The sequence below is a fragment of the Delphinus delphis genome, chromosome 19 (genome assembly GCF_949987515.2).
Source record: "Delphinus delphis chromosome 19, mDelDel1.2, whole genome shotgun sequence".
NCBI classification, from domain to species: domain Eukaryota; kingdom Metazoa; phylum Chordata; class Mammalia; order Artiodactyla; family Delphinidae; genus Delphinus; species Delphinus delphis.
The window spans coordinates 37,867,659-37,937,616 of NC_082701.1; the positions used below are offsets into that span (position 1 = coordinate 37,867,659).

Consider the following 69,958-nt stretch of genomic DNA (forward strand, 5'->3'; position numbering starts at 1 on the left):
CATGGTTGCTGTCAAAGTCAATGGCTTGATCCTCAAGTTAGACAGTAACTCTGAGCTCTACTCTTTTGGCCTGATCACAATCTCTTTTAGATAAGAGATTGAGGTGAATTGGGGGTCACTCCCATACCTCTTCTTAAAAACAAAGCAAAAGAAAACAAAACAAGCAAACAAAAAAAAACCCAAAACTAAAAATGGTGTTACAATGTCAATTGATGGGGAATTGGAAACTTTAACTCACAAAGATGCTACTTACCCCTCAAAACTGGGAGGCTTTACAGGCTGGGTTAAGAACACAGATTCGAGACCCAGACTATCTAGGTTTGCTTCTTGGCTCCATGATGTTCAAACTGAATGAACTTGGACACTTTTCTTATAATGCCCAGTATCCTTGCATCGGGCCTTACCTTCCTCAGCTGAGAATGGGGATCCTAAGAGTACTACTAGGGTCTTCCTCCTGGAGAACATGTGAGGCCAATATAAGATAGCATGTGTCAGGAGCTAAGCACAGATCCTGGATTATAGGAAGCTCTCAGAAAACATTAGCCGGTCTGTTACTGCTTGGAAACTGCGGTTTAGCCTTAGAGAGTCGCAGTGCTGGCTGGGACTCTGGGGTTATCTAGATGCATGGTTTTCACCTGGGGGGCTCCAGGGTGTGTGGACGTGCCCCAGGAGCCCCTCGTCAGATTCCAGAGAGGAGTAGGCAGGCCCACCTATCCTCTGCCTCTGCCCCTGCCCCCATCTGTTTCATAGCTTGGGGTTCCCCGTAAAAGTTGTTTGGATAAAAGTGTGTGTGTGTGTTGACAGGGTTGGGGGTGGGTGGTTCTATTGGTTTTTTTTAGAAGTTTGAAATCTACAGATTTGTGTCAGTGATTTCCAGCTCCCTCTACCCCATGAGGACCTTTGACTATCTTTTCATCATAAACCCCATGGTTTGAAGAGTTTGGTCTACCTCCAAACTACATGTATTTAGCAATGACGTGTAAGATTTTTAGCTCTGGTTAAAGTATTTTGGGAAGACCTTTGGCAACACTTACAATTAGGAATCGTCATTGTCTATTTCAGAGTCTGAGAAGAGACTGGGGCCCTAGGCCTGGGACTTGGGTCCCCTCCACTCCTTTTCCTACAGGGGACCACGTCTTCTGAGCACCTTCTATGAGCATCATCTTATTTAACTTTCACAAGCATCCTTTGCTCCGATCTTCATTTTAGACTGAGAGAACAGAGCATGGAGGCATGGGCGGGGGTTTTTGTTGGTGGTATGTATCACTGCCCAGTATCACTCATTTGATAAATGGTTTTCAAAGTCCCAGCCCACTGAAGCTTTATTTATTTTCTGCATGAAAACTAGAGGCTTGTAGGATCTGTCCACTTTTTTCCAAATCGTCCCAACTCTTCTAAACATTTCACTGTTATTTGGAATTCATTAATTGGTTCCCTATGTTAGCAGAGCTATGCGGGAAGGTACAGATGAGAGAACTGTGTTAAGCCACAAGTGGTCTGTGTTTGATTTCATTACTTGCGTCTCCTCCACGATTCCACGCTACAATTTATTCACACATACACATGAGCATACTCCAAGGAATACATTCTCAGAAACAAGGTCCGCAGCAGAACCCCAGACATATACACTCCACAACACGTCTGTTCTTTGAGGCATAAACATGGAAGCGGATGCACACACAGAGACGGTCAGATACTCGGACTCTTATATGTATCCAGATACAAAGAACCATAGCTACACAGCATGCACACACATACACGTACACCCTAATTGAAATGAGTTCTCTCTGAAGCCCGTTTGACCAGATGTCTTTGGAAGGAAGAAGGGATATAGGATTTACAAAAAGGAAAATTGCAACGATAACAGGGTAAACTTACATGCTCACTAAACTGGCAAAAAAAAAAAAAAGTTGGAGGGGAGTTGAATAATGACATCCAATGCTGAGGACTACTTTTTATAAAACAAGCGTCTTTATACATTGCCACTAACAAAGAAATGGTCGCTTTTTTGGGAAACATCTTTCTTATCGCTCCAGTAGTCAGATGTGTTTATACTCTCTTTTGCTGTAATTCCACTTCTAGGAAGTTAATCTAAAGAAAAACATCAACAAGAAGAAAATTTGACTTATAGAAAAGTAGCCACAACATAGTTACTTAGGAAATAGTGGTAGCCAGATAAATATCTACAATTAAATCCCGTTATCTCAGTTTGAGGCAATCTTTTCCAGCCACATCACAATGACAATTATGAAGAATAGGGAACATCACAGAAAATATTTACGATAAAGTCAGTGAAAAAGAAGAGCACAAAACTGGGAGTTCACTGTGGATGGGATGAGATGAAGATTTGTCTACAAAGAGCTAAACAATGGAAAGTGAGAAACGAACAGTTCTTTGAGAGAGATATGACTATTATTGATTTGGTTTTTTGTTTGTTTACTTTAATGTTGTTATAATAAAGATTTCTGTTCCCAAAGCTATCTGTAATATAAAAAACCCAATGTAAGCCAGCCTGACAACTGCAGTAAAGATTTAACCCACTCGCGGATAATGGACCCTTAGCAACTCCTATGTTCGAGGGGCTGTATACACAGACATGTGCATCTCTAAGAATGCCATGTGTACATTGGACTTGGTCAGCCTCCCAGCCTCAACCTACAAGAGTCTTAAATGACAAGCTAAGAATTGTCCATGGTGCTTCACAGGCCTAAGGCTCACCTCTGTTATTCTTCCAAGCCCTAAACTTGAATATTTTCAGGTGATCTATTTAATACAAATATCTGACCTTGCAGCTCTTGATCCTTGGAGATAAGACTCCAGTTGGTGAAAAAAGTTATTCAGTAGGGCCAGAGACCAAGTAAGGTCTAGGCTTTCCATGAACTAGCTCTGTGACCTTTGACCGAACTTGTTAGCATTCACTGAAAACTGACCGCTTTGGGTGCTGTGGTGGATGCCCTACACCAGAGGTCCTCAACCTTCAGGAGCGCCAGAATCACCTGGAGGGGGTTTCTTGTTGATACAGAGGTTACTGGGCCTCACACCCTGTGATAAGACTCAGTAGGACTGGAGTGGGGCCCAGGAATTTGCATTTTATCAAGCTGCCAAGTGACGTTGAAGCTGCTGACCCAGTATGGAGGGCCACTTGCTCTACATAGATTTTGCTCAAAATAACCTTGCAAATGAAGGGTCTTAAATAGCACTCCCATGAACTAAGAGGATAGAGAACTTGAGTGACTTAATCTTCTTAGTAATAAGATTACCTGCTCTTTCAAGAACTGAAATATGGAATTGATGAGACAATCCAGATACTAGTCATTTGCTCTGATGTGAATACCAACACACACGCACGCACACACACATACACACACACACATCTTCCCCTCTATTATGGAGACCCACTGCCAGCCTGCCTTCTTTTTCAATATGAACTATCTCCAGGGGTCAGTTTCCTGTTTGTTTTTTGTTTTGTTTTTCAGTCAATGAGAATGAACTGACTTAGTTGGTCAACTTAGAAACTTAGATGGTCAACTTAGAAACATGCATGGTTTCTGCTGTCACCAGGGATCCTCAGCAAAGTGACAGCATGCACTGCTAGTGACTCTGCAGATGACCCAGGCTTTGTGGTCTCAGGTTTATCAGTGTATCCACTGTGCTGCCTGGGTGAGCTGGGTGCTGGGGGCATGCAGAAGAGCTACTGCTTTGCAGCTGTGTGCCAGCAGTCCATCTCTGTGCATCTCAGCTGTAGTATGAGGAAAATAACACTGACCTTCATCAGGTAGTGGTGAGGGTTCAATGAGCTGGCCGTGTAAAGAGCACAGACTGGTACCCAACAGAGATTTTCCTGGGACTTGATTGAAATGGCTCCAAACTTGACATAAAAGAGTAAAAGGGTGAAAATAGCCAGAACACTTCTGGTTGAAACACAAAAAAACAACAAAAAAAAGAGAGGGGAGCCTTTCTTAACCAGATACCATGGCTCATTACGGTCAATGCAGTGATAAAGTAGGTGACCAATAAAAAGAAAGTCCATAAACAGAACCACGTATGTATGATGTTATGGTATGTGATATGGCTTGTACGTCACATCAATTCAAAAATTAGGCCTGGAAAAATGGCAGTCCATATGGAAGAGAAGATTAAATTGGATGCTTACGTTACACCATATGCAAAAATCAACTGCAGATGGTTAAATGTTAAAAATACGCCCCTGGGGCTTCCCTGGTGGCACAGTGGTTGAGAGTCTGCCTGCTAATGCAGGGGACACGGGTTCGATCCCTGGTCTGGAAGGATCCCACGTGCCGCGGAGCAACTAGGCCCGTGAGCCACAACTACTGAGCCTGCGCGTCTGGAGCCTGTGCTCCGCAACAAGAGAGGCTGCGACAGTGAGAGGCCCGCGCACTGCGGTGAAGATGGTCCCCGCTTGCCTCAACTAGAGAAAGCCCTCACACAGAAACGAAGACCCAACACAGCCAAAATAAATAAATTAATTAATAAACTCCTACCCCCAACATCTTCTTTAAAAAAAAATACGCCCCTGAAAATTTTAATAGAAAACTTTAATAGAAATATCTTTTGAACTTTGGGGAAGGGAAAGATTTCTTAAACAAGATACAAAAATGTTGACTCTAAAAGAAAAGAATGATACATTTTCTGTATTACAATTAAGAGTTTTCTTTCTTAAAAAGACAACTTGAAAATAAGCTACAGGTACTTCCCTGGTGGTTCAGTGGTTAAGACTCCACGCTCCCAGTGCAGCAGGCCTGGGTTCGATCCCTGGTCAGGGAACTAGATCCTGCATGCTGCAACTAAGACCAGCGCAGCCAAATAAAGAAAGAAAGAAAGAAAAAAGAAAGAAAATAAGCTACAAATCGTAGACTATATGGCAATCCACATCCTAACAAAGGATTATATAAGAATGTATCAAGAGCTCCTTGATATCTGTGAGAGACTCTATTCTTGTTTAAAATGATTCAGAATGTATTGCCCTACATCACTGGCTTTGTGCTTGGCCATGTAACTTCCTTGAGCCAACAGAATGTGAGCAGATAGGACATGTGTCATAGCTTAGCAGAAGCTTTAAAAGCATTGCAAGTTTCTTTTTCCTGGATCCTCTGCCAGGAGAATGACATATCCTAAACAAGAGCTGTTCCTTTAGCCTGAGCCCAGGAGTGGGAAGACATGGGGCAAGGACCTGACCCACAGGTTGGAACAGAGATGCAACTGACCTGCAGACTTGAGAGCAAAAAGGAATGTTTCTTGTTATAAGCCACCGATTTGGGGAATGAGTTGGGGGGGTTGTTATGGTAGTGAAAGCTGACCAATATGGAAACTAGTACCTAGCAGTGGGGTGCTGTGCTACCCAAAGAATAAAATGTGTGGTTTTGGCTTTGGGGCTGAGTGGCAGGCAGGGAAGTAACTACTATAGGGGGCTGGAAAACCAGCAAGCTATGTAATGTAATAGTTAAACATTTGGAAAAACTGTCACATGTGATCATTCGGAAGGGCTCCCTTCCCCTACACTGCTCCGCTGGGAACCCACAGAAGGAGAGCTTCCCAAACCTCCAAAGGCCAAAGCCTTCCTGGATTGATCTGTCATAGCATGTGTCCTCTTAAAACACTTACAGCCCCTTAGCTGTGTGTCACTAAATGTCCATGTCAAGGTCAATACCGTCCCATGTGGTCCACCTCTTCCCTGGGGGTCCATACTCACCCTCCAGGAGCTTGGGCACGAAGTGGGCGGCTGCCTTGGTCTTCTTGACTCGATTTCCCTTCATGACTCGGCCCTCCTTGTCCAGGCCCATGTACCAGGCCCGGCCAGAACGACGCTGGCGATAGAGAGCAGAGGCGTACAGGACATAGTAATTCTCAAAGACGCACTCCTTAAAGCGTCACTCAGCTGTGAAATGTGGCTGAGGAGACAAAGACCCAGAAAGGCACACACAGACAGAAACACAAAAAGACACATCACTGAACAGAAGGGAGCCCTGGGAAGAACAAGGCAGGATATAATCCATATGTTTGAGACTGGCAGAGCCAACTTCTGAGTCCACACAGGAACTGGGAGAAAGGGAGGATGAGGAAGAGTCTGGTGGCCCCCCGAGGGCCGGGAACTAGACTTCTGGGGGCCTGGGATAAGAAGATAACTTCTCTCTGCTCTACTCCCAACCTCTCACCATCCAGGGCACCTGGAGGGAATTTCTGCTTGGAGGAGTTCCTGAATCCTTCCCCAGCATCCTGAATGACTCTGGGGAAGTGAGTAATAATGAGGTCTAGAGGAGGTTGGAGAAGACACAGGGGTCCTAAAAGGTTGAAAGAGTTGGACATTCAAAGAGCCTGGGGGTATTTAGGAGGCTATTGGAGGAGAAGGGATTGGAGGGAGGCTACAGGAGGTGCTTGGGAGCGGGCAGTGAGGACAGGGTGTCGGCAAAAGCTGGAGGGAGAGGAATCCCTGAGTTGCAAAATATCTGTAGCTGGGAAGGTTGTAGCTAGGGGAGTCCCCTGACTCCAGGCCACTCTGCCCCCTTGTCTCACCGAGCTGTAGAGCAGCCCCTCAGCATTCATGGCCACGTAGTGACCCAGCTTGGCACTCTGGATGGTGACTACACAGAGCCCCACAGGGATCAGGTTGAAGTGGGCTGGGGGTGGAGAGAAGGGGTATCGGTACCCCAAGCCTCCAATCCCCATCTGAGCCCCCCCTCAATTATGGTCCTAGTTCTACTTCTTCCTTTGCGGGGTCAAAGAGCCAGACTGAAAACAACAGAACCTGAAGCCACAATAGGACGGTCATCTCCTATGCCTGTGCTCCCCCTTCCCACCCAGTAGCTGGATTCCCCTCTCACTGAAAGAGCTGGTGTCCTCTGGGGTGCCCTGGATGCTCCCATCGGGATTCGCCTGGAGGTAAAAACCCTGGCGGCAGAACAGTTTGGTGACGATGCCTTTGAGCTGAGGCTCTGGAGAGAGAGACATTCATCTTGGAACATGACATCTCTGTTCCCAGAAACATTGCTACACTTGGCGGGATCAGAGGAGAGAAAGAAAGGAGGATGGAGGGAAGGAAGAGGGTCCCAGGGCCCCAGCTCCCTGACCCTCTAAGCAAGCTCTCTCCCACCTCTCTTTGACTCCAGAGGATGCTGGGGTGTGGGTCCCTTCTGCTTCCTCTAACCAGCTTTCAGTTTAATTGATTGAAATTTATTTAAAGGCTTAATTCCTACTCTACAGCTCAACCAGAATGGGGGGAGGGGAGAAGAAGGAAGAGGAAAGGGAGAGATATATGGAAACGCAGAGGACAGAGGGAGACAGGCAGAGCTGCTGAAAGGGCAGTGTGTTTGCGAATGTGGGGGGCATTAAGGTGACCCCAGGGTAGGGTCGCACCCTCAGGAGTGGCGGTGGGACTGGACCTGACGCTGACTCAGCACCTGCTGCTGCAGCTGCCGCTCGCTTCGCGCGGGCCTCGCCTTGGCCCACCGCCAGCCTGTCTGACACTGACCCATCTGTCTGTCTGTCTGTCTGTCTGCTGGCTCGCGGGGGCCCAGCCCTCCCTGAGGCTCAGCCTCTCCCCTTCAGCCAGGTAACCCGCCTGGGATGGGGGATATTCGTAACTAAACCAAGGAAATGGGGGAGGGGGCCAGGGAGCTGGTGAGGCAGGCTGACTCACGTGGGGCTGGGTCCCACACAAAGGGTGGGCTGCTGACCTACCACTGCGGAGGGCCGGCGGCGGGGGGAGGAGGACGCCAGCGGCGGGGTGGGAGGGTCTCCCCCTAGGGGAGCTGAGAGCGGACGGGAGCGAGGCCAGAGGGACTTCCCGCCTGTCGCACGGGGACGGGGACCACAGGCTAACCTTCACAACTCTCTTTGCCTGGCGCTTGCGGCCGAGTTCCCGGTACCCCCTCGTAGGTGGTACGACCGCCAGTCTCCGTGCGGGTATCCAGCCGTGTAGTGTGTCTGAGTTCCTCGCGGCAGAGGGTCTCCTGAGCCCGTGGGGCCCGATTTCTGAGCCGCGTAGGCGGTCATTGGGGAGTGCCCAGCTCCCTTCTTGAAGTGCACGTCACGGGAGGAGAGCGCACAGAGGGGCGGACTCGCGAGGTAGCTGCAAGGACACCCGGGGGAGAGCTGGGGAGATTGGTACCGAGCCAGGCAAGCTCGGCGAGGAGGAACGGAGCCAAGGCTCGGAGGAGCGGGAGAACCGGGGCGGGGGCGGGGCTTCCGGAGCCGCAGAAACCCTCGGGGTAACCCAGGCTTCCGGAACCCCCAGGCCCCTCCGCTCGGCATTGAAAGAATATCTCATTGAGAGAGAGGGCACGTAGTCAGAGGATGGTGGGGGTGGGGACTCCTGTGTTGGGAGGGGGGGGCGAGCGGGAGCTTCCAGGCTTCGGGGCACCAGGCTTAGCCCCTCAAGCCTTCCCCTTGCCCTCAAAAGCGAGGAGACTCGGGGTTATGGACGCGAGACAACGGAAACTGAGGCATCGTCTGGCCGAGGGTTTGTGGTCCAGGCCCACCCCCTTTCACTTTCGGGCAGTCCCCGTCAGTCGGGCCCCACTCTTCCAAGTCCCTGGCCTCAACCTCCCAGGCAGAGAGACCCCCGGCCCGGAGACCCCACCCCAGCCACTCACCCGGGCAGCGGTCCGGTCGCGCGCGCCGACCTCCCCCGCACAGTTGCACCTTGGACAGCAGGATGAGGAGCTGCTTCTGGCAAAGGGACTTGGTGCCGCGGGGACACACGCGCCGCTGCGCCGACACGGGCCGGCTGCCCCCGGGCTCGTGGACCTCCCGCTTCTGCCGGATCAGGCTGCTGGCCAGTGCCGCCATGGCGCCCCGGGAGGAGACACCCCAAAACCGGCAGGCTCCCGGAGCGCGCTGGGCCACCCCGGAGAAGCCCGCTAGCTCACCAGGACATGCTCTTGACTCTGCGGTCCGACTCGCCGCCTCACCCACGGGACCTGAGGATAAGCCCTAGACGACCCCCACCCCAGGCACCAGCTCCCACCCTTGGGCCTCTTGCTAGCTTCGCCAGACCCAGCAGCCTATGTACCTCTCAGTTGACCCCACCCTCGACCTTTGCCCCCCACAGAAAACTCCCCCTTCTCTGATCTCCAGTGTCCCTGTCCCCCACTAACACTATCCCAAAGCCAAGACCCTCAAAGTTTCCAGGATGTGGTTCCAATATCCCCAGGCACCTTTCCACCCTATTTCCGGGCCGTGCACTCCTGCCAAAGCCACTCTTGTAATTTTAAGGGTGTGGGTCCTTAGCTTTGGGGATATTAGCTCACCCCACCCCTGCTGGGGTGCTGCCAGTGTCTAGGAAGAACCCAACCTTGGTGTCTTTTCTTTTGCTACCCTCTAATTGAAGAATCCCCCACTTTTTTCACTGAAATCCCCAAAAAAGTATGCCTTGAAATATCCAGACTGTCGCCAATCAGCAAGAAGAGGTTCCCAGACCCTGTCTCTGGACGATACCGCTTTTTACCAAGTCACCCCCATTTCTAGTGGCACAGCATTCCAGCTGCTGAGCCCCTTTCCTCACCTTGTTACCATCCACTCCTTTTGAAGTCACCTCCAAATCCGCCCTTCCTAGTGGTTACACCAGGTGGTTGTCTGGAGGGCCCTGTGTCACCTCGGAATAAGGAGCATAGGTTTTTGGCTTTTTTCTTTTTTTCTGGCAGCCCCTAATTTCCTCGGGGACAGCTGGTGCTGTTTAGATCCCACGCCCTCCAATCCAACCAGCCCCCCCGAGAGAGGAGTGCACCCACGTTGTCACGGGTCCCCAAATGTGAACAGACCCGCTATAAGTCAGAGCGCATCAGAGCTTTCTGCGACAGGGCTTCCTTGTCCTCCCTGGGACTGCCTATAACGCCCCCTCTTCCTTCCCCGACGCCCCTCAACCTGTCCTCTCTTGTCGATCCGGGGACGGCTGGCGCTGGCTCCGGTTCCAGGCTCCTCCCTCCCTGTACCCCACAAGCGGAGCTTCCCCCCACGCCCGGCTAGACGTCCCGGACCCCAGGAAGGAGTGAGAGTGTCTCCGCAGAGAGCCCTGGTCTGGCGAAGTGAGCACTGGGCCTGGCGGCTGGACCAAGCGGAGCGGCGGCAGCGGCGGCAGCGGTAGCGGCTGTGGGAAGCTGAGGCGGCGGCAGCGACAGCGGCTTCCCCTCCCCCGAGAGCCGGTCCGGGGGCGGGGCAGGAGGCGGAGACGCCGGGAAAGAGGGGGAGGTGAAGCTGGGCGGGCGGAACCCCGGGGTTCCTTGGAGGCAGGGAGTGGCGACGGTCTTAGAGACAGGCGGAGCCGAGGCAAGGCCGCATGTCTCGCATGTCTCCGGGTTCAGAGGAGGAGGGACAAGGAGGCGACTTCACTGAATGGAACTCTGGATGGGGGGAGAGGTTGGGCTTAGATAGATGGAATGGCGGATGCCCCGAGAATGGAGAAAGGGACCCTACTGCCCGGGATGGAGGACAGAACTGGATGAGGAAGGTGGGGGGAATAACTGAAGAGATAGCGGTGGTGGTGAGGTCTAGCCTGGGGTGAAATCCGGCCTCCTTAATGTCTCTGCTTTTGTGTGAGACAAATTGGTCAGTCCCTGGTCTCCATACCTTTCTCCTTTACACGTTCTTTCAGCAAATATATTACCCCCATCCCTATTGACTCCGAAGAGAAAAGACCATAAGAACAGGCGGGAGATGGATGCCAGAGGCTGCACCGGAGTGGGAGGGGTGCTGGCCACAGATTTGGAAAGTGGAGAGGCCAGAATGGAACGACCTGTGCCAGGGATGGGGCGGGAGGAGGGTGGGAGGAAGCGGAGGAACCGACGAGGAGGCCTTCTAGAACGGGCTCTTCAGGCCCAAAGGGCTCAGCCTGTCTCCCAGGTGAGGGGAGAGCAGTCCCCTCCACAACCCGCTGGCCAACAGACGCACATTCCAGGTTAGTAGGAACAGCGCCTTTAATGGGCCCCGCCTCCCACGCCGGCTAAGCCGCCCCCCTTGCGTGCAGCCTTGGCCTCTTCCACAGCGGCGCGCAGGGCGCGGGCAGGGTCCCTGCGAAGCAGGGCCAACGCCCCGAGCAGCGAAGCGGAGCCGTACCCCGCACGGAGCTTCTGGCCACTCAGAAAATAGTGGGGCAGCGTCCCGGCCTCGAGCACCCGGCCCAGCTCATCCAGCAGCCCGAGGCAGCAGGCGCCCGCGTTCTCGGCTCGCGCCAGAGAGGGCGCGGGCAGCCGCTCACACGCCCCGTAGAGCAACGTCCGCAGGAGGTAGGGCGCCGCGACCCTAGTCCTGGCCACCAGAGGGCGCAGCAGCGCCTGAGCCGCCGCGTGCGCTTGCAGCAGGGGAACGGATATGCGCGTCTTGAGCGCCAGCTCTTGGCGGGCGAAGCAGAGCTGCCAGCCGGAGGCGTCCGGCCGCTCTGTGCCGCCGCCGCCGCCGCCGCCGGGCACCAGGTAGAAGGAAGACGACTCCGAGGCCAGCGGGCCGGCCCACGAGTGGCTCCGAGGCCCCTGGGGCCAGCCGGCCACAGACACCACGGGGATCAAGTCGAAAAGCAGGAGGCGGCGCGGGGGCCCGGTCGTACCCAGGAGGATGGTGGTGAGCCCCGCGTGGCGGGCTGCGTGGACCAAGCGCGGGGCACCCGGAACCGGAAACGGGGACTCAGTGACCGCAGCCAGCGAAACAGAGAACCAGGCAGCCACCTGGGCGGGGCACAATGTGGGCCATGCCTCCGGAGCCGCCAACGGCTGTGGCACTGGGCTAACGTCGGTTGCTTTGGTGACGTCACCATTCGTTTTTTTCAGTGGTGAGGGAAAGCCAACGTCGGTTACGTCTTGTTGAGGCAACTCTGGCACTGAAACATTACTAGGTGAGTTTTCCAAAGACTCGTGTGCCTCAGGCTCAGTGACATGTAGCTGGTCCACGGAGATTTGCGGATCCTTGGGAGTTTCTTTGCTTTGGGCTGGGTGGATCGAATCACGTCCTCCTGGGAGTGGGGGTCCTAGGCAATCCTGCCATGCCTCCCGGACCGAGGTTCCGCGTACCTGCTCTGGGAGGAAGAGCCATGTGTAACACGATCCCACGTCCGGTTGCAGCTCCTGCCCAGTGCCATCTAGCGAAAGCACGGGCACCAGGAGTGTGAAGCCGGCGTCGTAGTGAGGTCCCTGAGCGTAGGGACCTAGAGGCGCAGGCCCCAGATCCAGGGAGCCCTCGCGAATCCCGCAATGAAGCAGCAGGAGCTCTGCCTGAGGAGGAAAGCGAGGGTCCCGGCGGTGAACGAGACCTAAGGAAAGAGAAGGGATCGTAAAGTCGTGATCCAGAGCCGGGGCGGGGTGAGGCGGAGCTGAGAGCTGCAAGTTCCCGAAGGCTGGGAGGGTTACTTAGCAAGCAAAGAGAAAACAAAGTCCTTGGCCTGGAGGAGATCTGGTCCTGGCTTGGGACCTTCACTCCAGCTCGCCTGCACACCCAGCTCCTGGATCAGCTGGGTTAGTTCTTGCAGCTGCGCCCCAGAGCAGAAGTCGATGTCTGTGAGCGGCCGGGCTGGGGCTGGGGGCGGTGGGCCCCACCAGGGAGCACTCCCCCAGACCGCGGAAGCCATATGGCTCTGTCGTTTGGGGGCTAGGAAATACACAAACGGGAGGAAGCCCAGACGGGCCTTACCTTTTGCTGCGGAAAACTGACCCCCGTTCTTGGCTCTTCCAGAGACCAAGAGGGTTCCCAAGACACGGTCCGCCAATGGGTCTGCAGACGAAGGGCCCTAAATTTAGTCTTGAAAGAGAACAAATAAATACCTCCTCCGTCCTTGCCTTTTTCTCATATGCTGGTCCCCGCCCCCATGGAACGGTTCACCTGACTCAGCAGGTAGAAAGTAGCTGTTTGGCCCCTCCTAAGGAATGCAATAGCCTCCTTCGCTGCCCCTTGTCTACGTCCCCTTACCTCTTTTTCAGAAGAGGCTAGTGGTTTGCAGCTTCCCTCTTAGGGTTAGCTACAAAGGCTGGGAAGAGAATGGATAGGAAGATTCAACAGGTAACTTCTTCCTGCTGCCTGTAAGGCCACGCCCTTAAATTATAACCACGCCCCTTTCTGGAGACTGTGGGGGTGGTTCCGGACCAGCCCGGCCTCCAGTCAGAGTTCAGTCACTCCTTTCGCTGGGCAGAGATCTCGTGGCTATCCTGGGAGTTGTAGTTTGTCTTCAAAGCTACCAGGGCGTTGGGGCCACGCCCCCACATCCTTTCCTGTTCCGTTGAAGTAGTGCCTGATGGAAGTTGTAGTTTCTATGGAGGTAAGCTATTCTGTGTCTTTATGATAAACTATTCTGTGTCTTTATGATAAACTATTCTGTGTCTTTACAAGGCCAGGTAAAGCGCACAAACACTCCTTGGGGTTAGAACAGAGGCCTAATAGGATGGATCTGAATAGCAAACAATAATGAGGGACATACACTAGGGAATGCAGAGAAATAGGGGACTCTACATCTCACTTGGGAGTAGAGGAGCCCTGGTCATTTAAATCTAGAAGGGTTCTTGCATGCAATTATAACTTCAGTTTAGAGATGAGACTGCAAGCCTAGAAAGGTTGCACATGACTTGTCCAAGTTCAGAGCTCAGCCAGAGAGCTGTTGGAAATGGGCTCTCCAGCTGGGACGTATCTCCTTGGAATCGGTGGTGGTAACGTTAGACAGGAACACACCGATAGCGTGCATGTAGTGACACAGGGATGGACATCTGACTCAGGGAAGGGACATATTAGTGTTGCCCACCTCAGACACACAAGTGGTGTCAGGGAAAACACTTTGGAATCTCGCAGTTTATGTGTGTATACAGAAGAGTTATCAGGACTGAAAATCAAGTCCAGAGGAAACTCCAGCTGGGCTAGGGCAGGGCAATGAAAAATTATCAGGGGAAGGAAATGGCTTTCAGCAACCAGTGCTATCATGGACACAGCTTAAGTCCAGGATGAACCTAGGACTCAGAATAATAGGACAGAAAGATAGGACACCAGAGACACGCTCACAGATTAGACCAATGCATACTGGACCAGGATTTCTAACATTCCTTTTTCCTAGGGGTCTGTCTCCCCAGTGAACTAGGCCTAAGTCCATGGGCAAGAAAATTAAGTGGAGACACCTCGAAATATCTAGAGGCCTATGAAGGAGGGGACCCTCAGAATCCAGGGCTCAATTTGGAGAGCCTAAAACACAAGGTTTCCTAGTCACTGACAAAGAGAGGTCTTCTTCCTCAGTAACCAAGAGCCCCAAACACAGCCCAGAACGGGGGAGGCAAGTTTCCGTACATCTGGTCATGAACCAAGAGACCAGATGAGGAAAACTGAAGCCTGGGCTCTTCTCACAGTCTGGGGAAATCAGGCACTAGGTGTCCAGCCCCACATCTTACCTCCTCCCTAGAGGGTGGCTTCTGAACCACCCTAAAAAGAGCAAAGTTCGCTGGTCTCTGGGGGAGCTTTAAGATGCTGGGGGTGGGTGACAGGGAAAGGAAAATTGCTCTAAACTCTAAAGCACTGCTCTGCAATAGCATTTTCCATGATGATGCAAATGTTCTAAATCTGTGCCGTCCAGTGCAGTAGCCACTAGCTCCATGTGCCTACTGAGCCCTTAGAAGGTCATGGCACTGAGGAACAGAATTTTTTTTTTTTTTGGCCAAGCCATGAAGCTTGCGGGGTCTGAGTTCCCTGACCAGGGATTGAACCCCAGCCACAGCAGGGAAAGCGCCAAGTCCCAACAACTGGACCACCAGGGAACAGAATTGGATGCCAGGGAAATTCTGTTCCCTGAGGAAGAGAATTTTTAACATTTTAACTTAATTTTTAACAGAATTAATTTTCCTTAATTTTAACTAATTTACATTCCAATAGGCATTTGGCTAGTGGCTACTGTAATTGACAGTGCAGCTCTCAGGCCTTGGGGATAACGGATTTAGCTAGACAGCGATGGAGGGAAAGCAGGGATACTTTAGGTCCTCATCAGGTCCTGTGGAATTGGGCTGGGGTGGATGTCCTCAACCACCCACAGAACACTTCTCTTGTCTCTTTATTCCTCATGCATATCTGTCCCCTCTTTTTCTAAGTTGCTCATCACACACTGATATCCCCACTCCTTGATGGTCTCCGGTGAGTTGTTGGATGTCTCTCAGTGAAGGCGCCTGGGAGACAGAGCTTCGCACTTGTCCCTGCCTGCTCTGAACTGTCTCTGGCGGGCGTCAAAGACCACATGTCCTAGCCGGGTGCCTGACCCAGGACAGTAGGGCTTCCAGCTGGTTTTGGGAGGCGTAGACATCTGGCAATAGTTCTGGCAGGCTGGAGGAACTGTGGTACACCCAGTCTTGGCTGCCTGCTTGCCGGGAGGGTGATTGGAGCTCAATCAGTACAGGTACTTCTGAGAAGATTTGCAGGTCATTGTAGACCACCTGAGCCCTGGGAGAGCAGGAGTTCTGACTGGGTGAGACAGAAGTCCATGGTATGTGCTGCCCAGCATCCTCCTTTCGAGGAACTGCCTCAGATATAAATGACTTTCGGGTCTGATGTGGGCCCAAAACTTGGACAGAGTCAGTTCCAGATGGTTCTTGTGGAGGCCAGGGTTTGGGATAAGGCATGAGTTGTTATGGAGGCCTGATCTCTTGAATAAGCCAGAGTCTTGAGTAAGGGCTGGACCCTTATGGGGGCCAGCATCACGATTAATTCCTGAGTACTTGTGTTAGTTAGGGACATGGGTATGTTCTGAGCTCCTGTAATTTCCAGCATCTTGGGTAAGGCCACATCTCCTTTTGACTTCAGTGGCTTCGGTAAGGCCTGGATACTTACGGAGGTCAGAATCTTGAGTAAGGCCTTGGCTCCTGCAGACTCAAGAATCTTGGGTAAGACCTGGATTCTTGTAGTCTCCTGAGTCTCGGGTAAGGCTTGAGCCCTTATGGAGGCGAGGGGTTTGCACAAGGCCTGGGCTCTTCAGATTCCTGGCAAAGGCCTGAGCTCTTGTTGGCTCCAGAGTCTTGGGCAAGGTATGGACGCTTCTCTGGCCCAGAATCTTGGGTAAAGTCTGGACTCCTAGAGACTCCTGAATCTTGGGCATTACCTGTACTCTTGTCACATCCAGAATCTTGAGAAGGGTGTGGGCTATTATGGAAGCCAGTTTTTTGGGAGAGCTCTTGACTTTTATACAGTACAGTCTCTTGCTTTCGTTCCAGATTCCTATAGACTTCAGAATAATGCATAAAGCCTGAGCTCCTCTGAATGTCAGAAGTTTGGAGAAATGGTATGTTCTCGTGGAGACCAGAGGGTTGGGTGAGATATAGGTGTATAAAGAAACGTCTATCTCGAGTAGAACCTAAGCTCTTCTGGGAGCCAGAATCTTGGGTAATGACTGGAGTCTTCTGAAGATCAGAGTCGTGGGAAAGGCTTGGATTCTTGCAGAGGTAAGGGTCTTGGGTAAGGCCTGGAAGCTTGTGGAGGCCTGGATCTTGAGCAAGGCCTGGGTTCTTGGGGAGACCTGGGTCTCGGGTAAGGCCTGGGTTCTTATGGAGGCCTGGGTCTTGGATAAGGCCTGGGTCCTTGTGGAGGCTTGGATTTGGGGTAAGGCCTGGGTTTCTGAAAACTCTACAGTCTTTTGAAGGGCCTGGGGTCCTTTGGAGGACAGAGCCTTGGTTGAGGCCTAGACTCTCATGAAGTTCAGGGGGTTGGGGCTGGTTTGGGGTTTGGGAAGTAGTGGATAACTGGGGAGGGATGGGGCCCTGGGAAGAGAGGACAGACTGAGGAGACTTGGAGGTTGGGGGAAAGGTGGTGGGTTGTATTAAGGTGGAGGGCTTCTGGTGGTTGCTGTGTTGAAGGACAAAGGATTTGGGAGAAACAAGAGGCAGAGAAAGAGTGCATGGTGGAGGCATGGTGCATGGTGAGCTCTGGGCACTGGTTGGAGAATGGAAGCAAGGTTGAGAAGGTGCAGCATCCTTGGAGTACACCAGGAATGTGGGGTAGACTGGAGTCTGGGGGTCTGTGTTTCTCTTCTCAGAACTGCAAGGATGGAAGCTGCAGTAAGGGAAGGTCTTGGACTGTACAAATTTGTCTTTGGCATCATTTGAGATCTTCCCTTCCATATTCCCCAACTCCAGGTAACCCAGTATGGATCCTGTGGAGGACTTGGCACTGTCCCTACTACATTGCTTCAGTGTTTGCTCTGCTGTACCAGAGCTCACCAGACCATGCCCCTCTTGGGGCCTGGAGGGGGTACCAACCCATCCACACTGAGGCGGCATCCAGCAGCAAGTTCTTTCTGGAATACCCAGAGTTCTGAGGCAGACACACATGGAATAAGTTCTGCTTTACCCTGCGGTCATGGTAGACCACATGGCCGGAGGAGAGGCCTTGGCTAAAGGCAGACAAGGTAGAGGGAATAGAACCTAGGATGGGCGTAGGGGTGGTGGACGGGACTTGAGTGTTTGTCAGGGCCATGCCCAGCCCTGGGACAGAGGTTGTGGCAGAGATCGGGACAGGGGCTGGTGTAGGGGCTAGGGCAGGAGTAGTAGCAGGGGCAGAAGTTGGGAGAGGGACCAGAGTGTTGGCATGGATATAGGTCAGATGAGCATGGGTCAGGGTGCAGACAGAAGTTTGGCCCAGGGACTGGGCTGAGGCATGTGAGGTGTCCTGGTCTTGGGCCTGGGCTGGGGTATGGGCTGAGGTATGCTCAGGGCCATGGACCTGGGCAGGGCTGTGCTCAGGGGTGAGGGCTGGGGAAGGGGTCTGGGCCTGGGGGGTGGTGTGCTCAGGGGAGTGGAATGTGAAGCAAGTCTGGGCCTGAGGTGGGGCGTGCTCAGAGGGGTGGGTGGAGGAGAAGGTCTGGGCTTTGGCAGGAGTGTTCCCAGTAGGGTGCACTAGGGAGAAGGCCTGGGTCTGGGCGGAAGTGTGCTCATGGGCGTGGCCTCGGGAGCAGGTCTCGGCCTGGGTGGGGGGCGGGTGTGCCCAGGGGGGTGGGCTGAGGAGGTGGCCTGGGCCTTGGCAGGAGCATGCGCAGGGGGCTGAACTGGGGGGCGGGTCTGGGCCCCGGGCTGGGACCTGGGCTGGGTCAGAGTCTGGTGTCTTAGTCTTGCTGTCTTGGGGCAGGCGGAGTGGAACCACGTCCACCTTGCTCATCCTTTGGAGCTTGGAAGATGTCTCCTGCCTGGAGTACAAGGTGGCTTGGGACTTTAAGGCTGTGACCGGAGGGGCCTCCCCAGCTCCCACTACCCGCTCCATCCACAGTCCCCGTGGAGCCTCCGTGGAAGCCCCAGCCCATCCACACTGAGGCGGCATCCAGCAGCACTTAGAAGCATTCTCGTCATTTGTGTCTGGTATCCAGGAGTTTGGGTGGTGGTTTGGGTGCCCGAGCAGGAAGGGCGATGGCGGAAGCGGGAAGAAACTCTTGAGCACAGGTTCTTGGGATCCACGGAGCAGCGCATGCACATGCGATGGCTGCCTACACAGCTGGCTTGCTTGTCTGTGGGGAAAGGCGAGATGGGTCAGGGCCTGGGTTCCTGAGGGGCTGAGAATCAAGGCAGGGATAGAAGAAAGGGGACAGGCCCACATCCCCTGAGCCCACGCTGGCGCCCACTCACCTTTGGGGAAAATACGATTGAAAAGTACCCGCAAGTAACTCTTCAGATGCCTCCAGAGCTGAGGGAAGCAGGGGAGGGGGGAGACCAGGAGCAGGGTGAGCCCTGAAATCCAACACTTGTCCGGCCACACCCCAGCAGCCCTCCCAACCTCAGCCCCTTCGAGGCCCCAGGGCTCCCCCAACTCCGCTGCCCAGATCCTGCCCTGACCATAGTCACCACGTTCATCCCCAAGTTGAGGAAGATTAATCTGATCAGGAGCAATTGAGTCTCCTAGCTCCTGGCATTTCCTGGGGATGGTGCCAGAGCATGGCTCGGCTCGGTAGAGGGCTCGCTCTCCCACGGCCGGGGGTCCAAGGACTGCCTGGGTCCCCTGGCCTCCACATAGTCACTGGGAGCCAGACTGGGTCATAATGGGGCAGGTGGTGAGGTCACAGTGAGGGAGGGGGATGAAAAGGAGGACCCAGGGTAGCATTCCCTAGTAACCAGGGTCAGGTAAGCTGAGCCTGGACAGTCAAACAGGGCCCGGTGGCCGGCACACCTCCCCTCGAGTGGTCATTCATTTGCTTACCACCCGCTGACTCACTTGTTCAAATGACACATTCCGTCTCTTGGCCCCTCTTGAGACTAGGAAGACCTCGGCCTCAGAGGCCTGCTGAAGGCCTGGCTGGAGTCCAGAGCCTCAGCCTTCTTCATGCCCTTCACTGGGCCTGGAGCTGGACCTGCCCAGATGTGGAACCTCCCAGATGGAAGCAGCTTCTTGTATGAGGCTCTTTGGGGACAGGGAGAGCTGAGACACAGAGGAGGTGCCCAGAGACCAGTGGCTTGGAGTCTGCAGCTGCAGATGTACTTAGTGCATGGTATAGTACCAGGAGGGGCCTGCTGGCAGGACTGTGGCCACTAAACCAAGGGGACCCTCAGGCCAAGAAGGGGACACTGGCTTCTTATTGCAGGAAGCCAAGGGCAGGGGCCCAGGCTGGCAGAAGGAGTGGCACTTCCAAGCCACAGACCACCAATGTTTCCTGGACTCTGGCGCTCTTTATTAAACTCTCCATGCCCTGCCCCCCCCGCCCCCGCCCCCATTTGCCGCTGGTCAGTTCATTTTCCCAGTCTGGCTCCTGTGCAGAGAGGGCCTCGAGGCCGAGGTGGAAGGTAGCAGCGAGTTGGCCCGTGCTTGGCTCTCCTGCCGTTGCCGCTTCTGCTCCAGGCTGTCATACACCTGGTAGTTGGCATTGCCCCCCCGGGTTCCGGCTGAGTGGCATGAAGGTGGGCGGAGGTGGAGGGTTCTCGGTAGCCTGGACGTCGGGCAGGGGCTGGGAGGGGCGGAGGAGCAGCGCTGAGCTGGGAGCCGGGGCCCGCTTGTACGAGGCCTCGGCCAGCACCGTGAGGGAGGCGGACGTGGCCAGAGGGCGCCGCACGGGCAGCATCTCGGCCCATTCGGCTGCCCAGCGCCGCACCGCGTGGGGATCCCGGGAGTAGTTCAAGTGTCCCGTGAAGGGGTGCGGGCTGCGGTTGGGCTGGCTGTGAGCACAGCTGGGGAGGCTCCATCCATGGGCCGGGTGGCGAGTTGCAGTGCCAGGCTTCGGGCAGGCAGCCCAGGAATTATTACATTCCTTTGTCCCAGGGGTCTGTCTCCACAGTGAACTAGGCCTAAGTCCATGGGCAAGAAAATTAAGTGGAGACACCTCGAAAAATTTAGAGGCCTATGAAGGAGGGGACCCTCAGAATCCAGCGCTCAATTTGGGGAGCCTAAAACACAAGGTTTCCTAGTGACTGACAAAGAGAGTTCTTCTCCCTCAGTAACCAAGAGCCCCAAACACATCCCAGAATGGAGAAGGCAAGTTTCCATACATCTGGTCGTGACCCAAGAGACCAGATGAGGAAAGCTGAAGCCTGGGCTCTTTCTCACAGTCTGGGGAAATCAGGCATTAGGTGTCCAGCCCCACATCTTACCTCCTCCCCAGAGGGTGGCTTCTGAACCACCCTAAAAAGAGCAAAGTTCTCTAGGCTCTGGGGGAGCTTTAAGATGCTGGGAGTGGATGACAGGGAAAGGAAAATTGCTCTAAACTCTAAAGCACTGCTCTGCAATAGCATTTTCCATGATGATGCAAATATTCTAAATCTGTGCCGTCCAGTGCAGTAGCCACTAGCTCCATGTGCCTACTGAGCCCTTAGAAGGTCATGGCACTGAGGAACAGAATTTTTTTTTTTTTTTTGGCCAAGCCATGAAGCTTGCGGGGTCTGAGTTCCCCGACCAGGGATTGAACCCCAGCCACAGCAGGGAAAGCGCCAAGTCCCAACAACTGGACCACCAGGGAACAGAATTGGATGCCAGGGAAATTCTGTTCCCTGAGGAAGAGAATTTTTAACATTTTAACTTAATTTTTAACAGAATTAATTTTCCTTAATTTTAATTAATTTACATTCTAATAGGCATTTGGCTAGTGGCTACTGTAATTGACAGTGCAGCTCTCGGGCCTTGGGGATAACGGATTTAGCTAGACAGCGATGGAGGGACAGCAGGGATAATTTATGTCCTCATCAGGCCCTGTGGGATGGGGCTGGGGTGGATGTCCTCAAGCAACCACAGAACTCTTCTCTTGTCTCTTTATTCCTCATGCATATCTGTCCCTCTTTTTCTAAGTTGCTCATCACACACTGATATCCCCACTCCTTGATGGTCTCCGGTGAGTTGTTGGATGTCTCTCAGTGAAGGCGCCTGGGAGACAGAGCTTCGCACTTGTCCCTGCCTGCTCTGAACTGTCTCTGGCGGGCGTCAAAGACCACATGTCCTAGCCGGGTGCCTGACCCAGGACAGTAGAGCTTCCAGCTGGTTTTGGGAGGCGTAGACATCTGGCGATAGTTCTGGCAGGCTGGAGGAACTGTATCCATTGGGTGGTACACCCAGTCTTGGCTGCCTGCTCGCCGGGAGGATGATTGCAGCTCAATCAGTACAGGTACCTCTGAGAAGGTTTGCAGGTCATTGTAGACCACCTGAGCCCTGGGAGAGCAGGAGTTCTGACTGGGTGGGACAGAAGTCCATGGTATGTGCTGCCCAGCATCCTCCTTTCGAGGAACTGCCTCAGATATAAATGACTTTCGGGTCTGATGTGGGCCCAAAACTTGGACAGAGTCAGTTCCAGATGGTTCTTGTGGAGGCCAGGGTTTGGGATAAGGCATGAGTTGTTATGGAGGCCTGATCTCTTGGATAAGCCAGAGTCTTGAGTAAGAGCTGGACCCTTATGGGGGCCAGCATCGCGATTAATTCCCGAGTACTTGTGGAAGTTAGGGTCATGGGTATGTTCTGAGCTCCTGTAATTTCCAGTATCTTGGGTAAGGCCACATCTCCTTTTGACTTCAGTGGCTTGGGTAGGGCCTGGATACTTACGGAGGTCAGAATCTTGAGTAAGGCCTTGGCTCCTGCAGACTCAAGAATCTTGGGTAAGACCTGGATTCTTGTAGTCTCCTGAGTCTCAGGTAAGACTTGAGCCCTTATGGAGGTGAGGGGTTTCCACAAGGCCTGGGCTCTTCAGATTCCTGGCAAAGGCCTGAGCTCTTGTTGACTCCAGAGTCTTAGGCAAGGTGTGGACGCTTCTCTGGCCCAGAATCTTGGGTAAAGTCTGGACTCCTAGAGACTCCTGAATCTTGGGCATTACCTGTACTCTTGTCACATCCAGAATCTTGAGAAGGGTGTGGGCTATTATGGAAGCCAGTTTTTTGGGAGAGCTCTTGACTTTTATAGAATACAGTCTTTTGCTTTCTTTCTAGATTCCTATAGACTCCAGAATCGTGCATAAAGCCTGAGCTCCTCTGAATGTCAGAAGTTTGGAGAAATGGTGTGTTCTTGTGGAGACCAGAGGGCTGGGTGAGATATGGGCGTTTAAAGAAACGTCTATCTCGAGTAGAACCTAAGCTCTTCTGGGTGCTAGAATCTTGGGTAATGACTGGATTCTTCTGAAAGTCAGAGTCGTTGGAAAGGCTTGGATTCTTGCAGAGGTAAGGGTCTTGGGTAAGGCCTGGAAGATTGTGGAGGCCTGGATCTTGAGCAAGGCCCGGGTTCTTGGGGAGGCCTGGGTCTCGTGCAAGGCCTGAGTTCTTGTGGAGGCAGTCCTGGGATCATTGCTGGGGTTCATTGCTGGGGTCTGTGAAATTGGTACCTGTTGAACCTCAAGTCATTTTGTTTGCACAATGAACATCTCAACAGATATAGAGGAATATAGACCTCACCTTCCATACCAGATGGGTTCATGGAATGTGAGCAGATAGGCCTTTTATGAATCACCCTGCTTCTCTGTTCATTTTCATTTGACTAACGTTATCGATCATTTTAAGCTGATTCCATTAAGTGGGTCTATATTGAGCACCTGCTGTGTGTTTGGAGTCTTGATGGAAAATGCCCACTGGCTATTTCTCTTTCTTTCTCTCTTTTTTTTTCTTTTTGGCCATGCAGTGTGGTTTGCAGGATCTTAGTTCCCCGACCAGGGATTGAACTGGGGCCGTCAGCAATGAAAGCGTGTAGTCCTAATCACTGGACATCCCGGGAATTCCCTGTGGCTGTGTGGGCCCTGGCACCCCCCAAACCACCACAAACCACCTCCTCTCTTCTTTTTATTCTTCTCCCAGTCACCTCTCTGTCAGGGAACAGTATACCTAGGCCTTTCCCGTCCCCTCAGCCGTGCTGGATCCAGAGACCGGGGGGTAACAGTGGGACAGGGCCTCCACCTCCCTGGTCAGCTCCCACAGCTGCCGCCTCACGTCTCTGGCATTATAGGCTTTGCGCCCTGAGGAGTGGCGCCGAGGGATGTCTGCGACGTGGGCTGGGCCCAGGATGGGTTGCTGGGCTGGCGAGCACTGCTCCTGTTCTGCTTGGGGCACCCCCCAACCGTTCTTGTGGCTCAGGGCCTGAGGGCTGTGGGGCGGGGGTTCACAGGGTACGCGTAGGCCTGTAGGCCCAGCTCTGACTGCCTCTCTTTTGAGCGGCCTTCCCTCTACAGTTTGCTGGAAGCGGATGGTCTGGGTAGGTGGCTCCACGGCATCCTGGGCCCAGGGAGTCCAGAACCCCTGGGTGGACTGAAAGCCTTCCCAGTCCTTGGGGCAATTCCAGTTGTGGGGGCAGATTGTTGTGTGCTGACGTGGGGGCTTCTCGTCATCGCTGTCAGTTGTCAGGGGCCCAGGCTACGGGGCGGTGGGCGCGGCGTGCTGAAGAGTCGCGACGGCGATGGCGGCGAGTGGGTGGGGGGGACACGATCATTTTCACAGGGTCCATGGTGCACCGAAGGCAGACTGCAGGGGCGCTCTGCTTCGGGGGCTGGGTCTGCTTCCCAGGTGAGCATAACTTAGAAGCTTCTGTGGATCGGGGACAGGTGAGAGGCTGGTGGGGAGCCTGGCTCCTCCAGGGATGGAGAGGCAGGTTGCAGGAAGAGAAGCTGCATAGTTATGGTGTCTGAGCAGGGAGAGCGCGAGGGGAAGGGGTCCACTTAAGGTCAGGGCTAGAACACCCCAACCTCCCCATCCTCCACTTACCTTTCTCACAAATAACACGAAACACTTGGTGTAAGAAGCCATGGAGTCTGCGCCAGAGCTAGGTGGGGGAGGACACAGTGACTGAGTGGCCGTGGCCATGGGGGTCCCTAGGGCCCCAACCTACTGTGCCCACAGTACTACCAGCCGCCTTCCTGTCCCAGAGGCTCCTGGGGGTAAGCGGGTCACAACGATGTGGGGCTCTCCCTCACAGTGTGCCAAGAGGGAGAGTCCTGGGCATGTGTTTGACCCTCCAGCCTGGGCCAGGGCTTAGCAGAGGCCAAACCCTTCACCTTGCATGTCTCTCCTGTAGCCAGCCACCTGCACCAGCCCATAGGCCCTCTGGCCTGTTTGGTGTCTGTCCCCATCAGCCCCTGCCTGGTCCTCTACACCAGGCTCTGACCTCTGCACAAACACTGGTCCTGATCTTAACTCCCCGAACAACCCCATTACCAATGACCACCTCACCCCAGCACTCACTCCCCCTTTCTCTCTGACCTCAGAGCTGTTCACTGGAAAGGGCTGTGGGCTCGGACCCCCTCCTCCTCCCTCACTGGCAGAGTCACTTCTCCAGGGTTTGTCTCTTCAGAGCCCCACCCCTACCTCCCAACATAACAGCAGGCAAAACCAACAGTTAAACTTTTATATTTACAATATTCCATCCTGGAGTCCCTGCGCCATGACAAAGTCATGATGCAATCAAAGGCAGGACTGCAAAGCAGCACTGTGCCAGGACGGTGGACTACATCTCTATTGATTTGTTTGGTTGTGTTAAGCTTATCTATGGAAACAGCACAAGGGGGATTTGCGCCCAGGGTTAGGAAGATGAGAAAAACTACTACCCCCCCTACTATTGTTATTACAAAATGGAAAATACCTATTTTGGCCCCAGGAAACTGGGAATGCAATACACAAATGGAAATATAGGGATGTTCCTATGGAAAACACCCCCAATTGAACAACAGTGGCCCTACGAAGGGGTTGTTGATTTTGCTTTCATATGGGTCCACTATAAAGAAAGGTTAATACTCTGGCAACAATTGCCAGGTGATAAACAGGAGCGTAGGAGGTATTGTAAGTGCTACTAGTGGAGTCAGGTGCACAGGAACTGTAGGATATATTGTAAATATTTTTAAGGCACTATTCAAAAAACTTGCCCATGCATTTAAGAACAAAAAGTGTCATGAAGAACCTAGGGTTAAGAGAGGAATAAAGACACAGACCTACTGGAGAACGGACTTGAGGATATGGGGAGAGGGAAGAGTGAGCTGTGACAAAGCGAGAGAGAGGCACGGACATATATACACTACCAAACGTAAGGTAGATGGCTAGTGGGAAGCAGCCGCATAGCACAGGGAGATCAGCTCGGTGCTTTGTGACCGCCTGGAGGGGTGGGAGGGAGGGAGACGCAAGAGGGAAGAGATATGGGAACATATGTATATGTATAACTGATTCACTTTGTTATAAAGCAGAAACTAACACACCATTGTAAAGCAATTATACCCCAATAAAGATGTTTAAAAAAAAAAAAAACTTGCCCATGCAGAAAGAACACGAAGATTGCACTTCTGTAGTAAAGACCTTACATAATAGCTTGACTTAACTATTAGAAAATAACCTGCAACTAATGAGAACTTGGGGAATTATCTTGTTAGTACATCTAGAAACTGGGGACATTTTCAGAAAACTGACAAAAATATTTTGAGGTTAGAACATGTTGAGATGTTTTGATTTTGTACATGATGATGAAACCTGCCTATATATAAATACCTGCTCTGAAAAATAAATTTGTGCTTGACGTGCTGACATCTACAAAGGGTGTCAGGTCTTGTTTCCTTCGCCGACGCCGTCCATCCCTCAGGTTTACCTGGACTCGTTGGAGCTGGACTCTGACAATTTACAATATTCTCTTCATCTTTTGCCAGGTTTAAAAATGTGTACAGAGCCGCGAAGGGTTGGGGTGGGGACAAGGGATTGTCAAGGAATTGTTCTGGGGACAGGGGCTGGGCATTGGAGTCTGTGGCTGAATCATGGGGTCCCCCAGCCCCCCTCCCATGCCCCAGTTTGGGGGGCATCTGTCTACAGGGTTCAGGGCCCAGGTCCCTAGCATTTAGAAGGCAGGGCTGTTTGGAAAGGAGCTAGACCAGGCAGGGGAAGGGGTAGGAAAAGAACTAAGTTTCCATGGGTGGAGGTGGGGGCAGAAGGGACAGTCAGGAGGCAAAGTTCTGGGGAGCCAAGACCAGGGATTTGGGGGTCAGTGGAAGACAGCACTCCACCCCCTATTCAAATTTGGCACTAATGAACCCACAAAATGCCAGCAGACGAGGATTGGCTCCTTCTCGGCTGGTGTCCCTTGAAACCCTTCCCGACATTGTTCCTTTCCCCAGAGGCCCAAACCGTTTCTCTTTGGGCAGTCACCTTACACACATCCTTTCAAATCAAATTCTTCCTGCTGGTGTCTGCCCAAGCGCTGTCCCCCACTGCCCCCTCCATCTGTTCCTCAGTACAGCTGACCCCGTTCTCTCCCCCAACCTGTCCGGGGAAGTCTTTCTCCCCTGCTCTCCTCCCCTCCCCCCTCCACTGCTCCTTTCCTTCAGCCCTGGGGGCCCAGGGGAGAGGGGGCAGGTCAAAGGAGGGGGTGGGCAGCTGAGGGGAGAAGCTGGCTTGGGACCAGGAAGGGATGTCTTCAGAGGGGGACGGCGAAGAGGGGAGGGAAAACAGGGGCAGAGAGGGAGGGATGAGACATGGCGAGAAGAGGGACGCAGGCGGGACCCCTTTAGCTGCCACCTCCCCCTCTCCTGTATCCTACCTGCCCTGGCCCAGGGCTGAGGAATCCTTGGCACGTTTTGGGGGGTCTTCGCCCCTCAAACCCACCTCAGCAGTTTGGCACGGATGAGCGACGGTCTGAGGACTGAGGGAAGAAGGGCTGCCCTCAGACCGCGGTGAGAGTTTTGGTCAAACATGCACGGCCTCTGTGGGTGGCAGGTGCCACGCAGCCCCCCACCCCACCCCACCCCCCGAACTCTAGGGGAAGGAAGGGCAGAGCTTAGGGTCTGTTCATCTCCTCAGGGTTTGTCCCTCCCCCTCAGCTTCTGTCAGTTTGAAGTCCTTTCACACCTGCTGTGTGAGAAGTTAAGTGCTGGGCCTGAGGCCCTAAGATGCAGGGAAGTGCTGGAGAGAAAGGGGCTGTCTGCATGGGAAAACGTACATCCACATGCAAGAACATGTTTCCACTCAGAAATGCATCCTGGACCCAGGGGAAGACAAGTTCCCAGGCAGCACACGGATGCAAGGTCTCCTCTCTTCCCCGTGGCAGGGAATGTGTGTCTGTCATCTGTGGAAGGCGAGGCCTGCCCTGGGGAGACCGTGCTTCACCTCACTTGTGCCACGGGGGATACACATGCTTCGCTGGGGCGGGAGGGCTGGGGTCAGGGCAGGGGGGCTGTGATTTCCTCGCTACTTCCCAGGCACCACCCTGCGTCGTCCGGTGGCCAAGGGTCGCTGTTTGTGAACACACCACTTCCAGGGTCTCCAGGGGGTGGGAGGAGGGAGGAGGTGGGGGCACAAATCCCCACAGAAATTCTTTGAGGGAGCCAACATGTGTCCAGGGCGGCAAAAAAAACCCTCACCCTGCACATGGTTTCTCACCCCCTTGTGAGAAAGCACAACTCCACGTGGGAAAATACTTCCACGTCTCCACACACCGAAGACGGGTGTCCAGACGAGGGAGGGGAAAAAACACCCCCCCCCCCCAGTTGTTCAAAGGCCCGGGTCCAGAGAAGAGAACGGGCCACTCTGCGCGGGAGAAGCGCACACATCCCGGCGAGGAAACCGATGTCCACCTAAAGCTCCTCGATGTGTCACAGCTCCACACGACAAAAGCCTGTCGCCAAGTCCTCCTCCCTGCCTTCTGAGCTGGCCGGGAGGGCCGGGGAGGGGGGCCTCCCCGAGCCGCCCCCTATACCCGAGTGGTGGAGTGGGGATGGGGGAGCGTGTTGTTGTGGCTGGTAGCGGTGGGGGGAGGCGGGGGGAAGGGCCCAAAGGGATGCAGGGAGGGGGGCGGCGGGGGAGGGGGTGGCCCCAGGCCGCTGGGCAGCAGGGTCAGGGCCCCGGGGGCCAAGAGTGGCAAATCGTCCGGCGCCCGGCGCAGGGCCAGGGTGTAGTCGGGCGGGCAGGCGGGGCGCAGGGCCACCGCAGGTTCCGCGCCGACGCCCCCGCCCCGCTTCAGCTGCAGCGACACCAGCTCCTCCTCGGGTGGCAGCTCACGGCCGGCAGCAGGGAGCAGGGTGCCCCCGCCGGGCACGCCGGTGCCCGAGCCGCCGGGGCGGGGTGGGTGGGGAGGCTGAGCCGCCTGCACCGCAGCTCCTGCCGCCGGTCCCGCTTGTAGTAGAGGGCGGCGAAGGCAAGGATGTTGAGGAAGAGGAGGGAGGCGCCCATGGCCACGGTGACGCTGAGCTCCGTGGAGTAGTCTCGGGAGTCCCCGGGGAAGCGGTCGTAGGCCCGGGGGCCCGGCTCGGGCTCGGGCTCGGGCGGCAGGGTGGCCGGAGGCGGCGGGCGGCGAGTGCCCGGGGCACCAGGGGGCGGGCGCGGCGGCCAGCGCGTGGCGTAGGGAGGGAGGCGCGTGGTGGTGGTGAAGAGCTCCGTGTGCAGGTTGTGCAGGTGCGGCACGAGCTTCAGCCAGAAGGCCACCTTGTTGGCGCGGTAGTTGGCGCGCACGCGCGGCTTCAAGCCGATGTGCAGGTACAGCCTCTCCTTGCTGTTGAACTTGCTCCACACCACCTCCTCGAAGCGGTTGCGCTTGGTGTGGATGAACTTGGTGTCCTGTGGCACCGGCTGGTTGGGGTCGCTGTGGACACAACGGGGCAGGGAAAGGAGGAGTAAGGGTGAGGCTCCCATGAAAGGCAGGGGTGGGGGCCTGCTATGGGAGGAATGGGGAGAGAGATGGACAGAGATGCAGAGAGCTGGGGAGACGGGAAGTGAGACAGAGACGGATACGAAGAGACAGAGAAACTGCCAGAGACGGATGGACAGACAGACAAAGAGGGATGAAGCCAGACTGCCAGAGACAGTCTGAGATGAGGACAGAGGGGCAGAGAGGGCAGAGACAGACCACCAGTGACAGAGGCAGAGTCTGAGAATGAATGAGATAGAGACATATGGAAACAGAGACACAAAAGGACATGAGAGACAGCCAGGGGGAAACCAGCGAGTACAGAGTAACCAGATCAAAGCAAGCAGAGATATCAATAGATTTCAAGAGAGAGAGGCAGAGACAGCAATAGACAGACGGACACAAACCCTCACACACACTCAGATACACAGATGGGAGCACTCAGACAGCGGGCCGAGCTCTGGGAGGAGAAGGAGAGAGCTGGGTGGGCAAGGGAGGGAAGGAGAGACAGACACGGAGCCAAAGGCACCAAGTGAGCCCGCCCCCCAGAAAAGACAGGGACCTCTCTTCCAACTCTTCTGAGTCTTCAACACACACAGAAGAGCTGTCCGGCAGGTGTCTGAGTCGAGAAGGCAAGAGTGCCTTGATGGAGGAATGATGGCCGTGTGAAGGAGAGGGAGAGAAGGGGCTGAGGATGGAGGCGGTGTGTGCCCTGACCTGCAGGGATGCCTGACCCAGCCCCTCTGGCCCTCACCCGGTCTTGGCGAAGTTGGTCCAGTAGGTCATGACCACGGCGCTGAGCATGACATCATTCTTGGAGAAGTTGCCGGGGAAGAGGTCGGTGGCACCCACCATGGGCACACCAAAGACGTAGGGTAGCTCATCCCCGTGCACTGCATCTGCCCACTCGGGCCGGCCCTCAGCCTGGCAGTGGTGGTAGAAGGTGTAAAAGTAGACAGGGGACTGGTAGTCAGCGTGCAACTTGGCGGTGGCCACAGCCGGTGCCACCCACTGGTGGCCAGTAAAGAGCGCCAGCAGGGTCTTGCGCCACATCTCGCCATTGTCCCTGTTGGCCCAGTCCATGTACATAAACTTGATGGTCTGCCGCAGCACATCCTTGCCCTCCGGGTAGCCATACAGGTTGTCCACAAAGTTGGAGACGGTGAAGTTGAAGGCGCTGGCGGACACGCCGTCCTCGCTCTCCGCCGAGTCCTCCACGAACTTGAGGCCCTCTCCCTGGTTGACACCGATGAGCATGTCATAGTTGAGGAATTCTCCCTGCTGCATGAGGATCTCAGGGTCATCGGGGACTATATCACCATCCACCACGGGCCCAAAGGCGATATCGTAGCTGGGGAGAAGCGGTCAAGGTCGCATCACCTGTTCACCGGCCTCCTCTCAGCTCACAGCCTGCTGAGTCCTCTGCTCAGAAGACCCCTCTCCCCTAGTTAAAACCTTCTGAGCCCTTCAGGGTACTTGACCTCTCGGGAAGTCCTCCCTCAAGCACTTCATGGAGCCTCGTGCACACTGGCTCTGTTTAGGCACCTCCGCCTAGGGAAGGCTTCTGGGAGAAGGCAGGGCCCCGGGAGGGCCTTGAAGTCCACATCTCCTGGCTAAATGGAATGCTTGTGGCCTGCGGGCACCTCTCACCCTCAACCTCCTTGGAACCAGCAAGGAGAATGGAGGTCTGGACCTGGCCCTCTCCCACCCCCATACCGGGCGGGCTGTATGTCCTGGTCCACCAGCTCCCGAGAAGGCTTACGGCGCAGACACTCCACGGCCTCTGCGCTGTCCTCCCGGTCACAGCCCACCTTGGCCGCCAGCAGCCGCGTGTACTTGAGCAGCTGGTAGTTGACAGACCACCTAAAAATAGCAGTGCCACTCTGGGCGATGGCCTTCTGGAACAGCCCTGGTGGGACAGGCAGGCTTTAGGCTGGGCTGTTATCAGCCTGAGGGAGGAGAAGGGGGACCTGGTGGGGTTGGGGGTGTGAGAAAGGGGACAAGAGGGACAGGCTGAGGAGGTGGCTGGTACCTTCCAAATGGTGGGAGAGGATCAGAAGGTTGACACAGGAGGCCCCTGCCCCAGATCCGAAGATGGTGATGCGCTCGGGGTCGCCCCCAAAGTGGGCAATGTTCTCACTGAGACAGCGCAGGGCCTGGATCTGGTCCACGAGCCCGTAGTTGCCTTTTGCAGCCTGGTCCCCAGTGCTGAGAAAACATGGGGGTAGAGGAAAAAAGGGGGCTTCCTGGGGGTGTCACAGCACACTTTCCCTCTTTCTGGGCAGCTCAGTCCAACCCAGAAGCCATTCTGCTTCTGCTGGGTTTAGAGGAACCCTGCCAGCAGGCCCTCTTCCCAGACTCCAGCCCCTAGAGTTGGCTGCCCACCCTCACCAGGCACCCCAAGCCGGTAGTTGAGTGTGGCTACAATGACGTTGCCGTAGGTGGCCAGGACAGAGCCATCCAACATGTTCCCGGTGCCCTCCATGTAGGAGCCACCATGCAGGAACAGCATCACCGGCTTCTTCCCGGAGTCCCGGATATCTGCGTGGGGAGGGGGCGGGTCGGTGGGCCGGGGGGTGGGGGACAAGGACACAGTCAAACCAGAAGCAGCACCGCCCAGCTCCCAGGCCTGCTGAGTTCCAGCCCAGAGCTCAGGGGACATGTCACTCCCATACCTGGGGGGCAAGACCGGATTCTCCTCCCTCCCTCCCCAGCTAACCCTGGCAGACGATCCCTCCCCACCTCCTGCCAGTGTGCCCTACAGCACTTCTCCCCATGCCTGGCAGACCTTCCAAGAAGCCTAGCAGAGGCAGGACTGGGGGCTGGCCCTCCTCAGGGCATCTGCTGGACCCAGAGGAACCCCTCCCCACAAACACACAGCAAATCTCCTTCCTGCTCCTAGGAAGAGCGAGCTCCCAAGGCTGTCACTGGAGCTAGAGATCCTGGGAGGGTCCTGGCGTTTCCTTCGACTCAGGCCGTGGGCCTCAGTTCCACATGGTAGCCTGGTCTGTGGGTGAGGGGGTACCAGGCCCTAGGGTCCCTAGGGGCTTGGTCTCCTCCCCAGTTACCATGGCAACCCCAAGCTTAATTACTGTGGCCGGAGGCGGCAGGGTGGGAAAGAGCCTGCCTAATGAAGCCAGGGTCCAGCTCTAGTCTCGGACCCCCCAAACTGGCCTAAGTCCTGAGCTCTGGACCCTTCTCTTGCCATGTCCCCAAAGGATCCCATGATCACTCCCATATGTAGAAGGCCCCTTGAGGGGTAACTAATTCCGGAAGAGGGTGGGAGTCTGCGAGGGCTTGCCAGGGTCCCTGCCCCTGCAGCTCCTCCACGATGCAGCCACAGTGCCTGTGCTGGCGTCACCCCTGGCCTCCAGGCCCTCCTCTTTCTTGACACCTGCAATCTCTGACCAGCCTGGGCACTCGGGCAAATAAGATCCAGACCTGGGCCTCCACAGCTGGTCCCCAGTGCCTCTGCCCGCCTCCCTCATGCCGCTAGGAACTTCCCTCCTGGCAGAAGGTCAACCAACAGGTCACTGAGACACTCCCCTCCAACCCCCCACAGACAGCTTCCTGCCTCCTGTCTCTTAGGACCTTCTATGACACCTCCTTCCACCTGACTTTGGCCAGGAGCTCCTAGGTGGGCAGTGCCCTCTCTGTGTCCTCCCCCAATCCTATTCTTCCCTTTGTTCCTGAACCTCCAGTGGCCTTCCAACAGTTCAGGCTGGTCTCCTTCCCTCCGAGGTCCTGTCCTAAATGTCCTCACCCCTCCCCGCTCCTCCCCACCCAGCACCTCCACTCCCAGCGAGGGGGGAGGGGGAGTCAGAAAGGGGAGGAGCAGGAAGGGGGGCTGGGGCGACAAGAATTCAAAACCAACAACAAAAAAGAGGATCAAGAAAGAAGAAAGAAAAAAACAACAACCAAAAAACAAGAAGCTCTCGGGGCAGATTCAACAAGAAAATTTAAAAAACCCAAAAAAAACAAGAAACCAAAAAGATCCGTTTTTGGAAAAAAAGAAAAAAGTTCTTTGCACTTTTTCAAAATTTTGTGGTGAAACTTCAAGATATTGGGCCCTGTTTTCAAAAATGTCCAAATTCTTTATTTGCTTCAAATGTGCGTTTTCTGCATCGGACAGGCTTTTTTTTGGAAACTGTAGCAGCTTTCTGCTGTTTCGATTGTGGCATCAATTTGCCAACTTAAACTTGTTTTTTTTAAATGTTATTTTGCTCCAAATTAAAATTGTTTTTTCAAATGTTATATTTCCCAACTTTAAAAACAGTCCAAATGTCTTGGGCTTCCCTGGTGGCGCAGTGGTTGAGAGTCTGCCTGCCGATGCAGGGGACACGGGTTCATGCCCCGGTCCGGGAAGATCCCACATGCTGCGGAGAGGCTGGGCCTGTGAGCCATGGCCGCTGAGCCTGCGCGTCTGGAGCCTGTGCTCCGCAACGGGAGAGGCCACAACAGTGAGAGGCCCGCGTACCGCAAAGAAGAAAAAAATAAATAAATAAATAAATTTGTTTTAAATACAATTTATTGAACTGTAACTTTATAAAACTTAATTTTTAGTAATGACTGTTTAACAACTGGCTCAAAACATTCCTGAAAAGTTAACAAATGGCTCTCGAGCCAGTAAGAGCCAGTTCCAATACACCACTGTAAGGCAATCATCCCCAGACAATTTTCTTTTCATCTGATGTGGGAAATTGCCTTTTATAAGATACTTCATTTGGGCTTCTCATCACCCAACAAAATTTTCTCATGTATGGAAAGTAGGATACTTGAAGAGTCAAAAAACACAGAATTTAGTGTGTGTGAGAAGTTCAAAGTCATAGGAAACAGAAGGAAACCTGTTTAATATACAGGTTCCAAAGAGGTAGAAAGGACAGGAAGGGAGTTTTCTCCATCTTATCTGGATCTGTGTCCATCACCATGCCTACCCATTCCTGAGTTGTCAGTTTGCAAATATCCTTGTCCTTCACCATCCAGGAACAGGGAGCTTCTGAGAAAAGTGCACCACAGAATGGCTTCACTCCGATCACACAAGCATAGCCATATAGCTCTCCCCCAGCTAACACATCCAAGATTTTGACTGTGAAATCTATCTGGCATTGAGACTGGCAAAAATGGACACAAGGTAATTTGTATATTGTGTTTTCTATTTTCTTTTTCAAAGAATCACGGTCAACCTTTTCTTTAGCACATCCCAGAACTTTCTTACTCCTATCATCCACTCCAATAAAAAGATAGCCTCGGGCTTCCCTGGTGGCGCAGTGGTTGAGAGTCCGACTGCCAATGCAGGGGATGCCCCAGTCCGGGAAGATCCCACATGCCGCAGAGCTGCTAGGCCCGTGAGCCATGGCTGCTGGGCCTGCATATCCGGAGCCTGTGCTCCGCAACGGGAGGGGCCACAGCAGTGAGAGGCCCTCGTACCGCAAAAAAAAAAAAAAAAAAAAAAAGAAACGAAATAGCTTCCTTATTTTCAGCTATAATTTGTCTCCCTATAACTTCCACCTGCTGGGACTCACAAACAAATCTAATTGCTTTTGAACTAGCAGAACTATACTCTCATGACTCCCAAGGCTCATTGATGTTACTTGGTTGCTGATGACAACCATGATAGATACAAAGTTTTCTGAGAGTCTAGCTCCATATGAACATCTGCTCCACATTTCCCCAAATTTCTCACTCATTCTCCTTTACAAGTTGCTCCTGAGCTATGATTTTACTAAGCTCTTCATGCTCTCAGACATAAACTGAGAGGAATGAGATTTAAAAAAAATTTTTTTTTTTTTTACCTGATGCTCTTGCTTTTCCTCTTATTGCTTCAGTTCCACATCTGGCTTTTGTCTGAATGTTTGCCTTCTGTCACAGCCCCTGTTGCCCTTTGATATCAGCCTGGAAGGAGCAGGAACTCTGCCAGACTCCCCTAGTCTTCATAACATTGACCCCTGAGGAAGGCTGATAAGGACTCAAGAAAAGCCTATGACAGGGCAGATTGTCAGGCCAGGATCTGACCTCTGGGAGAGAATGAAGTATTAGTGGGGAAATTCAGGGGTTTTCAAGTGAGGGGCCAAAGCTAAAACATCCCTCCTCTAAAGGGCTGAGTGTTATTTCTATACATCATACAAGCATCTCCTGTCATGGTTAATTTCACTTCAAAGCTCTACATTTATTTTAGATTAAGCTGTCCTGTACATATCTATTATGAACAATATTAACCTATTCTATCACCTTCCAAATCGTTTGTCCTATTCTATTCACTTTTATTCTCTTTTTCCTACTTTTCCTCTTTGTTGGACACAAGACCCAGCCTAGAAAAATACTCTTTGGTGAAGGTTTGGCTACCCCTGGATGAGAGGATTACAGATGATTTTTCATTGAATTTCTTTTCCTTTCCTTTTTTTCTTTAACTTTTCTCTATTTTCTAAATGGTCTACAATGAACATCAATTGTTTGCATAATTAAAAAAAACAATTAAGTGAAAAAAATAAACAGGTAAGAGACAGTTATCTCTTTTGGGGATGCTGGTTAAACTGGAACAAGTGAATATTGGCCAGCAATTATTGATGATGATGATGATGATGAACCTATGAACGTTAACTTACAAGGACAAAGGGTCTTTGCAGATGTGATTAAGAAAGGATGTTGAGATGAGGAAATTATTCTGGATTATCCATGTGGGCCCTAAATCCAATCACGAGTGTTCTCATAAGAATTCAGTAGAGGGACTTCCCTGGCGGTCCAGTGGTTAAGACTTCGCCTTCCAATGGAGGGGGTGTGGGTTCGGTCCCTGGTCAGGGAGCTAAGACCCCACATGCCTCGTGGCCAAAAAACCAAAAACATAAAACAGAAGCAATATTGTAACAAATTCAATAAAGACTTGAAAAAGTGGTCCACATCAAAAAAAAAATCTTAAAAAAAAAAAAAGAATGAGGTAGAGAGAGATTTGATACCTACAAAAGAGGAGGGGGCAATGTGACCACAGAGGCAGAGATCGGAGTGATGTGGCCGCAAGTGAGGGAATGCCAGCAGGCACAGGAAGCAGGAAGAGGCACAAAATGGATTCTGCCCTGGAGCGTCTGAGGGGAGCACAGCCCATGCTGACACCTTGATTTCTGCCCTCGTATGTCAAACTTCTGGCTGTGAGAGAATAAAGTGTTATTGTTTTAAACAACCAAGGTTGTGGCAATTTGTTACTGCAGCCACAGGAAACTAACATACTTCTCTCCGCATAAGTCAAACCATCAAACAACTCTTTGTTTCTACTCCAATTTGCTTATGCTGAAATGGCATTCTGAAATAGGTTTCTGAATACCTCCTCGGGTTTTTTTTTTTTTTTAACTGAGGTCACTCTTCCTATGGAGTTCTGCTTTGTTGGCATGACACTTTGTACCTGTCTGGCTCAAAAGTTATTTCCAGGATAGGAGGCAGAATACATACTATGACGAATAAATCAGCACAGCAACATAGTAAACTGCAGAGGTCTGCTCTCAGCTTCAACTTTAACCCTTTTTCACTCACGTCATTTCCAAATTCAGTCTCACTTTTATTTCATTTTAAAATTTATTATTATTATTTCTTGGTCATGCCACGTGGCATTTGGGATCCTAGTTCCCCAACCAGGGATTGAACCCGCGCCCCCTGCAGTGGAAGCACAGAGTCTCAACTACTGGACCGCCAGGGAAGTCCCCAGTCTCATTTTTAGTTCTACTACCTACCTTAATTCTCAGTTTCACTCTCACACTGAAATCCTTCTGATATCACTTACTTTTAGAAAGATAAAAAGGACCGTCATTTACTGGACATATGCATTTGGGCACAAGGGACCAAGCTGGGAGTGTGGCACATGATATGGAACCTGAGATTACATGGCCAGTTAAGTGGAAGAGCTGGCATGCACAGCCAGGTCTGTTTAATACAAATGCCCCTACTCCTTCCACTGCCTTTCAAGTTTGGGATTCTGGATTGCTTTGGAGTCTTCAAAATCTGAAATCTACCTAAGTACCTCCTTTTTCCTTCCCAATCAACAGGAAGGACATTTTTGGGGCAGAAGAACTAGGAACTGTATTGTTTTCTCCTTCTTATTCTTTAATGCACTATTAGGGACCAAATCAGGAGAAGGAAGGATAATGTGAAAGATGAGCAAAGAGGGTTTCTCTTCCTTCTTCAGAGTTCCTTAGTTAAGTCCTCTGGTTATGAATAGTATGTTATCAGGCCAGCGAGGAGCTCACATTCTGGCTCTGATACCTCAAAGCAAATGTTCATGATACAAAGCAACTTGAACTCAGTAGCTTGTACAGTGGTTTTTTTCTAGGTCTTGGGAAAATGATCTGGTCACACTGCTGACAGTTGGCGAAGAACTAGAGCTCCCAATTTATTTGTGTTTATTCACCAAGCATTTCAATTTATCAGCCGAGATAGGTATAGCACAGTTTTCCTGGTCAGTAGACACAAACTGCCAAATACCAGCATCCATCTCACTCTCAATTCATTTGTCAAGATGATTCGGCTAGAATAGCAGACTAGATAGCATGGTGACCAAGAGTAACAGTGCTGGTTCTACCACGCCACCACCTGACTCTGGGTAAGTCTCCTTTCATTCATTCTCTCATTCAGTCAGCTGTTTTTTAAAGCACCAAGGGCCTTGAAATCCTAGCTCTAGCACTTTTTGGCTTAGAAAGCTTCGTTAAGATAATCCAAACCTCACATTCCTTCTTTGTAAAGTGGAGATAATAATAGTGCCTTCTCCATACAGTTCTTGTGAGAATGAAGTGCGATGATGTATATAAAAAGGTTAGCATGGTGCCTGGCATATAACGTCAGCTTTTCATTCGATAATCAGTTACTAAGCATTTACTGTGTTCTGAACATGGTACTATGTCCTGGGGCCACCCATCATTTGCACCATTTAGTGACTGCCTTCTTTGGGCCAGATCTGCAACTTTGATGATCTCAAATTGTCCTCGTAACAACTTATAAGACATGCATTATTTTCACTATCTTATAAATGAAGAAACTGAGTTCAGGGAAGTAAAGTTGAAGATTACACACCTAGTAAGTAGCAGAGCTGGGATTTGGACTCCTATCTATCAGATTCCAAAACCCATTTACTATCATTCTGCCATGCAGCCTTTACTGTTAGCAAGAAGAATAAGACACATGTCCTGTTCACAATCTAGAGGGGGAAAACATATATTAAAGAACTCATTGCAATACAACATATGTGATAACACCAGGTGTTATCGCATTGTTCTCATTCAGTTCTCGTAACAGCTCTGTGAGGTAGGTACTGTCATTATTCCCTTTTCACAGATGGGGAAACTGAGGAACAGAGTTTATGGTGCTTGCAAATACTATAGTCCATATACATAACCACTACACTCTAGTGCCATTCTGGAGAGCTAGAAACATATGAACAGTGTGCTTGGGGTGTTCTAAGGAGTGACAGTGACTATGCTTGTGAGAACAAGATAAGATTTCATAAGTGAGATGGTATGTGAGCTGAAACCTGCAAGTAATGCACCAAGTTGAGGGTTTCCGTGGTGGCGCAGTGGTTAAGAATATGCCTGCCAATGCACGGGACATGGGTTCGAGCCCTGGTCCGGGAAGACCCCACATGCTGCGGAGCAACTGAGCCTGCGCTCTAGAGCCCGCAAGCCACAACTATTGAGCCCGCACGCTACAACTACTGAAGCCTGCGCGCCTAGAGCCCGTGCTCCACAACAAGAGAAGCCACCGCAATGAGACGCCCACGCACCGCAATGAAGAGTAGCGTCCACTCGTCACAACTAAAGGCCGCGCACGGCAACGCAGCCAAAAATAAAATAAATAAAAAACATAAAAAAGGACAACCTCATTTCCATAAAGACAAGCAAAAAAACTTACCTTAACAAAAAAAAAAGAGGGCTTCCCTGGTGGCTCAGTGGTTGAGAGTCCACCTGCCAATGCAGGGGACATGGGTTCGTGCCCCGGTCCGGGAAGATCCCACATGCCGCGGAGAGGCTGGGCCCGTGAGCCATGGCCGCTGAGCCTGCGCGTCCGGAGCCTGTGATCCGCAACGGGAGAGGCCACAGCAGTGAGAGGCCCGCGTGCTGGGAAAAAATAATAATAATAATAATAAAAATAAAAGGAGGCACCAGATTGAGAAAGGACGATGGAGAAGGAAGGGGAAAACCAGGCAGAGGAAGCAGCACTTGCAAAGGCCCATTCTCTTCACTGTCTAAAGTCTATCCTTAAAGTACAATGGAGGTCCTTCATAGGTCTGGTACAGAGGACATTCCATTTTTCTCCATTTATTTCCTCATATCTTTCTCCCCATCCCTATCTGACACTCATCACATTCCTCCTGCTGTCCTTCATATGCCACCTCTCCATTTCTTACTAGCTCTCACCTGGACCATTGCAATCACTTGGCAATAGCTTCCCCTTCTTTTACTCTGCCTTCCTTCAATCTATTTTTGAAACACAGTTGCATATTGAGTTTTCAGCTGTGATCACCCATCTCCTCAGACTCTGAAATCTTTAAATCTCCCACTTTCTCCAGAGTAGTCTAAACTACACAGCCAGCAAGCCACTATCTTTAACAGTCTTGCCCTGTCTTTCAGATCTCTTATCACCCCCTTTCTTTACGTTAACACTGGTCCTGAAACTTTGGTGTGAATCAGAATCTCCCCTGGGGTACTTATTAAAAATATACACGCCTGGGTTCCAACTCCAGATTCAAGCTTAATGATTCTGTAAGTGTGGATTGTGGGAGTTTGTCGTTTGGTTTTGATGCTGGGGGACATCTATGTTGTTAAGTTTCCTCCTGGTATTTCCAACTCACTGAATTTTGGAAAACACTACACCAGTTTCAACTTTACCTAAATTTGGTAAGCTCCCCTATGCTTTCTCATTTAATTTGGGAGTTAAATTATTTTCTCCCAGAATCTCCAAATCGAACGCATCTTTCAAAACCTAGATCAAATGCCACCTCTCCCAGGAAGCCTCTCTTGCTCTCTTTCGCAGTTCTTTGATATTTAGTGGCACCTCTTGCTTATTCAGGAAGCGTCCAAGCCCCTGACAAGCCAATGAGTTTCTCCTGGTCGGGGGGAGAGGGACACATTAATCAAAGTCCACCCCAACCCCTAGCCCTCAGGCGGGAATTCGGCGCAAGCACGATACTGTCGGAACACTGAATCGATAGTTCTTCCTGGAAAGCCAGGGCACACACACCCTCTACAGCCTGCCTCAAATGCCCTTCCCCAGTTGTGAAACGAGGCACCAGCATAAACCACTCCAAATGTCAGTCTCCCCAAGGTCGGAGATCAGGGAATTGGAGGGCGGGCGGGGACTACTCAGGGTCTTGCTTTCAACTTTGAGCATGTAGCCCGCCATGCCAAGAAGAGACTGCAAAGACGCCTACGCCTTCCCGCCCGCTCTCCCCACCCCAACCCCAGCGTTCGCCTAGCCCTCCGATTGGCTGCTCCTCGCACCAGCCGAGCCTCAGGGCTGCGGCCCACGTGGTCCACTGGTCGTCGCGGGATTGGTTGTCGGGATCGGGCTGCCGCGGCAGCTGGCGGGTTAGCGAGGTGGAGCAGTGTGGAAAGCCCCAAGCCCGTACCTCTGGGACTGAACGGCGGCGGGTGGGCTGCGGTCAGCCTCTGCAGGCCTGGGCAGGCCTCCTGAGAGTCTAGGGCGTAAGAGTTTTGGGGGTTCCCAAAGCGGGCTGCGGACCCCCTGCCTGAGGCTTTGGTTTGAGCCCTGGATCCGGCCTTGTGTTTCCCCGGAAGGATGGCGTCTCAGTCTTTCCTGAAGTTGGTGGGGTTTGGATGTTATTATTATTATTATCAGCAGTAGTATTGTTATTGTTGTTATTATTATCGTTTTGAGGATACACCGTGTATAAGAATTGGTTGCCCTGCGCAGGGTGCCATGCAGAATGCCATGAGTTAGAAGTTGGAGGACGGAGGGCTTAGAGATGCTTGAGGGACGTCCTTAACCTATGTGAAATGTTGGAGGTAAGTCGGCTTTATAAACTGTGCTGATGCTTGTATAATCCAGGCGCTTAGGGTTTAGTAGAGAGGGTCGTTCACTGACTGAATTAAACTGTCGCTTATTGAGCCGCCTTCTGTGTCCCAGGCATCATTCTGAGTGTAATGGATGCAAAGGCCAGTAAGAGGAAGTCCTGGTTCTTTAGGAGCTCTGCGTAATGGGGCTGGTGGGAGAGACGGGAGGTGGGGGACGTGAATGGGTGAATAATTGGTGTGTGATGCGTACTGTGGTGGGGAAAAGTGCTGTGGGAGTCAGAGGAGGGGATGACTGAGGGAGTTAGGGACCACTTAACAGAGAAGGTGACGTTTGAACAAGGTTTTAGAACTACAGACTTTCTCCAGATTGAAAGGGGTAGGGAAGGCGCTCCAGACAGAGGAAAGCGTACTGTGGAAGAGAACAAGGAAAGTTTGCCCTCTGTGGCTGGAGCACACTTGGAGCTCTGCTCACAAGTTTCATGCTTTTAGACAAGGTTATTTAAGTTCTCTTAGCCTGTTTGCTTTTTGTAACGTGTACTTACTTCTGCACAGGTTGATGAGATACAGGTTCAAGTCTCTAAACAGGCACTTTACTAGTTTCCCTCTCTTTGTGGAATTCAGTTGCTGAATGGAGAACACAGACCATAGCTGTACGTTTTTAACTATGGAGTATCAAGCTATTGACATTTATAAATGGCTGAAGGAGGCATGTTGTGTCTCCAGAATTGTTATTTAGATACAATGCTGAAAAGCTAGAGAGGTTGACATTGTTTGTGATCTTAGTACTTTAGCATAGCATGTTAGCGATAGTAAACTACGAGAAGGTGTCATTTAGAATAAATAAAATGCAGGCAGCTTTCTCATTCAGAAATTGATCATCCATGTTGTGAATTACCCAGGCTTTGCATTGTTTCCTTTATCTTGCCCATGGCCTGGAGAAAAATGAAATTAAACCTTGTATTTAGCTGGTAGTGGAAAAATATAAATCTGGTAATCAGACCTCAGTTTCTCTTTCCAGCATTGCTGTTATTTTTCTATGGACCTTTGTCAAATCCTAGCCTCCCTGGGTCTTGGACTCTTTAGCAGACTCTTGTATAAAATTTTTTATGACTATACTTTTCATCTTTGTTGGCAGCAGAATTGTAAATCAAATTGTATATTAAATGAACTGGAGTTTACTTTATAAAGGATTTTAGGAGAAAATCTTTTCTAAAGATTTTGCTTTAGAACTAGATTATAAATCCCTTCACAGACATCCCTGAGATTTTATCATGCATGGTGTTTGGACTCACTAAAACAAGAAATGTTTTTCTGTACTGTAAATGCTTCTCCACTCTACTCTGTATTACAAAAATTTTTAAAAAGCACCTCCAAAACAAAACTTGTTCAAGTTTGCATTTTTGTACAGCAGAGTTGCTTGAGGTGAATAGTAGAAGATCAAATATTGAAAGCCCACGGTTGCAACTTATCTAAAAAGAAGTCTTTTTTTCTCATGGGTAAACCTAAGTTTTCTTGGATGTGAAAATAGGGTGTTGGGCTGCTCTTAGATAATACAAGGAGGTGAAAAGCAATGATGCAATGATGAGTGAAGTATAGTCTGACCTGGCATTGCCATTGCTTCAGTGTTGGCATTAACCAGGGTATGACCCCTTAATCTTCTCTCTGAGCTGATTCTGGTTGTGGTTTTTCCACATTGGTATGTTCTAGCCTATTTGGATACTGGTTTTATTATGTGTAAGAGTGTTTAATATTCTTTTGAATTACTGATACTTTCCTGTTTTTCTTTGTAGGTTGAGGTGAAAAATATGGCTTTGATATCTTCATGGAAAACTGCATTATTTCAGTCCTGAATCTGGTTCGGTTCCCTTATTGACTCATTACTATATTAAAAATGTTTATTTAGCAGTGATTGTAAAATGAAAGTAATTAACATGTACATGTTTTTTGTGGGGAGACTAAGGGGAAACACGTGTTCAGCCTAGAAAAACATTTCTCATTGGATTTCCTGTGAAGTCAGTGTGTCTTGGGTTTAACTTTGAAACAAATTAAAAAATTTTTAAATTAAAAAAAAGTTTACTTAACTATGGTATTTGTTCTGGTAAAACCTTGTGGTTTAATAAGAATTTTTGCAAATATCCATTATACTCTTCTCATGGTACATAAAAGTGTTAATATTTTAAAATCTATAGGATATTCTATTTCAAAATTTAGTTCTATTATCTTAGTGCTATCAGAAAATGTGCTTTGAATTGCTGAAATGAGTTGTATTGGACAACACCTGTCTCAGCAGAGGCACTTAAAAATCATTTTCATCCTTCCTCTTGTAGTAATGATTTTTTTTTAACCCGTATGTTTTTAACCTGTATGTTTAACCCTGCCAATCCGGTGTCAACTTAAGTGTTTGTGCAGTATTTCACTTGAGAAATAAGGTATTTCACTCAAGATTGAATTCTTGCTGCTGGAGGAGAGGATTTCTCTCCAATATTGGATTAGCAAAAAAAGCAAAATGTTAATACAGAATGCCTCAAAAAATCAAAGGTAGGGGCTTCCCTGGTGGCGCAGTGGTTGAGAGTCTGCCTGCCGATGCAGGGGACACGGATTCGTGCCCCGGTCCAGGAAAATCCCACATGCCGCGGAGCAGCTGGGCCCGTGAGCCATGGCCGCTGAGCCTGCGCGTCCCGAGCCTGTGCTCCGCAACGGGAGAGGCCACAACAGTGAGAGGCCCGCGTACCGCAAAAAAAAAAAAAAAAAAAAAAAAACCCGCAAAGGTGGCCTGAATGAAAAATTTACTCTAAATACCTCAACTAATCTTTCGGTTTCCACATAATCATGACATGGAACAGCTCTTTGCCAAAAAACATTTATTCTTAAATTTTACTTAAGCGTTTTGTAGAAACTTTAGTAATAGCCAGAATAATTCATGTCAGCTTAGCAAACTCTTAACAGCAAGCACAAAGACCTTATGAAAAGATCCTGTCTTTACACAGTCATAGTTAGGGCAGTATTTTACTTCATCTCTTCATTAATAGCTTTGCTTTCACACTGAAGTCTTCAGACTATTCTGTATATACATTCAACCCCTATTTTCCTGTAACCAGTTTCCCAAGGAAGATATGTGTGGTTCACAAAGGGATCTTTAAAAGGTGATAAACTATAGCAAATGTTACTTAACAAATGAGTCTCAGCATATGGAAGGAGAAAGTGTTTCTAAGTATTTCTATAAAAAGCATGTCCGTGAGGGGTGGGGTGGGGATGAACTGGGAGACTGGGATTGACATGTATACACTGATATGTATAAAAGTGATAATTAATAAGAACCTGCTGTATTACAAAAAATAAAATAAAAAAGCAGGTCCATATTTCATACTGTTTGCAAACCGATAAAACCTATTCCTCATAGGCAGATAAATGCTTTCCTTTCTCAAAAGGCCTGCTTCCCCTTCACTACCCACTCTACGAGGTCTAACTTGGGTTTTTCCTGAGAGCTTCTATACCTCTTGTCCTTTAAGGAAGGGGACAGGAAAAGCTTCTGTGCCGAGTACCCTCTTTGATCCCCTTCTCTATGCTGATCCTCACATCCCCTGCCAGTCCTGATTCTCTCACTCTGACCAGCTCGGTCAACTCTAAGTAGAGGTGTCTAGGGAGCAAGCTAAAAGGTTAAGATCAACGAGTACATCCTTTTAAAGAAATCCATGTGGCTGTTTAAAGTTCATACAATTATTAATTGAGGATGATCAAACAATGCTATTTACCGTGCGGAAAACAAGCCCTCTGGCCTTATAGTGCAGTCATTTTGTTGTGAGACAAGGTGCTAATCCCTTTCAGTTCTCAGGGGAGTACAGTTTAATCAGATGCTGTACTTGTGTTGGATAACCTGTGATGGGACAAGCTCGGTGACTCTTCACGTAATTAAACACACAGCGATAACAAAACACATAGCCAGAGGTGGCGAGAACGGTGTCATTCACCCGGTTTTTACGACACAGTGGGCACACAGTCTTCATTTGGGGCAACAGGGGAGAATCAGAATTGTAGTCTAGATGTACCGGTGGTGGTGGAGTAGGCAGGGCAGTCAATGACTTGATGGTTTCTTGGTTTCCGGATGAATACCACCACTCAAGGAACTGCAGGAAGAATACACCCACCGAAAGGCCAGTAGAGAGGCATGAGGCGGCACCTCCCACGGCTTGCTTCAGAGCTGACTTTATCTTCTCGCCAACGCCGTTTGGAGAACAGAACAAGGAGGCAAAAGCAGAAACTGTTTATTTAGGTACAATCACAGAACAACTAATACGCATGCAATTCTTACACTTTTCATTAGAATCGTTGATTCAGCTTGGGGATTGAATAGATGCTGGACTGGCGTTTTCTCTTGTGTCTATTCGAAACAATTCCCTCTTTCTAACCTACCGTATTTTAGGAGTTCTAGGAGCTAAGCTTTGTTTTTAATGACTAGGGCTTCTTTTGCTTTGTGTTTTGAGAAAGAAGTTAATGAGCCATTGATTATATAGACCTTTTATGGGGGTGGAAGATAGTATATCCAGAAAAAGAAATAACTCACTTAAAAAACAACTCAGCAGTACTGAGGAATATATTTGAACTTGTCAGAGAACACAGACACTAGGAGCGGGATAGCACCATGGTTAAGAGCAGTCTTTAGAATTGTACTGATCTGGCTTGAATCTCAGCTCTGCCGCCTATTAGCTGTGTGGCCTTGGCAAAGTACTCAAATGTTAGAACTTAGTTTCCTCAACTGTTAAATGGTGCTAATGCATTTATTTCATTGAGCTGTGATGAGGATTGAGATAATATACGTAAACACCTAGCAAAGTGTCTGGTACATAGCAAGTGTGTGCAAAAATGTAGCCATTATGATGAGGAAGGTTACCAGGATGGCAATCCTTGTTTTATGGACACAAGAATTTTTCGATGATTTTATGAAATACCCCAAAGTGGACTGAAGGGGGTAAATTTCATAAAATTGGGATAAGATTTTAGAATTTATTAATCAAATATGTTGGGGAAATGTTAAGCCTTACCTCCCAGCTGGTTGCTGCATCATGCTGGCTTCGGCTGGTTTGTGCTCCAGAGCTTGTATATCCTGAACTGTAAGTCGACCTAGCCGACCCCAGCCAGACTCAGCAGTGGTGAGTGATGCTGAGCCTTTCCTAGGATGTATCGAAGCTGCTGTACAAGAAACCAGCCTTCCCAGGCCATGTTAACAAATGGGTAGGCTGCCAAAAAGGCTCTGTAAAATCGTTTCCAGCGGGAAGTAGGGGGATGGATGGAATATTCATCCTCTTTTCTCAGGCTAGAAATCAGCTTCTCCAGCTTCACTTTCAGATAGGGAAGAAGAACCAGGAAAATAACTGACTTCCAAAGCTGCTTCTTTGGGAGACCAGCACTGGCCAGTCTCTGAAGCTTGTGTGTGTCTCCAATTACGATCCTCTTTAAGCCATAAATGTTTTCAGAAAACGAGGCGCTGGTTTTAGACAGATAATGTTGCTGGAGCAGAAGATCTAGCAGGGTGAAGATTTCATCAAACCACTTCCACAAGAAGCCGTAGCGGGCAGGATTTGATTCTGCAAGAACCTAAAGCAAAATAAATAAATGAAATTCATTCCATTACACAGCTACTATGCCTTGTATTTATATTTCCTTTTTTTCCCTCTGAATGTCCACACTTTTCTTTCTGGGTCTACCTTAACCTCCCTGAAGTGCTGGGTATTCAGTACACATAACAAGAGACTCCATAACCATTAAATCATGTGAGGTGCATTATATGCTAATTGGTTATTTCAAAACTTAGGCCAAGAAATAAATTCAGATTATTGACTTGGTTTTTACCCGGACGTTCCTAAAACTTTGCAGAGAATTAAATCCTTACCTTGACCACATGCTGAAGAGCAGGTCTCACTGCTGTCATTAAACTGTCCTGTGCTACCACCTCAAAGATGGGTGGCTGGCTGGTCATCCACCGCAGAAGCAGTTGTGATGTGAGCCCAGTGCTCAGCCATAGTTTCGTGTGTGCACTGGGTTTTTCTTTGCCCACAGACTCTCTAGTAAGCATGAACTTTCTGGGGGTGCCAGATGGGTGCTATTTTACAGGAACTGGGCAAAAAAGACCTCTTCCAGAGGCAGAGGGGAGGGGTCTCAAGGGAAGGTGAAGAATGAAGTCAACGCAGACACCCACGTTAGGGAAGTAGTGTGTGGGAGGGGTGAGTTGATTAATGCTGCACCTCACAGGGAAAAGCGTGACTATGGGGGGACAGGTATGGCGAAGGAGCGCTGGCCTCTCGAGCGGCAGTCCTGGAGGCGGCCAATCACATACTCCCAATCCGGAGGGCTCAAAAGCCAGGCGGCTCTGAGGGATCGAAGGTACCAGTGCAGGCCGGCCCCAACGGCCTGGCTCAGCTGTGGGCTGTGCAATCCCCCCGCCCGCGCCAGTCCTTGCGAGTTGACCGCAGACGAGGGGCGAGGAACCCGCGACGCCGCGTTTGAAAGGTCTCGGCTTTATGTCAGAAGCCGCAACCGGAAATAGAAGCCGCTTGGAACCCGGTGGCCGTGGAGAGGCGCTCTAGCCCCGAACGCGGCCCCGCGACCGGAACTAGAGAACTCTATGCTCTCACAGGGACTTCCGCTTCCGCCCCCAGTTGAAAGTAAAGAAGGCTCCAGCGGGCTCGGTTGGAGAGGATTTTACCTCTGGTTGGTTTTACTCTTCTTAGCTGGTTTTGCATCACTGTCTTGTTGGAAAGCCACAGCTCTGATATCTCTCTACAGAGTCTTTTTGGCAAGGTGTTGGGTCGCCGCACTGACGTCTGGCGCCCGGAGCCAGAGCTCGGCCTGTTGCTGAGGCCTTTGTTCCCTGGGGCGATAGAGATAGAGGCGAGGGACCCATGGGAATGTGGAGATGGAAGGCTCACTTTGCTTGCGGCGGGGGTACTCTTTTTGACGCCTTCGGGAAGGATTTGAAGCGACAAAGCCGAGATAGAAGCCTTAGCCTTATGGCTGCCAATTATTAAAAAAAATAAAAAATTTCCTGCTGTTGTTCAGAATTTGGGACGATTATTTTTCATTCAAGCTGGTACCTTGTCTTCTAGGTTAGGTTACGTTCAAGCAGAACTCTAGGCACTTGCTACACTAAATGAAAATGGTTCCTACCCTCGAACACGGTAGGATGCGTCACATTAGCGATATGAATACAGTGCTAAAACGGAGTGATGCTGTTGAATTCTAACTAGCATGAATTGGGGAGGCTTGGCAGAGAAGGTACTTTTCATTGTATACCAAAGTTAATGTAATTAACCTGACCTTTTGCAAACTGCTTTTACATCGTATGCAATTGCCTTGAGTAGCTGCAGGTTTACTGAATTTGGATAATAGTTAAAGTTCATCTCCTCTCTCTCCAACCTCTCCCCTCAACCCCTGGGCTGAATAGCTAGAAATAGAAGTTTGCTTACCTTATACCATAGAGGACGTTATGGTATAAAGATAGTTAATTGTTTCACATAATGAGAACGCTGGAACAAGGTTTGGGTTTAGTTGTTTCAATAGGAGAAATAAAATCTTGCAAATTAACCGTAATTGTGGTTCCAAAAAGTGTTTCAGGGAATTCCCTGGCGGTCCAGTGGTTAGGACTCTGTGCTTCCACTGCAGGATGAATGGGTTGGATCCCTGGCCAGGGGAGCTAAGATCCTGCATGCAGCGTGGCCAAAAAAGAAAAAAGAAAAAAAAGTGTTTTATAGTCTGATTGGATACCCGCTGGAGAAAGTCACATTGATGGAAGATTTTACCTTACAGAGTTTTAAGGAGTAGAGATAATGTATCTATATAAAACACCTAGCTGTAGCTTTTTGGTCAGTGGTAGCTCTTACAGAGAGGCTTTTCTTAAGTGAACAGCAAAAAGACAAAGTTGAGAAATAGCATCACCTAAGACGAGTGGGAAGTTAGTTAAACATTGGTATCAGTTAGGGTTCTTTGGTTACAAGCAACAGAAAACAGGCTAATTTAAACTAAAAAATTTATTAGAAGAATATGGAGTAGCTAACAAAATAAGGAAAACCAGCTCTGAGGGAACAGGAATTACACAGTCCTACTGGATGTTTCTAGCAAGAATTAGCAAAGTGTCATACAAGCATCATTGTTGCAATGAACGAGCTTCAACAAATTTCTGTCACTGTACTTAAGATTCAGATCCCTATTGACTGACCTTGGTTCAGATTTCATCTCCTATCCCTGTTTCACTCTTAGCCAGAAGAGTGCAAGACACCTTAATAGTCCTTTGAGAATATTCCAAAAGTAAACTGATGTTGTTATGTGAGAAAAAAGGCAGTCAAAAATAACAATGTCAATTATTACAGCCAATAAATAATAAACACCTCATCACAAATCCCACTCCCAGGTTTATGGTGTAATAAGCAAGACACAAAAATTGATTGCACTTATGTTAAAAGGTGTGAAGAGCCATCAGATAGGTTAATATGGTGAGTTTAGAGGAAGAGACAATAAGAGCTGGGAGAAATGAGGCCGTTCAAACTATCTTAAACAGAAGCTATATTGGCCTTTGTAACCAAAGGGAAGCCGGTGGAAGGAATGAGGTTCCCAGGAGCCCCTACCCAGAGGACACACCACCTGGCCTCTCAGTGAACTCCTGGTTCAGCCCCTCTCCCCAGCACCCCAGGCCGGATTCCCTTGGTGGCACACTACAAGCCTCCAAGGCCAAAGCTGCAGGTACCACTTCCCACACGAGAAAGCTAACTGGGAGTCCCAGGCTGGGGGCTGCGCATCCCTAGCAGATGAAGTGTTCCAGAGCAGCTGGGAACACCTGGATGAGAGAGTCCGTCAGGAGCGCAAAGTGCCCCACCAAAATGGCCCATCAGCGGAGCTGAAGCCAGCGGGGCCTGGAGACATCAAACCTGCCAGCTAAAACGCCCCATGAATATTTAACAGCCTTCAATATTTAATTAGTGCAGACAGATTAACTCGGAAATCGCACACACTTGGGCTGGGGGAAGGGGGAGCGTTAGAAGGAGAGGGGTGGGCTCGAGGAGGAGGCCGTGCTTATTGCATAGGGCGAGGGAGGCAGCTCACCTTCCCTCCTTACCACCCCTAGCCACCTCTCCCTGCAGAAAGCAAGTGACACTGAGAAAAGTCATAGGGAAATGGTAATTGGGAGAAGCCAAGGGAGGGGTCTGCATCTCAGGCAAGATTTGGGTAGGGTGGCGTGAGGGTAGTGCTGGGGTGCGCACTCTGTCAGCAGCCCTCCGCTGGGCCTGCTGGACCCCAGCCCGACTTTCGGCAGCAGGTGTCCATGTGTGATTACATCTGCGCCTTTGGCATTCCTGGATTATGCTGTTTGTTTATTGTATCGCAACACTACCATGAGTCTTTTATCCCCTTTGAGTTTCTTCGAGTTTTATCACATCTTGTGCCATTTTTTATTTAACAGAGTTTCCCTGAACTTCATTATCTGGTAATAAATTGTCATCATTGATGTCTCTTTTTTGTCTAAACATTTGGTCAAGAACTTGTAAAATGTCAGAGCCAGACCTGGGCTCAGGCTGCCTGTCTATGCTGGGGGTAACATTCCAGTACAAAGAGGGCTTGGGTTCCATGAATGGACCAGCTTGCTTCACACCCTCATGTCTTTGGGCACACTGTACTTTCTGCCTTGAGCATCCTTCCCCTCTTCTCCTTCCCCCAAGAATTCACTCAGAGATTTTTACCCCCCGGGAAGTTTTCATTGACATCATATTTTGTAACCATCTTTTTGCTTCCCCCAGGCTGAGCTCCTCAAAGACAGTAACTCAAACTTCTAAATACATCATGGGAATGGACATGTTGTGGGTGCTTAATGATTTGTTTTTATTTTTAATAAATTGAAGAAAAGAGAGATTTAAATAGGAACTAGAGCCCTCCAAGCACATGGTGTCAATGGCTTGTGTACCAGTTAGCTATGCTGCGTAACAAACAACCACAAAAAATCTCAGTGGTATATTATTATGAACATCTATTCTCAGGGATATTCAGGTCAGTGGAAACTTGGCTGGTCTAAGTCCAGACAGAAAATTCTGCTTCAAACAATGGTGGCTGGGACAGCTTTGATTCTCCCTGAAAGGCTGAAGTTGGCTGGGGAGGCTCTACTCCAGCTGTGTCTCATCCACCCTGGATGAGTAGGCTGGCCGAGGCATGTTCATCTCATGGCAGTGTCAAAGATGCACAAGGAGTTGCCCAGCCACACAGCACATTTCAAGTCCTTGCTTTCTCCATGTTGCTAACATCTCATTTACCAAAGCAAGTCACATGGTCAAGCCCAAGGTCAAGAGGCAGGAAAGTAAACTCCATATGTGAGGAAGCCGTGGCAAGGGTTAGATGAGGTGGGTAAAGACTTTGGGCCAGTGTTTGAATCAATTACAGGTGGGTTCCCACCACACCATGCTCAGGACCCCTCAATGACAGGACCCCAGTGGGACAAGAGCCAGATGAGCCCTATATGCCTCTCCCTCTCATCCTCATCCCCACCATCCCATCCCCACCCCCTGGGGCATCAGGGTTAACAAAACAGCAACAGACATGAGATGGGAGGTTAAAGAAGCCACTGATGTGAGCCACAAAAAGGAGAGAGAAGGGGACGGAGCCAAAGCTGAAAATCAAAGTCAAGGTCAGTCTCATATGACAAAGGACAGAAGTCAGCGATGAGGGCAAATAATGGACTTAGGCTGAGAAGTGTGGAAAGCAGAGCTTTCGCCCTCAAGTCAGCTCCAGCTCCTGGTGCTGCCTTGGGTGAGTCACTCCCCACTCTCAGGCCTCAGTTTCCCGGTGTGATAAGGCCTTTGGACTCTGGGAGCCCGCATACCCCTGAGGACACTGATGTCCTGTGCCCTCGGGCCCATCATTCCTCAAACTCTGCCCCATTTCTTTCTCTTCAACACGCAAAGTCTGAAATCCTCCCTAAATATCTCAAACTTACAATCAGACAGTCCTCTATGTCATCAGAATCCCAAGGCTTCAGGACAAAGGACAGTCACTAAAAGTAGGTCATTGGCAGGTGGGTGTCTTTCTCTCTGATGTGTAGAATCAAATCTTGAGAGTTAGAATAAGCAGCTGGTAGAACGGAAAGGAATCCTCTTGGGAATCAGAAAAACGTGGGTCCAAAGTCTACCACTACCATGTGTAGCTGAGTAATCTTGGAGGGACGCATAGACTCTCTGAGCCTCAGTTTCCTGGCCTGTGAAATGGGCTGGTCATGGAAGCACACAGGGCTGCTGAGGGGAATAAATGATAGGACATTTGCAATGTACCTAGCACGGTGCCAGGCTCCATGAAGGAAGTCAACATATGGTAACACAGTACTTCCTTTCCCTCTTCTATCTCAAGCTCTTGAATCTTCACTGATTCTGTCTCTTCCCTTAAAAGAAAAAAATGTATACATATATATATATATGTTTAAACATATATATAATTTTATATGTATACATATATAATTATATATATATTTATATACATATATATACATATATATACATATATATGTATATATATGTGTATATATATAAAATTAAAACAACTGCCAATGGTTTAATCCTTGCATCCGGATGTGGTGATTCTTTTTTTTTTTTGACATCTTTATTGGAGTATAATTGCTTTACAATGGTGTGTTAGTTTCTGCTGTATAACAAAGTGAATCAGTTATACGTATACATACACCCCCATATGCCCTCCCTCTTGCATCTCCCTCCCACCCTCCCTATCCCACCCCTCCAGGCGGTCACAAAGCACCGAGCTGATCTCCCTGTGCTATGTGGCTGCTTCCCACTAGCTACCTATTTCACATTTGGTAGTGTATATACGGACATGGTGATTTGAACTGGGTCAGCATTATCCAATTTTTCTAAGTATTCTCTTTCCTACCTTTCATCAACTCTATTGACAGGGCTTCTGTCCCTTTCTAATTGCCCATCCCTCGGATTTCTTTTTCTCTTCCTTGTTAAAGACCAATTTTACAAAGCACTTCAGCCACTCAGCCATTTTTATCATCATCATTAATTTGATTTCTCTTCTCATTTATTAATGGGTCAGGCAGCTCTCAAGGATTCTTTTTTCCCTGATATATTTGTAAAATGCCCTTCTTATTCCCTTTGGTGGCCCCAAGACTCTCTATGCCTTTTATTTCCTCCCTTGGCTGCCCTTCTGTTTCTCCGAAGCCTTTGCTGACTTCAGATCTTCCTCTCTGTATCCGGCCCCTCACCTGTCCCCTGCGGCCATCCCCTGCCCCGCCCTCCCTCCTCAGACATCCTGGCCTCTGAGGCTTCTCCATCTTGAGGTCCCATTAGCAGCAAGGGTTTGTCAGGCTCCTACCCATCCTTGTTCTGCTCCCACCCTGTGGGCAGAGAGGCCCTTTCATCCATGCTGGCAACCTGATGGAAAGGACCAGAAAAACCTAGGTCCTGCCCTGGTCCCCACCGTCAGCCTCCATCTCCCCAGGATTCCTGATTAAGGGAGTTATACACAGGAGCATCCATTCATTCATTTTTCAAAACCAGGATTGAGGTATAATTTACATACCATACAATTCAACCATTTTAAGTGTTTATTCATTAAATTCAATGATTTTTCGGTAACTCTACCTAGTTGTGCAACCATCACCAACAATCCAATTTGGAACATTCTCATGACCCCAATAAGCTCCTTCAAACCCATTTACAGTTAATTCCACTTCCCATCCCCATTCCCAGGCAACAACAGGAAGAAGGAAGTAGTCTGTTTACTCTGCATCATCAATAGCGGTTGTGACAATGAAAAAACCACCCATGTGATGCCACCTCTTGTTTTGTCTAGCATAGCAGTGTTACTAATGCACAGGTCCTAACCCCTGTTCCAGGGACATGTGCAGCCTCTGCACCCAGGCTCCTTACCTTGCACCATCCACCAGGAATGCACGGAGCTCCAGCCCTCAATGTTGCCCATCATGGTTGGGAGTTCCTGGCACTTCTCATTCTCCACTACATTCCCTAATAGATTCTTTTAGTTTCTAACATTACTGAGCTCTCTAACATGTTCTCCCCACCTTGCCATTTGAACTTGGCTCTTGGCATTGACCTTCCGAGGCCAAGGAACTTGGCAGTCTCTTGCCTATGATTGGAACTTTACTCCATCTAAATTGTCTCAGGATACCTTGGGGTCTCATCATCTGTCTCCTCCACCTTCAATCCCTCACCTTCACTCCACCCACCTCATTTCAGCCTATGGGGTCATATATGGAGCCTTTTTATAGGACTGACACTCTTCAAAGCAAGCCATAATAACAGATACAGAAAGGCAAAAGACATGATCTTATAAAATAAATATCTCCTATCCCCAAATTATGCTATATGTGGAGTATAATACCTGTTACCTTGCAGGCCAAAAAACAAGTTATTAAATTTAAGTATAGTGTTGAGGTATCTGAATTTCAAAGACTATCTGTGCTAAGTAGAAAAAAATTGCTCCAAGATTAGGAAGAGAGTTGACACAAATGGTGACTGACATAGTACAACCCAGTGTTCCTCAGACTTCTAAATTTTGTAGTTCAGCAAAATTTTTAAAGAGAAAATTGGAGGATTCAACATAAGGTTGCCAGCTTTTCAGCCTGCCAAGCATAGATGCTCAAGAAATCAAGTTTAGTCTACTATCACCACAGTTTCATAAATGTTTTAACACCAAGAAAGGAGGAAAGAGAGAATCCCAGGGAAAAAAAAGACAATCCAATTGAAAATGAATAAATTTAGCTTTGTGGAAAGCTCACTTATGTTTTTCTCACTTCCCCACAAGTGCATGAAAACTTTGGCGTGGGGCACGGGAACACCTAAATTAAACACATATTAATTCTCATAAAATATGCAGAGTCTCGTAAGCTTTCAAACCTCACCCAGATGTTGCCTTTTACACATCTGCACACAAACTGGAGGGGCCCAGCGATGATGTATGAGGGGTGAGGGAGAGGGTTCCTGCCTTGCCCTGGGAACCTCCTTCCTTTGAGAACTGCTTCCCTTTGTTTTTTTTAAGCAGCTGAGTTCATCATCATTCCCAGCCTTCCCAAGCTTCTCAATTTTATTTTCCCATCACCAATTTTCCCCACAGGTTTCTGATGAAATCCAGCACCACTTTCCAAGGAACTGGTAGCTGGATTTCCAAGAGTGGCCACTTCTCAGTAAACATCAGTTAAATCTGGGATTAAGGGTAAGGCTCCTCCCTGCTGGGCTCTGCAGCATCTCCTGGTCAAGCACACATAGAGCCAGACCTTTAACCCTCCAACCCCGCCACATTTCCTATTGGTCTATTCTAAATATTTCCCATCATTATATGTGTTACTATTAATATGTGTGGTTGGTATACCTTCCCGGGGGATGGAACATAGTGGGAGTAAATGGTATGAGGAAGGAAGTTGCTTTAGAGTCTACAAAAGTTTAGACGTCATAGAATTATGTGGTTCCTGAGTCAGAAGGGATGAGAGAGTCTATAGCTGTTGCTGGGGCAGTAAAAGCTCAGGAGCTGAGAGATAGAGGGAGGAACCAGCGTGACACCAAGGCGGTCAGGTGCCTGTGGGTTCCAGCCCTAGTTCCACCAGCCACGTAACTGGGCAGGTCATTAACTTTACTAAACCTCAGTGTTTACACCCACAAAACACACAAGACGACCAGCCTCCAAGGGCTCTGGTGAGGATTAGAGGAGTAAGGTATACAGAGGCACTAGTACTATGCTGGCCCAAAACGGGGGCTCCTCTCTTTCCATCCTTGTTTTCTTAGCTCTAGGGGAGGGTGTCCAGGCAGAACTGACTTGGAGAAGAGAGGTGTGTTAAAGGTCAAGGGCAGAATCTAGGTGAACATGGGACAGATTCAATAATATCACAAATAACTCGTCCCTGGGTCCGGCTGGCTTACGTGACCAGGCTCTGTAGCACTGAATTGGTTTCACGCACCTGCCTCGGACACTGAGATGTTCCCGTGATACAGTGGGGTCCCTGCACCAACTGCCTGAACGTCTGTCAGGCTGGAGGGCAGGCAGCAGGCCCTGCACCTGGGCTGGGTGCTGTGCTAGGTACCTTGCATACAGGAATTTCTGTGAGGCAGATGGTAGCAGCTCTGAGCATCAGGCACACTGCCTAGCGAGAGGGATTTGTAAGCTGCCCCAAGTCTCCAGCTGGTACCTGAGAAAATCCTCATTCAAACTACGTGTGCCCTTGTTCTGGGCACCCCGTGTTGCTCCCGCCTAAGAGAGGAAAAACTACAGGAGAGATATAAGCAGGAGAGCCCTCTCCAAGGCGTCAGTTCAAGAAGAGAAACTCTTGGACCATTTGATGTGTGCTCCTTGAGTTACCCACAGAGGTAGGGCCAGCAGGGGCATGACTGAGGGAGGGCGTTATTTACATGTAGAATTAAATAATATAAGAGGAGAGGGGGAGGTGCGGTGGAAATGAGGAGGGATGGAAAGGGAAGTCAGAGTCTTTATCACCACCTCCTGCCTCCCGCCTTCCCCCCACCTCCTCCTCTCCCTCCCCTCTTCTCCCTCTCTTCCCACTCCAAACAGGAGCAGCAGGGAACCCAGCCCACCCTGCCACAGCTCCTGCCTCACTGGCCATGGCCCTGGCTCCTCCCCCCTCCCCCAACCTCCCCCACCACCCCATGTCCCCCGCTTGGCCCAAGAGAACTTCTGCCACCTTCCATTCCCTCTTCTAATAATTGCGCATTTCCCTGAGAGAGACTCAAAGGCAAAGGAGAGAGAAGATGATTTCTCGGTCAATAAGCCCTTAAGCAAGTTTCTCAGAAGGATGCTTTCCTGACAACCTTGCAGGCCTTGGTTTCCTCCATGATTTCAAATGAAAGCAATGTCACTTATCCTCAACTGATAGAGGTTAATCGATCGGTCATCTCTGAGTGCCAGTGATATGCTTGACACTAGCAGGACACTTAATCCTCACAATAATCCTGGGAGCCCTACTCTCCATCCCACCCCTCATTATACAGAAGAAGAAACTGAGGCTCAGAGAGGTGAAAGGATTTGCCCAAGGTCACAAAACAAAGAAGTAATGGAGACAAATATAGAAAACATTCAAAAGAAAGTTCCTCCATGCTGTCATTGAAATATGTGTAAGACCTAGAGGTGTAGCAGCCAGGTTCTTGAAAGATAAGCTCAGTGAAGCGAATGGAACTTTCTTGGAAATATATCTGAGGCTCAGAGAATCAGCAGGAAGGCTGGGGAGTTGGGCTCAGACGTGGATGGGTCCCAGGACCACTTGGAGGGCCAGGTGTGGAAGGGGGAGAGCAGTGTCCCTCTGCTGGGGGCCCTGCCCCGTGGGTGCATGAGCTCCCCGTTTTCTGAGGTTTGGCGCCTCTTTTGTACTCCAGAAGATGCTTTTGAATGGCTGTGCTTATTCACGTGTTGTCCTTTTGGTGACAGGCTCACAGGCTTCAGATTACCATCCCACCAGATTGTAGTTAATGGGGAAGAAGTAAACCCCGAACAAATTCCACCAGGAGAAGACAATCCACAGTGGTAGGGGATACAGATCAGAGTGGGCTTCACAGAACAGGTGATGCTTAGCCAAGGCTTGAAGGGAAAGCCATAGCAAACTAATAATGGCTCATCGGGACCGCATTCTGGGAAAGCTGGGACCAGCCCGGGCATTAATTCCTTTACTCCTCCCAGCACCCCTGAGGTAGGGACTGGTATCACCCGCTGCATAGGTGAGGAAACTGAGGCTCCAAAACCTTAGGTTTCTTACTCAAGGCCTCACAGTTATAAGTGACAGTCAGAATTCAGTTCCGGCCTCACTGACTCCAAAATCCAAGCTCTTATCCACTCTGCTAGCAAATAATGCCTCACTATTAGAGAGGCTTCCACGTGTCAAAGTGCTCCCAGATCCATTATCTCAGCTCACACTCACAGCAACCCTGCAAAGTAGATAGGGCAGGTGTGATTATGCTCATTTCCCTGACAGGCAGATGGGGCCCAGAGATGCTAAGTGACCCACCCAAGGTCACACAGCCACTTAACAGAAGGGTAAGGCTGGCTGCCCCGACTCAGCATCCTCCTCATTGCTGCATATGCTCTGAGGGTCCTCGTGCCCAGCCAGCAAGAGGGACCAGAGTCCACTCGAGAGAGAACAAGGCAGAGCCGTTCATTTCCAGACTTCAACATTTAATTCCGAGGCAGGCACCTGACCCATCACCCCACGGGAGCACTCGTGGGCCATCCAGTGCCTGGCACGCTGCCGTCTCGGGGTCTGGGCACAATTAAGCACAAACCAGGAATTGGTGCCTAACAAATTAGCAACAGGTAAAAGCCATCAGGCCATCTGTTGCCTCCCACCCACTGCCACTGCCTAATCCCCTTTCTCGGCAGCGTCCCCGGCTCCGTGCTCAAACACAAATTAATATACTGGCCTTTGCATATGTATTTATGGCTTCAGGTGGGGAGAGAGCCACAGGAGCAGGTGGCAAGAAGGCAGTCGCTGGAGATGCTTAGCTCATGCAAAAGTCCTTCCTTAGGGAGGGAAGTCAGCTGAAGGCCATGGGATGGGTGAGCTGGAAGGCAGACCAAGGGCCTTGAATAGCCAGTTATGGAGGCAGGGAAGGGGTTGGAGGCACGGCTCTTGGTTCCTCGTAGGAAGCACTCCGCCAGACCACTCATTCCCCCCCTCCCCCACCGCCCCGAGGTCTTGCATCATGCATCCCATCAGCCACATTAGAAACGCTGAGGCAAGAGGAGGCCATAGGATTATCCACGGTCAGCAGGAGGCCAGGACGGAGCAGGAGGGAGCCCCAGGCAGCCAGGTGGCCAGCCTGCCTAGGAGACAGTCTTGAGCGGCCTCTCCGAATCTGGGTTTCCTCACTGCAAGTTTCCAAGATGCTCAAGTGTGCCAGCCATGCCTAACCAGTTCGACTCAGGAATGAATATGAATAGAGACTGGTATTTCCTGGTACTTCATGCTGAGCGCTTTACTTCGTTTTGCCCTTGCAGCAACCTTATGAGGTAGATGTCACTACACCCATTTTGCAAATAAAGAAGTGGAGGTTGCAAGAGAGGTTAAATTCAATGATTTGTAAGTAGGTACTTCTGGTGGACCTAGGCTGGACCAGGCTCCAGGTGGGCCCTTGGGATGCAAAGATGTACAAACTGGAGCTGATCCTTTGTCCTCACGGCAGGGTCAGAATCAGCCACAAGTGTTGCTGAGTAGATGACAGGGGGACAGTGGCAGATTAGATGGTCTGGGAAAGGCAGGCTTCCCTGAAGCCCCAGGTATGAAGAGGAACCATCTAGAAGTGAGGGAAGAGTGTCCCAGGAAGAGGGGACAGTATATGCAAAGGCCCTGAGGAGGGAAGGGATGGGTGTCTGGGGCTGGAGTGGCTGGGACCTGTGCGAAGAGAGGATATAGCTGGCTGCAGCAGAGAGAGAGGCAGGCCCAGACCAGGCAGGAGCTCACCAGCTCTGTAGAATGTTCCGGATTTTCTCCTAAGTGTGACGAGAGGCTGCTGCAAAATGTCACCCGGATCTGTTGGACTCCAAGCCAGGTTCCCACTGCCTTCCTATGCTGTCCCCTCCCGCCTCGTGCTTCTCCTCCCACAGGAGGGACAGGAAGATGGCGGCCACCTCCTTGGAAAGTCTGCCCATTGTCACAGAGTGGGCAGAGTGAGGACTCTGGGGGTTCCCAGGCTGGGGTTTTCTTCTCCTAGTCCCAAACTGGGGCTGCACAGAGCTGAGCTAGTGTCCTTGAGATTTTAAAGTCCCAAATTACCCAGGATGGGGACAGCCAAGGAAGGAAGGATCATCCTTCAGTAAGTCCTCCTGGTCGACCAGAAAGATGAACTCCGGCTTGTGGAGCACATCTCTGAATGTCCAGGAATCTGTCTGGGGGCAGGGAAGGCAAGGAAAGATCTGAACCCCTATGCTTTCTATCTCATGGTGGGACAGGGTCTGGGAGGGGTCCCAGTCCCTTCAGCATCCCAGCCCAGGGAGTGGGTACAGCCAGACTTCACCCGTTACCAGCAATGTGACCTGGAACAAAACTTTGTTTCTCCACATGGAAAATGAATTAAGTCTGCCTCACAGAGGCGTGGGGAGGAGAGGATGGCCGTCAAGCACCCAGCTTGATGTCTGCACTTAGGTGCTCAGTCAGTGCTAAGGGACATTACTGTGATCCAGACCTGCTTCCAAGCCACTCCCCTCTCCAGCCAATCAGCATCAACCCTCTATCTCCCATTGTCCCGGAGCTTTGAGGCATCTGCAGTTTCAAATCCCTTGTTAAAAATAAGCTTTAAAAAAAAAAAAGTCAGAAGAGGAGCCAGGAAAGGAAAAAAGGGAGAGGGAGAGAGGAGGAAGGAACTTTTTTCACCTGAAGCCAGATCTCTAATTCTGCTGGTGGCCAGGGACAGCCCTGCCGCCAGCCTCTCCTGCAAATCAAACGGCCTGCCGAGTAAGCAGCTGCAAATAGAGCGCTGGGCTCTTTGAAGGTGAGGAGCCAGAAGGGAGCTCTTATCATCCTCCTGGGCTCACAGGAATGCCTCAGGCTGGCCCAGGCTGTGCCAGACAGGAGCCTGGCGGGCATGTAACTGGTTGGGAGGGGAGGGCTGTCAGTGCCAGCTCAGGCTAGAGGGAGGGAGGGAGGGGGTGAGACCAGCATTGGTTGTGCTGTCAGACCTGAGTCCTCATCCTGTGATTCCAGCCAGTCACACACATCCTTAGCCTCCATTATTTCATCTGTGAAATGGGATGATACAGCCGCCTGGCAGGCCCCGTGCATAGCACACAGTAGGTGCTCCTTGAGTGGTGCTTCTCACCTCTGCAGACAAAGGGGAGGGATGGGGTGGGCTCAGGTGTCCAATCACCAAGGCTGCTATCCCCCTGCCTCCACAAGCTGCCCTTCCTCTCTGGCTCCCTAGAAGCATCTTCCCCGTGACTCAGAGACAGACAAGCCTCACATCTGGGCTCTTGCGTCATTATTCTCTCTCTCTCTCCATTCTGACCCCTATGGATAACCTCCCCACTGTCCTTCTCCTGAGCTGCCCCAGCCGCCTCTTCACAGGCCTCCCTGCCTCCAGCCTCCCCGGGCCCACCGAGCACACAGCTGCACATTCATTTCCCAGAAGCCCAGGTGTGGCTGCTCGCGTCCTCTGCGCAACACCCAGCCTCACTGCCCATCACCAACTGCTCCACTTGGCAGTCAAAGCCAGCCACATTCCAGATGCCCCTGCCTCATGGAATGACCAGCATGGCACACGGTGGGCCCGACCATGGCTCTCATGCCTTGCTCCGTCCTCCCCTCTCTCCACACCGCTGCCATCCCCAAGACTCAGCCTACCCTAGCCGGCCTCTTTGTTTTCGCTCATGCTGTCCCTTCCACCTGGAAGGTCCATCGTCCTAAAATGCTTTCTTCTTCCAGAATCCTACCAGCCAGAATATTCTCTCCCTCACTCTGCAGAATTTGGACTCCTCGTCCCAGGGCTCAGCAACATCTCTTTATTATAGGGGTATTTGCACCTGTGGATAATCTAAATCCACAGTTAAGCTGGTGTGGGGGCCAGGATGTGAGTTCTAACTGAGATGTCGATGAGAGAGATGCCCAGGGACACAGCGAGTGAGTGTGCGCCGGGGCTGCTCCAGGGCGCTCGTGGGATGCAAGGTGTGAGTTGTCAAGAGTGTGATTGTGCTCAGGGGCAGAAGTGTGTGGGCAATTGTGGACCACAGCCCACAAGTGTGTATGTGAGACCCTCAACGCCCAGGGCCCTCTGTGCCAAGCCAGCACGCAAATACCCTCCCCACTTCCCTCTGTGTCTGTCTCTGTCACACACACACACGCGCACGCACACACGACACACACAGCACGTAGACATCTTGCAAATCTTCACATTCTTAAACCCTACAGTTGGTACAAAGTAATCAGCAAATACTGAAGTGCAAGTTCAGCTGTGCTCTCCAAGCCTCCATCCCACTGGACATATCAGAACACTTCCAGCTGAATAATAAAATAATAGGGAGTCACAGCGTGGCTCTTCCTTGACAGAGCGTTATTCACACCACGATCTCAGAGTCCTCACAACCTGGTCCCATCTTTCAAGTGCAGAGACCAGAGGGCACAGTCTGTTAGAGGCAGAGCTGGGGTTCAGACCCCATCTTAGGACTCTGACTCCCCAGCCCCTGAGGGCAGAAGCTGTGGAAGGCTCTACATCCTCAGAAACTGTGGCCAGTTGTGTGTTTAGCTGGAAGCAGAGTTCCTGAAGCCTGTGGATCTGTGCCTCCTTATTCTGTGAGTTGAGACACTGGAATGTTCCATTTGCGTTAAGTAATGGGGGTTCTGAACATCATGTATCCTCTCTCAAGGCTCTGCTCAGAACCTCTTCCTCCAGGAAATGTTTTCTGAAAATCTCCCCTTACCCTGGGCTCTGGTATGTTTCTATAGCTCCAAACCACAGAGGTTGGCACAAGGGCCTGTTTGCACTTCTGTCATCTGTCACCTACAGCAGCCTTTGAGCCCTAATGACAGGGACAGGGCCTCATTCACCTGTGCATCCCAGTGCCTGGCACATCTCAGACTTTGAACAAACCTTTACAGAACACATGAGTGAATGAATGAATGAAAGGAGGATTCTCCCAGGACACAGATCAACACTGTGCACAGTTTCATGCTTAGAAGTAAGACTCCCGTGTGAGTGTGGGGGGAGAGGGAGGAGGATGAATGTGCTAGAAAGAGGATGCAGGAGCCTGACTCCATCCTCATCTCTTTGACCCGGTGGTTTTCCCAAGGAGGGATGGGTTAGTCTTCTGAGGATGGAAGAGGGGAACCAAATAGGGAAGGGAGCCCTTTTGCCTTCAGTGGGGTCCACAGAAGGGGCCCGGTTCTCAGCCCTGGGCCTCTCGAGCCCCAAGAAGAGATCAGCCTTGAACGACAAAGCCAGCAACCTCTATAGCTGTGCAAACCAGGGAAAGGGAGTCCCTCCCGCACCGTCCCCCAGTGCCGTGGGCGTACTATCAGCTCTCTTGGCTGAAAATCTTGAGGGGTTTTCTCTTAAGTAATTCCATCTATAAGAATCTGGGAAATGACCACGGAGAACAATCTCCATCCCTGTCCCCTCTGCAAACCCAACAGAGGCTTGGAAAAATTCGTCTTCCGCCAGACTCGCAGCGTTCCATCTTGTCTGTGGCCAGTAGCCAACTGTGAGTAAGTTCATTAATATTAATGTTAATAATCTCCTACATTTGCTTCACGCTTTCCAGCTTACAAAGCACTTTCAGGTTCATCATCTCATCTGATCCTCACCACCAGCCTGGGAGGTCAATGGGGCAGTGATTATCATCCCAGTTTTACCAAGGAGAGAACTAAGATCCAGGGAGAGAAGGGATGGGCCCAAGGGCGCACGTGGCAGCTAGCTGTCGTGACCCCAGGCCGGTCCTCGCCCTCTCCATCTCCCACTGCCAACCCCTTCCCCCGTCTACCTCGTCAATGTTATCATCAGCATCATCTCCTGGTTCAGGGGATCTGTTCTCAGCCATTAGAAAGACAGCCTTAAAATAAATTAAAAAGTCAGGCTTTAGCCATCTGCTAAAATGGGTGAAACGACCTTCTAGAAATTTGCTGAGCGACCTTGGGCTAGACATTTCCCTCTCTGGGCCTCCAATCCATTTCCTTGCATGTCAGGTGAAAGGGCTGGTCTCTTCTCCTCCTTCTGCCCTGCCCTTCCGTGATGCGAGACCAGTGAAAGCTGAAGGGCCTTCCCTTGGTGCCAGACTCGGGCTGGCAGTAATCACACCCCTGAGGTCCCCTCCTGGAGTGTGAGGGGTCCACCAATCATGAGCCTAGGACTGCCAGAGAATGGAGCTATGAAGCAACAGAAGACTCCTAGGAACCCTCCTGAGGATGGGGCCGGAGCTAACCAAAAATTGCTACAATGTGACAAGCGCTTTACACACTTTGTCAACATGCCTCAGAATAACCCTACCAGACGGCAGTCATTTCCATTCTTTATATGAGAAACTTGAAAGATGAAAACATCATTAGAGGAGAAACTTGAAGCTTAGAGAGGTCACCTGACTTGCCCAAAGTCATACAGCAAACAGCAGACTCAAGTTCCAAACCCAGAGCTGGTCTGCTTTCTTAGTCCCAAATGCTTAAGGATCCAGAGGTAAAGCGGGAAGAATGCATAGGGGGTTTGTCCTTCCTCCATTCCCTTTCTTCCAGCCCGCCTCACCTCCCTTCTCCCTTCCTTCTTCTCTACCCTCTGCGGTTTCAACCCTGGGCAGGGCCTCCTCTGCTGTACCGGCTCGCCCTGTCATCTCTGCCCAGGCTGAGATTTATGGATCACACTTCAAGGATTTTTCTTTATTAATAACATTTATAATCATTTTAGAAATTAAGAGCTGAGGATGCAAAGCATTTTAATTAAAATAATCTGCAGTTGATAATTATAGGACTCTCTCAGCTGGAACCGTCTTCTTTCAATCTGTCACACTCCCGGAAGGCAGGAGATAGCTGTGAGCAAATGAGTGAGCCTGCTACCTGTGTGTGTAAAGCCGGGTGGCCCAGGGCTCGCCCTCAGAGGCTTCTGCTGGAGAAGTGAGCTCCAGGGTGAACCGGGCTGGTACCAGCTTTGGGGTGGGGCCTCTGTCCACCGTGCAGGGCTGGCTTCCCATGGGATGATAGCCCTTCTAGAGGTCTGCCCACCAGGCACACAGTCTTCTGCTGGTTTCCCTGTGGGCTCAGAGGGGTTGAAGCCCAAGATGCAGAGGGATATGTAAGGCTGTGTAGTGAGAAGTAAAACTCTCACTCAGCTCCTGCCTCTCTGCCCCAGTCCAACGCTCACCCTCACCTGAGGCACTGTCCTGCCCTCTGCAGTCAGGAGAGGGCAGCGAAGGCCACCAAATGCAGACCTGAATGGCTTCAAAGATGGGACATAAATAAGGACAGAAGAAGAGCCGGCTTGCGAGGTTGGGTACCAGCAAGTCAAGACAGCTCCAACCCGTGCCCATCACTGAGACGCTATTTGCTCAGCCCTGGCCCCATCGCAGCCCGTAAGACACCACGGGAGAGTGAGACACACCTCATCCCCTTGGGAACTCACATGCCTGCACAGTTGGTCCATGTGTAAACCAGCCATAAGAGAACATGACGTTTGCCCAGGATGAAGCTACAGTTGTGAGGGGTCAGTTATCAGGTCTGTGTGTGGGGCTAGCAAGGAGGTCTTCACAGGGAAGGGGCTGCCTGGGCAGGGCTGTGAAGGATGAATAGGAACCCGCTGGCTCAATGACAATCACAACTACTAGGGTTTCTTCACTGTTTACTATGCTCTAGGCACTGTGCTGGGCGCTAGCAGCATCTCCTTCAAACTTGACAACAAGCCTTGAGGATAAACTTGATTATTAGCAGCCTGGTTTTTTCCAGGTAAAGAAACAGGCTTGGAGAGGCTGTGTCATGTGCTTGAGGTCACAGAGGCACGCCCTGAACTCCAAACCATTGATGCCAGCCTTGTGATTAAGCACTGGGATATGAGGTGCTCAGGATAACAGACTCCTGGGAGGGGCACGTCTCCCGAAGAGGGAACATGTACAAGGGCTTCAGAGTGGGTGACAGGAGTGATGGGCCGGAGTTATCCTGCCAGACTGGTTTTGGGAAATCCTAACTGAGCGAGTTCCCTCTGTGGGCCTTAGTTTCCCCATCCATAAGTCTAGGGTAGGGGCTCTCTCTAGAGATCCTCCTGGTCCGGGGAGTCTTCAGCTATCCCAGGCCCCCTGATGCATCTCTAGCTCAGCTTGGGCAGTGTTCTTCTCCTCCCCCACCCCTCAGCCTTAAAGAGGAGAAAGGGGTTCAGGGAAGGTGCTCCCCACCAGCACTCCACCCCAAATCCACCTAGGCCAAAAATCTCATGGGGACTGGGGTCTTGATAGTGGGCTCCAAGTGGCCTCCTTTGGGCTCATTCGAGCCTCCCTTTCCTCTTGGAGGAAATGAGGGTCGTGGTTGGACCAGCCAGGGGGAGGGCTTGGACATCTCCAGTAGCAGAGGTAGCTGTCCTGGCAGCTGAGGCCAGGCCTGTCCCTCTACTGCTTCCCTCTGTGGCCCAGACGTGGCTCAGGCCCTCCCAGCCCAGGCAGCTTCCCTCTCCGCCCTCACCAAAGCCCCCCGAAGCAGTGGACAGGGACCGGAAGAGGATTATGCAGACTCACTCATGGGTAAAATTGGTTCCTGGCCTGAGGAGCAGCAAGGGAGGAGTCCACGAAAAGCCTCGTGGAGGGCCCGGGGCTCACGCTGGCACTGCGGCAGCCTGGGATGGGGGCGGTGCTGCGGCCAGTCCAGGGTGTCGACACCAGGGCCCCCCTCCCCTTCCAATAATCACATCTCCGGAGCATCCTGGGTCAGCGCCTGCTCTGCGTCCTCCAGAGGGCACTTGTTGGCCGGAATCCCTGAGAATAAACTTGGCCCACCTAGACCCAGGGCTTCTAGGGAGCAGCTCTGCCAGGGCTGGGCAGAAGTAGCGGGGGGTGGGTGGGATGTCAGTTATACAAGGCTCCAGGCTGTGGACAAAGATGGATTAAGTGAAGGCTTAGAAGGAGGGGGATTATTCAGAAAGCCCACCCTTCTGAACTCTGCCCAGCAAAGCACATCTTTCATGCCACTTCCTTAAAGAGTGGCCTCTCCGGAAGGAGCATTTCCCTGCTCCTCTGTCCCCTCCGCTTCAGAGAACACTGGATGCCAAGATGGTTTCAGGAAGAGTTTTATTGCAGCTAAAAATAAGGGAGCAACTCACATCTCATTTCCTGTATTCTACAGCTACAAGTTCCCTAAAGAGAGGGAGGAGGAGGGATCAGCAAAGATTCTGGAAAACATTTAGATACAATAAAATAAGTATATTAAAAAAGAAAGCAGACCAATGACAGATATAGGACTCACAGTGATGCTTACCTTGGGTGAGGAAAGCAGGGAGATGGGGTGGACAGGAGGAAGCCACACAGTTAGGTAGCCAGCATTGTTAAAGTCTTAGTTTTTATGCTGGGTGGTGGCTTTAAAGGTACTTATTTTATTTTTAATGTGAATGAATGAATGAACGAAAAATAGGGCCAAACATGGACCAGAGGAGAGTGTAACAAAGATTATATTCAATAGTTATTCAAATTCTTTGTATCTGAGCTTCAAAAAGTTGGGGAAAATATCAAAGGAAAACAAATTCTAAGATCAGATGCACCACCTGGCTTCCTGGGCACCTGGATCCTTGAGCCCTCCTGGCCGCCCAAACAGACTTTTGAGGTCCAGATTGTCCAGAAAATTTCCTCTTCTTCAAGTAGGTTGCAGCCTGACTTCTTTGGAGTCCTGGGCATCATAAGGGAAAAAAATGTAATTTTGAATCAAAAAAGAAGTATCCTACAATACTGTAGGCCAAATGGTATCTGCTCTCCCGGGACCCAAGGGCTCATGACTCTAGGGTATTAAATATGGTTGAAGGGATGAGGGGCTGTGGAGCCCGAGGGCCTGCTCACCTGGGCTCTCTCCCCTTTTAGTGATTCTGCCCTGAGAATCTTGGTCCTGACTTTGGCCTCAGGTGGCCTGGGCTCCGTTACCACTGCCATCCCCCCGCGGGACGAGGGCAAGGAGAATTGACCCCTCTCTCACTTCTTTCTCCGCCTCCCACTCATTTCCCCTCCCGGCCCCTCCGCCCCCATCCAGGACGTTTCTGTAGGAAGGGTCCCTGAGGATCCTGGGCTGCCTCACCTGCCTCCAAGGTGACCTTGGAAGGACACCTATCAGATTTTGGTGGTGGCTCACTATGCTCTCCTGCCTCACGATGTCCAGCTGTGGGATGGGTGCTCTTGGGGAGTTCCTCTACTTCCCACAGCAGCAGGAGGGCAGGGTTTCCATCATCTCAGTCAGACAGAGGCCCTGGTCCCTTGCTTCAAAGCCCCCAGGGAAACAGACACAGATCCATCTCCATCTCTCGCTAAATAAGCTCGTGTGTCTAAATAAACTACCACGGGGCATGCCAGTGAGATTCCTATGCTCTGGCCAGCCTCCTGTGGGCAATGTGAGAAAAGCTAATGATACTGTAGAGACAGAGAAGATGGGAAGGCAAGTTCAGAGGGCAAAGCTCAGGAAGAGGTGGGGTGAACATCTGGGCCAAGCCTCTTCCCCAAGTCTGATGATACTTGTGCACAGCCCTTTGTTATATGTGATCTCCTTGACCTTGCCTTGAAAGCTGTTGTCCCCATTTTCTGTCCAGGGACAGAAAAGTCCCCACGTTGCCCATACGGCTCTAGGAAGACAGGTCCAGGTCCATGAAACTTGTGGGTGGCAGAGACAGGCCTAGACCCCAGTTCTGATTTCCAGTCTGGAGCTCCCTGGGGCCACCACGCCAGCCTCCCTGCCTTGCCCCATGAGGTTGGGAGAACTGGGACCGCCTCTGCAGTGGGAAGGCTCTCGGGAGGCCACCACCCTCCGCTATGGGAAGGCTGTCCAAGGGAAGAGAAGCAGACAGGGAGAGGAACCAGGGCCAATGGCTGCAGGGCTAATGGCCGCAGAGGAGGCTCTGTGGAAAACAATTTCAGATTGACGATAGGCTGAGATCTTGGTTTGTCTGTTTCTGGCTTTGGCACCCATTCCTGGCCACTTACTTACGGTTTGGGGGTTTCAGGGTCCCCCTGGGCAAAATGAGACATTTATTACTCATTCTCCTGCCTCATAGAACCATATTGAGAATTAAATGTCATGTGACATGTTACAGAAGAGCCTCCTAAGTGACCCTATTCAACTCTTTTTTTTAACATCTTTATTGAAGTATAATTGCTTCACAATGATGTGTTAGTTTCTGCTTTATAACAAAGTGAATCAGTTATACATATACATATGTTCCCATATCTCCTCCCTCTTGTGTCTCTCTCCCTCCCACCCACCCTATCCCACGCCTCTAGGTGGTCACAAAGCACCGAGCTAATCTCCCTGTGCTGTGTGGCTGCTTCCCACTAGCTATCTATTTTACTTTTGGTAGTGTATCTATTCAACTCTTAAGAGCCAACCCTTGCTTCTCTGTGCTGCCCTACAGAGGGAAGGGACGGTCAGGCAGAGAGGGAGGTCCCAGCAGTGGGAGTGCCCCAGGCCAGGCAATTTTGTGAATACACACTGAGCATCTCTGTGCCAGGCCCTGTGCAGGGGGTCGGGGTGGAGGGGTTAAAGTGATCAACATGGCCCCTGCTTTCCTGGAGTTTAAACTCTAGTCCAGTGAGTCTCAGCCACGGACATAGCTTAGGATCCCCTGGAGGGGGTGGTATAAACATCAGCACCCAGGCCTCATTCAGACCAAGTGAATCTGAATCAGTACTTTTTGTAAAGCACCCAGGCGATTCTCATGTGCAGCTAGATGAGATAATAAAATCAGCAATTACACTTCATTCTCATCCTTGCTCTGCTCAGGAAAGTACAGGAGAATCTTGGAAGGACACCTATCAGATTTTGGTGGTGGTGGCCAAGGGAGGGTTAGGGAGGACTTCCTGGAAGAAATGGCAGATGACCCCGTGCACCTTGATGACGAGTTGGAAGAATGGGAGGCAGTCTTTCTGGACTGAGTTCAGAGGGTGAGGAGAAAGTGCACGAGATAAGGCTGGACGGGGCAGCCAGGGTCCAGATCACAGGGGGCACACTTGTCCTATGAGGGAGTCTGCACAGACCCAACAGTTGATGGGGGATATCGGAAGATTTTAAGCAAGGGAATGACACGATCTTAGCTGTCTCCCTGGGGAATCTACGGTGTTCATCTGGGTGGCAAAGAGTCCCTCCTCCTCTACTCCCCCCACCCCACCCCCGGCATATGGGGAAGGCAGAAGCTCTCCCCAGGGCTGCTGGGGGCTCCCAGTTTAATCTGAGTTCCGCAGTGCATCAGTGAGGGGCTCCTGGGCCGACCAAGTCCCTGGTACTAATAGGCTGCGGAGGTGAGATCAATGACAACTGCATTGATCTTGCCTCTCTTTGGCTCCTT

General features: G+C 50.7%; 3 protein-coding genes, 1 long non-coding RNA gene, 1 other non-coding gene and 3 pseudogenes across 5 annotated transcripts; 2 read left to right on the forward strand and 6 right to left on the reverse strand.

The window, feature by feature from the left end:
* Positions 1–1,673: 1,673 nt before the first annotated feature.
* On the reverse strand, positions 1,674–8,885 carry LOC132415043 (fibroblast growth factor 11-like; annotated as a pseudogene).
* Positions 8,886–10,919: 2,034 nt separating this feature from the next.
* On the reverse strand, positions 10,920–12,645 carry LOC132415044 (transmembrane protein 102-like). Its single transcript, XM_059998116.1, has 2 exons — positions 12,359–12,645; positions 10,920–12,257 (listed from the first exon to the last, which is right to left on the reverse strand). The coding sequence occupies exons 1-2, from the start codon at positions 12,566–12,568 to the stop codon at positions 10,929–10,931; spliced, it is 1,539 nt and encodes a 512-aa protein (XP_059854099.1). The 5' UTR covers positions 12,569–12,645; the 3' UTR covers positions 10,920–10,928.
* A 2,415-nt stretch (positions 12,646–15,060) lies between these two features.
* LOC132414881 (uncharacterized protein SPEM3-like) lies at positions 15,061–19,987 on the reverse strand. The gene is given in 12 exon segments (XM_069540110.1): positions 15,061–15,096; positions 15,098–15,296; positions 15,298–15,544; positions 15,547–15,929; positions 15,931–16,450; positions 16,487–17,204; positions 17,236–18,341; positions 18,344–18,445; positions 18,564–18,621; positions 18,771–18,825; positions 18,827–18,933; positions 19,778–19,987. Coding segments are annotated over 12 exon segments (3,741 nt in total).
* Positions 19,988–23,183: 3,196 nt separating this feature from the next.
* Positions 23,184–27,718, reverse strand: LOC132414238 (spermatid maturation protein 1-like; annotated as a pseudogene).
* Positions 27,719–28,038: 320 nt separating this feature from the next.
* Positions 28,039–32,459, reverse strand: LOC132414239 (neuroligin-2-like). Its single transcript, XM_059996635.2, is given in 7 exon segments — positions 28,039–28,407; positions 28,410–28,926; positions 29,726–30,322; positions 30,688–30,880; positions 31,004–31,189; positions 31,363–31,512; positions 32,333–32,459. Coding segments are annotated over 7 exon segments (2,139 nt in total).
* Positions 32,460–40,509: 8,050 nt separating this feature from the next.
* On the forward strand, positions 40,510–43,039 carry LOC132415108 (uncharacterized). Its single transcript, XR_009517090.1, has 3 exons — positions 40,510–40,646; positions 40,840–40,967; positions 42,767–43,039. It is a non-coding gene; the product is annotated as an uncharacterized lncRNA (long non-coding RNA).
* Positions 42,550–42,646, forward strand: LOC132415630 (Z30 small nucleolar RNA). Its single transcript, XR_009517350.1, has one exon. It is a non-coding gene; the product is annotated as a Z30 small nucleolar RNA (small nucleolar RNA).
* Positions 43,040–43,425: 386 nt separating the features above from the next.
* On the reverse strand, positions 43,426–46,993 carry LOC132414074 (peroxisome assembly protein 12-like; annotated as a pseudogene).
* Between the last annotated feature and the right edge of the window lie 22,965 nt (positions 46,994–69,958).

Coding starts and splice junctions, on each gene's coding strand:
- LOC132415044 (XM_059998116.1), bottom strand. CDS start 12,568: ATGGCTTCCGCGGTCTGGGGGAGTGCTCCCTGGTGGGGCCCACCGCCC. Junction 12,258..12,358: donor AGGACTTTGTTTTCTCTTTG/CTTGCTAAGTAA, acceptor CCTTCTCTTTCC/TTAGGTCTCGTTCACCGCCG.